This window comes from Panicum virgatum, chromosome 8N, assembly GCF_016808335.1.
Source record: "Panicum virgatum strain AP13 chromosome 8N, P.virgatum_v5, whole genome shotgun sequence".
Taxonomy (NCBI): domain Eukaryota; kingdom Viridiplantae; phylum Streptophyta; class Magnoliopsida; order Poales; family Poaceae; genus Panicum; species Panicum virgatum.
The window spans coordinates 40,101,675-40,170,080 of NC_053152.1; the positions used below are offsets into that span (position 1 = coordinate 40,101,675).

General features: G+C 46.7%; 8 protein-coding genes across 9 annotated transcripts; 3 read left to right on the forward strand and 5 right to left on the reverse strand.

The window, feature by feature from the left end:
- The first annotated feature begins 8,082 nt into the window (after positions 1-8,082).
- On the forward strand, positions 8,083-19,069 carry LOC120684650 (replication factor C subunit 1-like). Its single transcript, XM_039966530.1, has 22 exons — positions 8,083-8,408; positions 8,538-8,684; positions 9,410-9,928; positions 10,008-10,075; positions 10,219-10,294; positions 10,366-10,427; positions 10,512-10,663; positions 10,966-11,126; positions 11,203-11,391; positions 11,477-11,598; positions 11,676-11,883; positions 12,342-12,395; positions 12,613-12,782; positions 13,418-13,508; positions 13,999-14,180; positions 14,282-14,321; positions 14,414-14,538; positions 15,034-15,106; positions 15,602-15,694; positions 17,954-18,200; positions 18,429-18,488; positions 18,578-19,069. Exons 1-22 carry the CDS (start codon positions 8,406-8,408, stop codon positions 18,709-18,711), a joined length of 2,976 nt encoding a protein of 991 aa, XP_039822464.1. The 5' UTR covers positions 8,083-8,405; the 3' UTR covers positions 18,712-19,069.
- An 838-nt stretch (positions 19,070-19,907) lies between these two features.
- Positions 19,908-23,817, forward strand: LOC120685781 (sialyltransferase-like protein 5). 2 transcript variants are annotated; one of them, XM_039967868.1, is made up of 11 exons: positions 19,908-20,091; positions 20,206-20,288; positions 20,994-21,080; positions 21,180-21,257; positions 21,341-21,432; positions 21,523-21,724; positions 21,976-22,066; positions 22,447-22,505; positions 22,618-22,766; positions 22,883-22,964; positions 23,036-23,817. In XM_039967868.1, exons 1-11 carry the CDS (start codon positions 19,965-19,967, stop codon positions 23,420-23,422), a joined length of 1,437 nt encoding a protein of 478 aa, XP_039823802.1. In that variant the 5' UTR covers positions 19,908-19,964; the 3' UTR covers positions 23,423-23,817. The 2 variants fall into 2 exon arrangements, with proteins under 2 accessions (XP_039823802.1, XP_039823803.1); XM_039967869.1 differs by having other exon boundaries at positions 19,914-20,091; positions 20,206-20,281; positions 21,002-21,080.
- A 281-nt stretch (positions 23,818-24,098) lies between these two features.
- LOC120686319 lies at positions 24,099-26,596 on the reverse strand. Its single transcript, XM_039968520.1, has 4 exons — positions 26,423-26,596; positions 25,834-26,246; positions 25,097-25,750; positions 24,099-25,017 (listed from the first exon to the last, which is right to left on the reverse strand). Exons 2-4 carry the CDS (start codon positions 26,239-26,241, stop codon positions 24,286-24,288), a joined length of 1,794 nt encoding a protein of 597 aa, XP_039824454.1. The 5' UTR covers positions 26,242-26,246; positions 26,423-26,596; the 3' UTR covers positions 24,099-24,285.
- Positions 26,597-28,139: 1,543 nt separating this feature from the next.
- LOC120684651 (E3 ubiquitin-protein ligase RHF2A-like) lies at positions 28,140-32,580 on the reverse strand. The gene is made up of 9 exons (XM_039966531.1): positions 32,389-32,580; positions 30,783-30,934; positions 30,647-30,693; positions 29,925-29,987; positions 29,722-29,830; positions 29,230-29,618; positions 29,049-29,150; positions 28,583-28,960; positions 28,140-28,508 (listed from the first exon to the last, which is right to left on the reverse strand). Exons 2-8 carry the CDS (start codon positions 30,921-30,923, stop codon positions 28,639-28,641), a joined length of 1,173 nt encoding a protein of 390 aa, XP_039822465.1. The 5' UTR covers positions 30,924-30,934; positions 32,389-32,580; the 3' UTR covers positions 28,140-28,508; positions 28,583-28,638.
- A 1,178-nt stretch (positions 32,581-33,758) lies between these two features.
- Positions 33,759-45,791, forward strand: LOC120685635 (prolycopene isomerase, chloroplastic-like). The gene is made up of 13 exons (XM_039967683.1): positions 33,759-34,344; positions 40,670-40,876; positions 40,970-41,069; positions 41,270-41,352; positions 41,463-41,519; positions 41,600-41,752; positions 41,829-41,907; positions 42,010-42,158; positions 42,277-42,411; positions 43,228-43,341; positions 43,951-44,061; positions 44,159-44,267; positions 45,305-45,791. Exons 1-13 carry the CDS (start codon positions 33,955-33,957, stop codon positions 45,376-45,378), a joined length of 1,761 nt encoding a protein of 586 aa, XP_039823617.1. The 5' UTR covers positions 33,759-33,954; the 3' UTR covers positions 45,379-45,791.
- A 3,983-nt stretch (positions 45,792-49,774) lies between these two features.
- Positions 49,775-50,659, reverse strand: LOC120684447. Its single transcript, XM_039966309.1, has one exon. It carries the CDS (start codon positions 50,628-50,630, stop codon positions 49,806-49,808), a length of 825 nt encoding a protein of 274 aa, XP_039822243.1. The 5' UTR covers positions 50,631-50,659; the 3' UTR covers positions 49,775-49,805.
- On the reverse strand, positions 50,642-52,629 carry LOC120684446. Its single transcript, XM_039966308.1, has 2 exons — positions 52,092-52,629; positions 50,642-51,467 (listed from the first exon to the last, which is right to left on the reverse strand). The coding sequence occupies exons 1-2, from the start codon at positions 52,461-52,463 to the stop codon at positions 50,670-50,672; spliced, it is 1,170 nt and encodes a 389-aa protein (XP_039822242.1). The 5' UTR covers positions 52,464-52,629; the 3' UTR covers positions 50,642-50,669.
- A 12,886-nt stretch (positions 52,630-65,515) lies between these two features.
- LOC120685045 lies at positions 65,516-66,083 on the reverse strand. Its single transcript, XM_039966890.1, has 2 exons — positions 65,813-66,083; positions 65,516-65,703 (listed from the first exon to the last, which is right to left on the reverse strand). The coding sequence occupies exons 1-2, from the start codon at positions 65,997-65,999 to the stop codon at positions 65,516-65,518; spliced, it is 375 nt and encodes a 124-aa protein (XP_039822824.1). The 5' UTR covers positions 66,000-66,083.
- Between the last annotated feature and the right edge of the window lie 2,323 nt (positions 66,084-68,406).

Sequence of the window (68,406 nt, forward strand, 5' to 3'; positions counted from 1 at the left end):
CCCTGCCCCGGCCATGCCCCGCCTGCTCAGCGCGCACATGCCACGCCGCGGTCCCGCACGGGCGCACCCACCGCGTCGCCGCCGGCGCCCTGCACCGCCGCCTGCCCCGCTCACCCTCCCTGGGCTACCGCCGCGCCGCGCCGAGCTGCCCCCGAGCCGTGCGCCTGCACGCCCACGCTCGCCGCGTCAAGTCGTGCCACGCCAGGGCCACCAGCACCCGCACCGCCTGGCCACGCCCCGACGCCGACCACCCGCGCAAGCCGTGCCACACCGCTCGCCCGCAACCCACACGCACACGCCATCGACCCCAGCACAGCACCGCCTGCGGTGGTCGCCGCCCGGCCGAGGCGACGTGTCGCCTCGCCAGCGCTCACCCCGCCCACTATCGCCGTTGATGCAGCACAGAGACGTCGCGTCGCCTCACCGCCACTCACCATTGACGCCTCGCCAGTGCTGCTCAGCGCCGTGCCGTTGCGTCGCCCCGCCGCCCCCACACCATTAACACCGCTCAGAGCTGCCTCGCCGGCCGCCGCCCCGCTCTCACCTCCCCTCCACCGCCTTAGCCGCCTATAAAAGGGGCCGTGGAGCGTCCCTGAGTGCCACATCCACCACCAAGAGCCGCAGCCGCCGCCCTAGCTACTCCTTGCTCCCCTAGCGCCGCCGCCGCCTACCTTGTAGCTCCGCCGCCGCTGGCCGCAGTAGCCAGGCCGCCACGCGCCACCACCGCTCGAGGTGAGGCCGGGGATCAATCCACCGCGGCTCCCTCTCTCTTTCCCCCTCAGTCCCGGCCGCTGCCTCGGCCCAGGGGGCCCGAATCGGGTCGCCGCCGGCGCGCCCCTACCCCTCCCCTGTTCTGCGTCGAGGGGAGGAGGAAGAAAGGGCGTTTTTGCCCATAACCCCCTCCATTCCTTTCTATTTGCTTAAGAGCCCTCCCATCCTTTGTTATCTTTCAAATAAAACCCTGTCCTTTATGGTAATCACAAACAAAAGCCTCCACTATATAAATTGGATTAGAAATAAGACCCTATCCTTTTCCCAAATAGCCCAAACCTTTTCAGAAATTCTAGATAAGCCCTTTCATTATTTACAACTAAGTCCCTAGACCATTGCTTAACCCCTAACCCTTTGTTTAACCTATCATTTCATGCGTCAAACGACCTCGGTTTAACCTGAAATTTTACCACACCTCTCTTAAACTAGTTTTAACCATGCCATTAGAAGCACACCCAAATATACCACTCCTTGCCCTATATTTTATGTGTTTCCGATTCGAGCTCAATGATAGACCCTTATTTTCTGAGTATTGATTGTGTGCTTGTTTGTGTACGCTGTAGACCACGGAGTGAACGAAGGAGAGCCCGTTGACGAGCAGTGCTGTGAGCAGGTGAACGAGGACCCGTTCCGCGGCCCCGAGCCCGAAGGACAGGACTTCCCCGAAGGCTTTGAAGACGGCAAGTTCAATCCCATCCTTTGATGCATGTTTCTGTCCTAGTTTTTATAAACACAACCCAATGGCCTGTTTTATAAAGTCGCAAATGTTTTACTTGCATGAAAACACGGTTGGATAGCCACCCCTTGATTTGTGATGACCATTCCTTGACCACCTAGATTAATGTCTGATTTTGCTTGGACGTTAATCGATATTAGAACGCTTAGGACTTTACTCTTAATATGATTTATTTGATAAAGAAAATGTGTGCGTGTGGGAAGGGATAAAATGTGGATTTTCGAAAGATGAGTATGGACGAGATGGACGGCATTTCTGTGTGATTTGCCGATTGGTGTGCTTGTGCCTGTGTGGCAGAGCAAGGAGGGAGATTTCCATCTTGTCGTGTCTAAGGACCGAGTTGGTGTGTCATCTCACCTAACTCCACTTTCGTGCAAACCACTCGACCGTTGTATGGGCAACGGCTTAGCATAAATCCCACTAGTTGGTGTGATAGCCATCAGGAGAGCTAAGAGCAACGGGTGACTAAGGAAAATGGATAAGCCCCGAGTGACTTATGCCCGTGCCCGGTTATACCTAAGTGAACGGTCAATGACCCCTTGGAGCATCCCGTGATGGCTAGTCAGGCTTAGCTATGGTGGGTAATGGCTATGTTGGGATCTACACCGACACGACGGTGTTCGAGTTGTGGTATCCTACTTGTGGGTAAAGTTGCACACCTCTGCAGAGTTAAGAATCTATTCGAATAGTCCGTGCCCACGGTATTGGGCGAGTTACGGTGTGGTCACATAACTAGTGTTTCTTTGGGATGGGCTGGTGTGAGTTGTTTTGGAATTGTGTCCGGCAGTTGTGCCGTGTGCTACGACGGACGGGGAGTCCGGTAGCAGTTTTAAAACCTGAACTCTGTGTTACTGCAAAAACTGATTTCTAAAAGGTTTTCCGTAAAATAAACTCCTGCATAAAATATCGTTTTTCCGCAAATTAAACCGTAACCTTATCCTTGATTTACCTATGCATATTATTCTGATATAACCCCCCTCCGTGGGTGTGGTTGGACTTGCTGAGTACGTTTGTACTCACCCCACTCTTACTTTTTACAGAAGAAGATCCAGACTTCGTGCCAGACGACGCCGAGTAGGGTTATCGTTCTACACCCAACCTTGCCTGTGGAACCGGCCCTGTCGAGATGCCTCCGCTGTCGCAGTACTCTGAGCCCGTGATAGACCCCATGTGGTTTGCGGTCTGGTGTTACGTCGTAGCTTGGTTAATTATTATTATCATCTGTATCGAGTGTCCTCCAAGGTTTGTACGGTTTTGAACCATCTGATGTAATAAATGTGGCATCAGCCTCCTGGGACTGGTGTTTTGTATCACATTTAAGTCTTCTCTTATGAGGGGACGCTTCATCTTGTCATGGCTCTTTTTCTTCCCAAGTCTCTTGTTTTTGTTCTTCCTTTCTTCTTCTTCATCATCGCTTGAATCATGGCGATGCTTACTCTTGTTATCCTTGTTTCTTTTGTCCGGCTTGGGGAAATTTGGACGGATGTGACCTTTTTCTCCACAATTGTAGCAAATTTTGTTCTTGACATCCATTGGCCGGAACATTCCCTTTTTAGAGTCAAAGTTGAAACCCTTCTTGTTGATCTTGTCATTCAAGCATGTGAACTTTCTCATCATGAGAGCAAGTTCTCCATCATCTTCAACATCGGATGAGCTTTCATAATGATCATCTTCTTCATTGCTTGAGCTTGAATCTTGCTTGATCATCTTGAGCTTGCGGGATTTGTTTGCCTTGGTCTTTAGAGCAATTGATTTGCTTGAAGTTGGCTCTTCGGACATACCAAGGATACTCATTTCATGAGCGTGAATTTCGCCCACAAGTTCTCCCACTTCCATTGTGTCAAGATTCTCCTTTTGAAGCATAGCATTGATGATGTTATACTTGGGCTTCGGGAGGAGCATGAGAATCTTGCGATTGATGGAGGCACTATCAATTTTGGATATTTCAAGTGCATTAATGTCCTTGACAATGACATTCAAGCGAGAGTACATATCATTGCAATTTTCATGAGCTAACATTTTAAAGGAATCATACTTAGCTCTAAACAAGTGATATTTTTGTTCGCGGACTTTTGTGGAACCTTCATGGATTTCAATTAGCTCTTTCCATATATCACTTGCTAAGTCCATGCCATTTACTCTAGCAAAGACTTCCTCACTAATGGCTTCGAAAATTACATTTCTAGCCTTTGCATTCCATTTTAATTGTTCGGTGGTGGGAGTTCCGGTGAACCCGGTCTTAGTTGCCAACCACACTTCGGGGGCAATCGCATCAAGGTATGCGGCCATGCGAATTTTCCAATAGGCAAAGTTCTTGCCCTCGAAGTGAGGCGGCGAACCAACCATCTTGGCCATAGCTCTAGGCGGTGAAGCCTAATGATCCAAATGAGCAACGAGGCTCTGATACCAATTGTAAGGATCGATGGACCAAGAGGGGGGGTGAATTGGGCCTTTTTCAATTTCTAAAACACAATAAAGCAACATTAACCTATGCAATGCTAGTAAGGCACCAATTCACCAACCGGATAACTAAGCTACCCACACAAGCTAAGAAAGAGGTAACGAGAAGTAAAGCCTAGCAAGGTAGAGCTAAGTTATGATCTCTAAGTCAAGCACATGAATAAATTGCATGAAAGAAAATGCTTGAATAAAGAGAGTGGACAAGAGACGACCGGATTTTTTCCCGTGGTATCGATGTGTTGGCACACACCCCTAATCCACGTTGTGACACTCACAAAGAGTCTTGTCACCTCCCAAGTCACCGAGACGAGGGCGCTCACTAAGAGTCTCCGTTCACCATCCCGGCGTGGTGGAGATCAAGCCACGTACAATCTTCTTCTCCGGGCTCCCACAATCCTTGGCAAGCTCCGCGAGAAACACCTCGATCACCAAGATCGTCTAGGTGATGCCAATCACCAAGAGTAACAAGCTAGGGCCTTCACTTGAGCAAGAACCGATCACCAAGAACGGATGCACACAAGCTTCTCTCTACTCAAGTCCTTAATCTTGCTTCTTGATTGATTGGATGAACAAGTATGTGAAAGATGAAGCTCAAGGTGGCTCTTGACTATAGTATGAGTGTTTGGATGTTGCCTGGTGTCAAGAGTGGCAAAATGACCCATTGGAGGGGTATATATAGGCAGCTCACACGAATAGAGCCGTTGGAGAAAAGCTGCCAGAAAACTGCGTAGCGCCGGTTAATCCGACGATCCTCCAATAGCCAGCGTCGGTTTAACCGATGAATGTAAACTGCCCCTTCTGAAAACTAGCCGTTACAACTTGGGCAGATTAACCGACGTATCATCGGTTTAACCGGTGAGTGTAGTTGTCCACTGATCAACTGAAAAACCAAGTCTCTGGACAACTGCACCGACGTTAACTCAAAACAATCGTCGGTTTAACCGGTGAGTACAACTTCAGAAATCCATGGAAAAACCATCTCACTGGTCAATTGCACCGACGTCTCATTTCAAATAGCGTCGGTTTAACCGGTGTATAGAACTTGAATTACCCTGGAAAAACCAACTCTGGACTAATGCACCGACGTTAAATTCAAATACGTCGGTTTAACCGGTGTATTGACTTGTCCAGACTCTGCTGACTTCATTTAACCGACGTATATAAAAGGGAGAGCGTCGGTTAAACCGGTGTTAACGACTTTTTCTGATTTTGCCTTTTCTGATTTGAGTCTTGAATGAAATCCAAATATTCTTGACATATAAGTTGAGAACCACTTATTTGAACTTCTGGAAACCTGAGTGACCATAGTGTGCATCCATTTTTGATTGACCATGTCCATGCTCAAGTTACTCGGCCTTAACCCCTCTTAATAGTGCGATCACTACAAAACTATAAATCCTATACTAACCTAAGTGTCCTTCTCAACCTTATGACACTTAGGACTAGAAAGATCCTTAGTCTTGACATAAATATGAGTTGAATACCGAGATCGCCTTTTTGAATAATGAAATTGAGGGGCCTCTTTTGACATATGACCAAATGAGCGATAATGATTTATTAAGCTGCACAAACTCATTAGTCACAATAATGGTTGTCATTAATTACCGAAACATACCTTGAGGGCCTAGATGCTTACAGATGGAAGCCGGCAGTGCAGTTGCGTGAACCTCCTCATGAACGGCTCGTCCTTGTGCAGCAAGCGCAGCACCTCCACAAAGTCCACACGTACGGGAAGAAGCTTCGCACTCCGGATTGCTAGATCCGCGAGAACGAACTAGGGTTTGATGTGCGGGAGGAAGAGCAGGAAGGAGAAGGGGGGGGGGCACAGACTGCAGAAGGGGGCGGCTAGGGCTGCTGGTTGGGCGCCCCCTCCCCCCTCCTTTTTATATCCCTGGTGGGCGCCCCTAGATGGGCCCTAGTGGGCCCCACCTTGGGCGCCCCCTTTAGGTGGGCTGCTCTAAGCCCCCACCAAAGGTCCAACCCTATGGGCCCCTCAAGGCCCATTAGTGCATCAAAACCCAGTATAATTTGGATCTCATCCTCATTAGGCTTTTGACCCTTAAGTGTGTGACCCTATGGGCTCACGTGTGAATAGACATGGCCCAGTACTCCTGCTGGTCAATAGTTGATAGCGGTCTCTAGCAAGACGTGTCAACTCCTAAGCACGCACGAATCATATCTGTCAAGCCGTCACAATTTTATACATGTTGTTCCCTTTGCCTCATGATATTTGGTCTAGCTTGAAGCCGACCACTCTTTCTCGATCATGTGATTCAGAATTCTTGGTTAACTCTTAACCCTAGCATGGCCATGCATTTCCTGATCCGAATCACTCGAGGGGTCCAGAGATATCTCTCTTGTAAAGATGGGCAAATCCCATCTTGACCGACTATGTCTCACAACATGCTTTTTGACAGACCCAAAAGCCACCTTTATAACTACCTAGTTACGGTGCAGCGTTTGATGGCTCCTAAGTAAGTCGGTTCACATCTTGAGTACATACGACGATCTCAGGTCTTAGGACACAGCGTACATATTGTGTAATGAGAAGTCATCATCTCGTGTTGGGTCAGTTCAGTTTCATGTCTCACATGAGCCCACATTATTAGTTTGACATCCCTATGTCCATGACTTGTGAAACATAGTCAATCAACTAATACATGTGCTAGTCTAATATTCATGTGTGTCCTCACATGAACTCCGACTAGGAACACTTTAGAATATTCATACAAGTAAAGAGTTTCACAAATACTTCACATAAACATTAATCAATACAAGTTGTCATCCATGAATATTCAAGGAACACTTTATTAATCATGAATACAAGGAAATATAATTGCCTCTAGGGCATATTTCCAACAACGATGACGTGACCTCTATTAATCACGGAGAGAAACAGAAGCCGTCATCTCGTTCGTTGATCGCGGTTGCTCGTGCTCCGAGGCTTGTCGCCGACTTCCACCGCATAATGTACGAGCTGAGACGAGTTGCCGATGATGCCTGAGGATCCCTTGCGCCCGGGCGCGTGCGGGGATCTAGTTTTTGCAGCAATTGGTGCCAGTTTTCCCGACAGGGTGAGGAGGGGTGCGTGTCCCCTTCTGATTTCTGATTCGACGTATTAGGCAATTTCTTTCCATTGGAGGATGACATTAGGAAGAACAGGGTTCACTACTAGAAAACATGCCAAATATTCACCCCAAAAGTACCAGGAGGAAGATGGCCCGGTACTAATTCTTCCTCCTGATACTTTTGAAGAGGATGGAAAAGGTTCTGGACCCTTAGGTACCGGTTGGTAACACACCACCGGGTACCTAAAACTAGACATAGATATTGGTTGGTGTTATGAAACGGTACTAAAAGTTGGTCCTCCACAGGTTACTTCAAAAGGAAAATATCTCTCTTCTCATCACAAATGCTATATAGGTGAGATGGTAAAGGATGTACGTGCGAGGCAAGATGTCTCAAGTTCGAATCTCAGCTACCGCACGCGCGCATAAATCGTAGTTCTAATATTTTTCTTTGACGAGAGACTCAGGCACCGATTGTTTTACTCGGTGCCTAAGGCTCAGAACCTAAGTGCCTCACCACCCCTTACTATAAGGCTATTTTCTAGTAGTGGTTGTTGCTTGTGTCACAAAGCTTCAAAAACTTAACAATGCTGTTGCTATACCTGCTTTAACAGAAGAATTGACCACTTAGTATCCTCTGAAAGGCCATATATATCAATGTGCGCTACATTCTTTTCCTCCTTTTGCTCCATATTTTGCATCTCTAATGTATGCAACAAAATAGCTATAAAATCAAATTATATACTAGATCATCATGATTTATGTGTCAAAAGATTAATTAAATATCTTGTATACAGATAAATAGACGACATGTTGTATAAATTGTCTATTTAGCTATCTGGGTTTATCAAATAGCAGCGATTGATGTACATGCCCTTACTTGTGCCCACCTACCTGATGTTAGGATTTTTTACTAGAAATCTCAGCCGTCCAAATCAACTTGCCACCAGTGTACGAATCTCAAGGAACACGACGCATCTCTTCCGTCCTTGCCAGTTGCCACGCCTCCAGCCTCCTCCCGCCAGCCTCTCGAGAGAACCGCGCGCCGCGCGGGGTTCCCCAACTTTTCCCCGCAAACCCGACCGCCCCCAAATCCCCAACCCCAAAACCTCCGCGCCCGCGAGTCTTCCGCCGCACACAGCCGCCGCCGCCGCCTCCTCCTCCCTCCCCCCGCCACTTCCTCGCATCCGGTACGGTAGGCGGTGGCGCCGAGGCCCGCGCGGGGGCTAGATTGGGCGGAGAAGGCAAGAACCGCCCGCCCATTAGAACCCTAGCCCCCCGCCATCCTAAACCGCGCCCGGAATCCGGAAATCTCCAGCCTTTCGGCCTCCCGGGGTTCCGGAGATCCGGCCCTCGCTGCTGGGTCGGAGATGGTGCGTGCGTTCTTGCCCCCTCTCGCGCCCGGCGCATCCCTCATTCCCTCCGCGGAGGTTCGGCGCGCCCAGTTTCTTGATTCTTGGTTCCCGGCTGAGTTTTTTTTTCTTGGGTTTTCTTGGGCGCAGTCGTCGGACATCCGGAAATGGTTCATGAAGACGCAGGACAAGGGCGCGGCCTCCTCGGGAGCCGCGAAGCCCTCCGCGGCGGCTGCGGCGGAGAAGAAGAAGCCGGTGCTCAGCATTCCGGAGAAGAAGCTGGCGCCGCCTTCGTTGGTACGATACTGGCCCCCTCGTTTATTATTGGTTCCGCCCTCTGTTCGTGATTGTTGCACCCCTTTTTATAGTTATTATCATGGGTTCTTTAGATGGGCTTGGTTGGTTAAGAGTTGAGACATTGCTGTGTGGTGCATTATGTTGTTGATTGGGTCGGTGATTTAGTTCTGGTCAATGTGTTTCTTGCAGCAACCGATAAGGGCATTCGTTAGTCCTTGTGGCAACCCATAATTTTTATGCTCATTAAGGCTGTCTAGTTCTTTTGTCCAATCAAATGGTAAATGATGATGTTTTGGACGGTTGCAATCTCTGTGAAAGTTGTGGATTTGCCTATTCTTAAATCCTCTGTACTGTACGTACTCGAGAGAAGTAGGTCCCTTCCATGACAAAGACTAGTTAAGTTTTCTCAAAAGAAGGCTTTACTTGGAAGAACCAAGGACAACCCCAATCTCAGTCTCCTTCCTCTTTTTAGGTGCAGAGCTGAAAAGATGTAGTTACTCTACTTAGTTTTGGCCTACAATGTTGGTTACTAGTTAGATTAAATTCTTGACTAGGTTCTTGAGTTTCCTTCAATGTTTCATCTATGGTATCTGCACCATAATATAGCAAATCAGCTATTTATCCACGTATGCTGATTGCGTCGAATTCTCTAATTTCATTGCCCTACAATATTTGATGCTACCCAAGTTTCTGACTTTATTAATGCTACATTCTCGATCAATCAGGCGTCGTGCGACCATGATCCTTCCGCTAGAAAGAAGACAAGCAAGTACTTTGGTTCGAAAGCAGAAAAAGACTCGGATGTTGAAATGGCGGATGCTGCCGCGGGCAAAAGTACTGATAAGAATGTGGCTAAAAGAAAACTTAAGAAAGGCAGCAATGAACTCAAGGACGACGACAAGCCTTTGCAAGCAAAGAAAATTTCTAACGATGACGAAGATGACGACGACGACGACTTTGTGGCACCTTCAAAAAAGAAAACTCCAGTGAAGCCACCGCCATCAAAGAAGCCTAAGGTTGAATCTAATATTGAAGCCCCTGGAAGGACTACAGGTACTGATGATGCTAAGGAGGACAAGATGGATGAAGATGCCACGACCCCTTCAAAAGGAGCTGGAAGGGGGAGGGGAAGGGGAGGAAGAGGAGGAGGAGCAGCAGCCCCTGGTGGGAGAGGTAGAGGAGGGGGTGGTAGAGGTTTCATGAATTTTGGTGAGAGGAAGGATCCTCCTCACAAAGGAGAAAAAGTAAGTTTAGTATCATTGTTTTGTGGAAAACTCAAGAACTCAATCACAAACTGTTTATTTCATCTTCTTCATTTTACAGGAGGTCCCAGAGGGCGCACCTGACTGTTTATCTGGTCTGACATTTGTCATAAGTGGTACCCTTGACAGGTGCTTTTTTTAATTCCTTGATAATATTTAATACTTTTTATATGTTTAATGATCATGCAATGGCCAATGAGTATTGGAACTGAAGTTTTCAGATTTAGATACTTCTGCCTGAAATCATCTTACAAGTTTCTACATACTTGCAGTCTTGAACGTGAGGAAGCAACTGATCTAATTAAGCGTTATGGAGGCCGTGTGACTGGCTCTATTAGTAAAAAGACGGTATGCATATCTTTTTCTGAAATTAATAATGCCCTTTATGTATTAATTTTGCCGAAATTGCTTGTTGACAGAGTTACTTATTGGCTGATGAAGATATTGGTGGAGTGAAATCTAACAAAGCAAAAGACCTGGGGTATTGCTTGCTATATTTTTATGAAAAAAAATGCGTGAATTCATTTTAGTTTGTCGTATCCATATGTCTTGCACTTTTTTGCAGTGTTCCATTCTTGACCGAAGATGGTTTGTTTGATTTGATACGGAAATCAAAGCCTGCAAAGGCTCCTGTAGACAAACATCAAAGCAACAACGGTTCTGAAAAGCTGCAGAAATCACAGACAAAGAGCTCTCCAGCTAGAGTTGATAAACGAGGTAGACTCAAACCTATAAGTTCTAAATTTCTAATGGTTCTATAGTTGGATAGCATGTTGTGGATCCTGCTTAGTGTAACCTAATACATCATTTTGTCAAGGACTCAAAAGCTGCTTGAATCTTATTGTCTCAGACATGACTTCAATGTTCATTGTATTTCTAACTTTGTCATTGTGGATTACTTGAACCTGCTGTTGTATTTGTATTCCTATGGTGAATCAACTCATTGTCATTTATTTATTTTCCTGCCTTTAGCATTTCTCATATTAATATGTTATTTATGCTTGATTTGAAATCTTCAGCTGAAGCAAGTGCTGTGGACAAAAGTATTGCTTCAAAGACTAATGTTACAAGTGCTTCTGCTGAGAACCAAAAGGCCAAGAAAATTGACCGTGGTTCTATGCAATGGACAGAAAAATATCGGCCGAAGGTTCCGAATGACATAGTTGGCAACCAATCAATGGTGAGTAGTTCTGCTTTTGGTTATGCTGGTTACGTTCATTTGTGCATTGGTGATTTATATTGAACTTCATACATAGGTCAAACAACTTCATGATTGGTTGAAAAGTTGGGACACACATTTCCTTCATTCTGGCCAAAAGGGTAAGGGGAAGAAGCCAGTTGATAGTGGAGCCAAAAAGGCTGTGTTGTTGAGTGGACCTCCGGGTATTGGTAAAACTACAACTGCAAAAGTTGTTAGTCAGATGCTTGGATTGCAGGCCATTGAGGTATTTTTTTAGTCTTTGCACTGTTTGTTCCTTAGTTGACCAGACCTAACAGACCTGAATTTCAAACAACGATTTTCATGAATAGGTAAATGCAAGCGATAGCCGTGGTAAAGCAGACTCCAAGATCGAGAAAGGTGTTGGGGGGAGCACATCAAATTCTATCAAAGAGCTTATCAGCAATGCGACTCTGAATTATGGTGACAATCGGTCAGTATTATAGATCATGAACCTTTTTGGACTTAGTATTTTGTTTATTATATATTGATTGGGCAACAACTCTGCAGGTCAAAACGCCCTAAAGCTGTACTAATCATGGATGAAGTTGACGGTATGTCAGCTGGAGATAGAGGTGGTGTTGCTGATCTTATTGCTAGCATCAAGATATCCAAGATTCCTATAATCTGCATCTGTAACGACCGTTATAGCCAGAAATTGAAGAGTCTTGTCAATTACTGCCTGATGCTCAACTTCAGAAAACCAACAAAACAACAGGTTATTTCTTGCCACATTCGGCTTCCAGTGAGGCAGTGGCCTCCGAGTTACTAATGATCCCCCGAACTACAAGAAACTAGCAACCCGTTCCTTATTTCTTGTTATATCGTGGAATGTGCAATGTAGTTTTAGCTTGCTACACATGTTGTCTAGGAAACAAATCTGTATTTGATGTCTTCAAGTCTAAAATGGACTGGTTATCTAGGTTGATGGTGTCACTTCCTGTGGACTCCTAACCAACATTATTCGTTGTGTACAGTTGTTTCTAATTGATAGAAAACCTTACCAGTAGCTGTCACAAGTTGCGTATCGACTACTACATCCTCTCTGCTGTAATATTTCTCATATGCTTACATTTATGGTTGCATGATCATTAAGAAGAGGAAGAAGTATTAATTCTCTATGTGTGACTTGACTGGTCCTTCTATTTTCTTGGTTCTAACTTATTTGTTTAACAGATGGGTAAGAGATTGATGGAAATTGCCAAAAAGGAAGGTATTCAAGCTCAAGAGGTATGCTCTGTATCTTATTCAGAGTTCAGTGCTTCTAAACTTGCATCAAAACATTGAAAAAGAAATTAGTAAGAGCAGACCAATAACATAAAAGGAAAACAGTGCTTGCCATTTCTCTTCCTTGTATTCTAGGCTCTTAGCAATGTTTTTTCCTTGCGGTTCTTTTAGGTAGACTTTCCAGGTTCTGGTACTAATATGTGATTTTCTGTCATGATAGAATGCCATGGAAGAGCTTGCTGAAAGAGTTCATGGGGATATTCGCATGGCACTTAACCATTTGCAGTATATGAGTCTCTCCCAATCTGTGGTCAAATATGATGATATACGAGTGCGACTTAATAGCAGCGCAAAGGATGAAGATATTTCTCCTTTTACTGCTGTTGACAAGTATTTTCCTTTCTATACTATATCGTCACATCAAAGAATCACCATGGAGTTATTTTCTATCTTTTTCATTGATATTCTGGATTGCTACATGTTTTCTTGACTTAAGTGCAAAGGTTTATTTAATTTCAGACTGGAAGGATGAGAGTTTATTGCTAAGTTTCGTGTTCATTATATTAAAATGTGTTGATCTATTAGTCAGATTTCATTTTTTGTGTACTGTATTATCACATGAAAGGCACACTCCTCACTAGATATTTTTTTCAAGGAAGAAAAGCTTGCGCCTGCACTAGCTAGCTGGCCTTGAAGATTAGTTCATTTTAGGTTTGAAAAGTTTTATCTTTTTTTCCCCGTAAAGGCAATACATAAAGTATCTCTTAACTAGACTGACAATCTGCAACCACAATACTTTTACCCAAGTACCCAACGCAGATGTTGAAACTGTTTTTCTTAATTGAAAAATGCTAGTTTGTACTTTATTTGGAATCTTTGACTACATGAGCACATACTGCATGTTCTCTGCTATTAAATTAATGACAGAAGAGTTACAGTTCGAGCTTTTGAATGACTTGTGCTGCTCGTTTCTCTTGTGCATTTCTGCCTACTGTCTTAAGTCATGGATATTCATGAACTTTCAGACTGTTTGGTTTCAATGGTGGGAGATTACGGATGGATGAGAGAATTGATTACGGCATGAGTGATCCTGATTTAGTTCCCCTGATTATCCAGGTTTGATACTGATGTCAATCCTCTGTATAATTGTTAATTTGATCGTATTCTCTGTTCGGAGATCTATTCTGAGTAGTGACTACTACATAATTTCTCTCCTATATACTGCGTGCTGGCTATTTATTTTTATACCAGCTGCAGTCAGCTTGCGTAATATTTTGAAAGCTGGGATGCTTGCATTCATAAGAATTAAAATGATGTATTTTGTGAGTTCCGAAGAGAATTTCTGTCCCTTTGTTGCTATGTTTATGTTTGCCAAGTCGGTGTGTATTGCAACTGTTTAAACATGTATTCTTTGTGACCTAGTTTGCAATTACCTTTTTGTACTGCAGTGATTGTAGTTCTGTATTGTTAAATTCCATTAGTTTGATTTCATTATTACATGATGCACATGACATGTTCTTGTTTCTTATCTGCTGTTGCTTCTTAAATATGTCTTGGAAATCAAAATGCATGTGAAATTGACATGTAAAAATATGCCCTACTATAGGAAAACTATATCAATTATCGGCCTAACACCATTGGGAAGGATGAAAGTGGAATTAAAAGAATGAATGCTCTTGCCCGTGCTGCTGAGTCTATAGCGGACGGTGATCTTGTTAATGTACAAATAAGAAGATATCGACAGTGGCAGTTATCACAAGCTGCTTGCTTTGCTTCATCTATAGTACCGTAAGTATTGATCAGGCACATGATTTATCATATTGTAACACTGGTATTGATTTGTTTTGAATATGATAACCTGATTTTCTAACCTCTTCCGCATTTTCCAGTGCTGCTTTGATGCATGGGAATAGAGAAGTCCTTGAAGCAGTAAAGTTCAAATCCTAACTGCAGATTATATTTAGTGTAGTTTACTTTTACTTATTGCGCCAAACTAAATCGGGTAACAAATAAATTGTCAGGGAGAGCGAAACTTCAATAGGTTTGGTGGATGGTTGGGCAAGTACTCGACAACTAACAAAAACATAAGGCTACTGGAAGATGTTCACAGCCATATTCTTGCGTCCCAGCAAGCAAACTTGGACAGGTAGTTCCTATGCCTTCTTCCGTGGATTGTGCTTTTGTTGTCACATATCTGTCTCATTATTGTAAGATTGTGTATAATGCGTGGGATATATTGCATTGAACCTCTAGTGCGAATATATATGAGTATATGGCTTGGAGAGCAAGTAACCTCTCCTAGAGATAAGGAAGGTTATCCCGGGATTACAATCAATCCTAAACTAACCATATCCGGAGTTGCCTAATATACTCTTAACAATTATGTTACTGTTTTGGTATATGTTTTCTTGTCTGGCCATACCCTGAATCTGCACTAATATGTATTTTTTTGCCAAACCCCATCTATCTTTTCTAGTGTTAGACTTAGACTGTAGTTAGACATGGCTTTAAATGCTATCTTCTTGTGCATGTTTTTTCGTCACTGTTGTAACTTTGAATAGTTGAATGATATTCAAACTTTAAGTGATCTTTGCTATGTTTTATTGTGAATCTGAAGTCTGTTAATTCTTGAGAACTGCAGGGAGACATTGCGGTTGGATTATTTTACTCTTCTCTTGAGACAGCTGACTGACCCACTGAAAACAATGGCAAAGGTTGTTTTTCCATCTTGTGCTTTATGAATGGATGTCACGTTTCTTTTTGTTCCATCATTATTGATTTCATTATGATAATAATCTCCAGGGCATATTTAGGCGTTTCAGAATTGGTCCCAACTTTGTTCTTTCTTTTAAGAACTAATCTTGAAAATTGAAATTACATTCTTTTTTAAGATCTTCCACTGAAATAAGAAACAATACTAACTGAAAGATTATTCTATGGCACTCCTGCACTCGTTCAAGCAACCTGTCACATAATCTGGGCTCTGAACTGCATAGCTTGAAAGTTAGGATTCCATTTTTTTGGTTTGTTTGTTTTGAATATCTGTGTAACTGTTGTTCTTGCTTGGCAGAAACATGAAATTGGGGAATTCCTTAGTCAATAATCTCCCATTAGCTCTTATTTATAATGCAGTAATCGCAAATACCATTACCCTTGTAGTTATTTATCTGAGCAATCTGCTGGAAATTTTGTATTTGCAATTCATCCAGGATGAAGCTGTTCAAAAGGTGGTGGAGTTCATGGATACCTACTCTCTAAGCCAGGAAGACTTCGACACGATTGTGGAAATATCCAAATTTAAGGTCGGTAATTATTCTAGAAGCAGGTTGATGTTTATTCTGTCTAATGTCATGTTCACTTGACCATCCCTATGAATGGTGAAAAATTATTTTTGCATTGATAATTTTCAATTTAGTAGGTATTTGGCTAGTTGCTTTACACCATCCATTTTACTGATGACAATATATCATGTTTTTAATTGGTTTGAATTAAGTGTTTGTGTTATGTTAGTGAATCGAGGGCTATAAATTAGCGAAGAGGGTTTGCAAAGCGAGCTGTGAATGTAGCAAAGGGTAAGGCGTATGATGACCTGTATCAGTGGCTAGGCACGAAAGAAGGGGAGGACATTTATAGGATGGCTAGGATCCGCGAGCGGAAGACAAGGGACATCAACCAAATCAAATGCATTAAGGATGGGACAGATCGACTGCTAGTGAAGGGTGAGGAGATCATGGATAGATGGAGAGAGTACTTCGACAAGTTGTTTAATGGGGAGAGTGAGGGCCCTACCTTTGAGTTAGATGACTCTTTTGACGATACCAACAGACGTTTTGTGAGGAGAATTCAGGAGGTAGAGATCGGGGAGGCTTTGAAGAGGATGAAGGGAGGTAAATCGATGGGCCCTGATGGTATCCCCATTGAGGTGTGGAGATGCCTAGGAGATAGAGCAATAGTATGGTTAACTAAGCTTTTTAATCTCATTTTTCGGTCAAACAAGATGCCGGAAGAATGGAGGAGAAGTATATTAGTACCTATCTTCAAAAACAAGGGTGGTGTTCAAAGTTGTACTAACTACCGTGGGATTAAGCTGATGAGCCATACGATGAAGCTTTGGGAGAGGGTTATCGAGCATCGCCTAAGAAGAGTGACAAGTGTGACCCAAAACCAATTTGGGTTCATGCCTGGAAGGTCAACCATGGAGGCGATTTTCTTAATACGACAATTGATGGAGAGATATAGGGAACAGAAGAAGGACTTGCACATGGTCTTCATTGACCTTGAGAAGGCATATGACAAAGTACCGAGAAATGTCATGTGGTGGGCCTTCGAGAAGCACAAAGTCCCAACTAAGTACATTACCCTCATTAAGGATATGTACAAATATGCGACGATGTTTGTCCGGACATGTGATGGCAACACCACTGACTTTTCTATTAACATAGGCCTACACCAGGGGTCAGCATTGAGCTCTTATTTATTTGCTTTAGTGATGGATGAGGTCACAAGGGATATACAAGGTGAGATCCCTTGGTGTATGTTCTTTGCTGATGATGTGGTGCTAGTTGACGAGAGTAGGGCAGGGGTTAATAGGAAGTTAGAGCTGTGGAGACGCACGTTAGAGTCGAAAGGGTTCAGACTTAGTAGGACCAAGACCGAGTACATGATGTGCGATTTCAGCGCGACTAGGCATGAGGGGGGAGACGTTAGTCTAGATGGACAAGTGGTGGTCCAGAAGGATACTTTTCGGTATTTAGGATCGGTGCTACAAAAGGATGACGACATTGATGAAGATGTTAGGCATAGAATTTCAGCTGGCTGGTTGAAATGGCGGCAAGCTTCTGGCATCCTTTGTGACAAGAGGGTGCCACAAAAGCTAAAAGTCAAATTCTATAGGACAGCAATTCGTCCGGCGATGCTATACGGTGCTTAATGTTGGCCTACAAAAAGGCGACATGTACAGCAACTGAGTGTAGCAGAGATGCGGATGTTGCGGTGGTTTTGCGGGCACACAAGGAGGGATAGAGTCCGGAACGAAGTTATTCAGGATAGGGTCGGAGTGGCACCAATTGAGGAGAAACTTACCCAGCATCGGCTGAGATGGTTTGGACATGTCCAACGAAGGCCTCCTGAGGCGCCGGTGCGTAATGGGGTTCTTGAGCGGGTCGATAATGTAAAGAGGGGTAGAGGTAGACCTAAACTGACGTGGAATGAGTCGGTTAAGAGATACCTTAAGGATTGGAATATCTCTAAAGAGATAGCTTTGGATAGGAGCGCTTGGAGACTAGCTATCAATGTGCCTGAACCTTAACTTATTTCTTTCGGGTTTCATCTCTAGCCTACCCCAACTTGCTTGGGAAAAAAGGCTATGTTGTTGTTGTTGTTGTTGTTGTTGTTGTTGTTGTTGTTGATATGTTACAGCCTACTTGTTAGCTAAATACTATTCTTGAGCTTTTGGATGCATTATGCAGTGCTGTTCCTAGCTAAGATAACTTGTTTCTCATAGTCTTCCCTTGTCTTCATTCCCTATCATTGCGGCTCTGAATAAGTTATTTTCAATGTAGGGTCATGCAAATCCTATGGATGGGATTCAACCTGCTGTTAAAAGTGCCTTGACAAAGGCATACAAACAAGGAAGCAGTTCTCGTGTAATTCGAGCAGCGGATCTAATAAATATTCCTGGCATGAAGAAGCCTTTAAAGAAACGAGTGGCAGCAATCTTGGAGCCAGTAGGAGAGAGCCTGCCTGATGAAAATGGAGTAGCATCAGCTGAAGCTGATGAAGAGGATTCTTCTGATGCTGAAAATAATGGTGAGTGTTCCTTTCTGATAAAGCTGAAAATCAGATAAAGGCCTGTTTTTAGACTATACTTGTGTCATTTAGACAAGACAATACAGGTGTATATGGTATAGCCAGTTGTGCAACTAGCAGTGTTTTACTCTTTGGTCAATAGCATGCTTACTTTATAGGAAACTGCATCCAAAATGAAATCTCTTTGAAGTACATGACTTGTTGTTTAATCACTGTTTTTCTTCTCAGATGAACTCGTGCCTGGCGACTCAACGCCAAAACTGGACCTGAAGAGTGATAAGAAGAAAGGTTCTCATACTTGTTGGACATCTACTGCAGGCCTAGCCATCCCTCTGTATTCATTGCGCCTAACTTTCAGTAACCTCATCTGCCTCCAGGAATTCAAGTCCAGCTCGACCTCAAGAGCAACGGAAACAACTCCGGTGGGAAAAAGACACCTGCTGCCAGATCAAGAGGGCCTGGGTCCGGTGGAAAGGCCGCGGGAGGCTCAGCTGGGAAGAGGAAGAGGTAACTGACACATCTGTCGCCGGCAGTTAGCTGGCGACTAGTTTGGATGGATCCCCATGGTAACAAGGAGCGGGGCGAGTTTCAGAGTTCTGACTGTACATATTCCCACCCGAGCCTTTTTGTAGGCACTAGGCAACTGCCCCGCCCCCTTGCTCCAGGGGCATCCATGTTTCCGAAATTTGTATGCACTTAGGCATTTAGGCTACTTCCTGGCTGACAAGCGACAACCTGATGGTGGCGTTTGGTGTGTCTGGTTTCTCTTTTGTGAATGTTTACTGCAAAGACTACGAGCCATTGGCTTTACCTCGATGTAATGCAGTTCTTTTGCCGCTGATCATGTGGCGTTGTTTGTGCCTTGCTGTGGATGCTGTAGTTCGTCATGTGATTGCTGACTTGTACTTGGATCTAGACTAACAACGACACGTGAGTGACCATCAAGCAATTACTAGTTGCTACCGTTGTACTATGATGCTACTGAGGATGTTGATGCATATAGAAAGAAAAGCTGAGGATTGCTTTGGCTGCTGTTACCTAACAAGGAATGGTTCTCGCATGTACACGCGGATGCTTGCGCTGTCAAAAATGTCACTCCCTCCGGTTACAATGATTTGACATGGATCCGGTTAAAATTTTGAAACTGTCAGTAGATTTGCAGTTTTAGATATCAAACGTATGATCGTGTGTCGATTTGTCTTGAAAGGTATTTTCGTAATTACATGGGGTTACTATCTTAGAACTATATTCTAATAAAAATAGTGGTGAAGTCATTTCTCGAAGTCAACTCACATTATTGCCGTTCGCGTACCTTTTTATCGTATTATATGTTATCAGCTGGCGCGCTCAGATTTATCTAAAACTTGGCGGCTGGAAACCATTTCCTTTTCTAGAAAGAATGTACACACTGTAGTGTATGGATTATTGGATTTTGGGCGAGAAGGAAAAGAAAAGGACTACACACTGCACTTTTGCAAAAGATGAGGGTAAAAAGATGCTTATGTCCTTCATTTTTCCTCGTAAGAATTTCTAGAGAATCTTCACGTCGCCTAGGGAATACATGATCTATTTGAATGGGCTAAAGTAGAGTGGTAAAATTTAGCACCTATTCATACTTGCAAATTTGGTAATTTTATGAAATTCTGATTAAAGTATAGCCCACCGTACACGTTGCGAAGCCACCCGTCGCGCCTTTTCCCCCCGTCCCCTCCCGGCCCGGCCCATACGAGGACGCGCGCCGCCTCCGACCCGCCGCGCCGGGCGATGACGAGGGCCCACCTGCTGCCGGCTGCGTCGCAGCGCCGGCCGACGGTGGCGCTGCTGCTGGGCCTGGCGCTGGCCTTCTGCCTCGCCGTGCTCTCCATCCAGTCCTCATTCTTCGCCGCCCCGGGTACGCGCCGCCACTCACTCCCCTCCCGCATCCCCTCACTTCCGCGTTCCGAACCCTAGCGGGCTGGCTGCATTCGCCCTGACGTGACGTGTTCGCCCTCGCTCTCTCCCGCAGGGGCGCCGGGCAGGAGGCTGGATCTGGACGCCGGCGACGTGCGCGAGCTCGCGGGATTCCAGTCCCGCGTCCAGCAGTGCGTGGTACGCCTCCGCGGTCGATTCCTCACAGAGCCTCAATTGTTGATTTCTCCCCTTTTGGTTGCATTTCGGCTGCGAAGAAACCTGTTTGTTTCGCTCTTATGCTGCGATGCTATATCTAGTAGCGTTCTAATCGTGGGTAGCGGGGGACGACTACGGGCTGGCTCAATGCTGTAGCTATTAAGGGCTCCAGTCCAGTAACACATGCTAGATTGTTGCAAATTTCCTGCAATTGCTCAGCCGTGGAGTCAGTGGTTTCACGCGGTGAAGAGGGATTGCATATTTTTCTTGTGATAAGCGAAGAGAATATTCCTTGAGTGTGGCTTTGGGTAATTGGTATTTGCCTTTCGCAACTGTTGCTGCAAAGTTCACATAGATAGTCTGGATGATTTTGGTATCACGGATAGACTGTCGTACATTGGTGAGACTTGTGTGTTCATTCTGCTGCAGAAATGATTAGGGGATTGCCACCTTTTATTAGAAACATCCCTGAAATTTGTTCTCGTGTTATAGTTGATGTTTGCGTATCCACATGAGTAAAAATGCAAAATAGTCCCCCCGAGCAACCGCGTTGAACCCGTTTTAGACGTTCTCAAGAAATAGAAGTCTTGTGACTATATGCAGCATTTTCCCCCAGCTTGGCATTTCAAAGCCTCATTTTCTTATTTGTCATCATCTAGCTTTGCTTAAGGGTTGTCTTTGTTTTAGGCAAGCAGGGGACTTGGCCTCACAGCAGATATCATTGATCACTGCAAGCTGGTCCTTAAATTTCCTGAAGGGACCAATAGCACCTGGGTTAGTATTCCTCCATGTTTATGGCCAATGACTGCTGTTCCTTGCCCATAGTCATGAGTTAAAGATTTATTTGTGATAACATGTCGCTAACTTTTGCAGTATAATACCCAGTTCAAGATTTTTGAACCTCTAGAATACAAATATGATGTCTGCGATGCTATCCTACTGTGGGAACAGGTTAGGACATTCTTCATCACTAACATGTTTGCTCTTGTTACTATATATGCTTCTGTTGATACTTAATACAAATGTGATTGCAGTACCGCAACATGACGACTGTATTGACACGGGAGTACTTGGATGTGAGGCCAGATGGATGGTTGGATTATGCGGCTAAAAGGATTGCACAGCTGTAAGCTTGAGATTTCTTGCATCTTTCTTTCCTTTGATGTGAAATTAACCTGCACACATGTGATAGTTCTTTTTATTTCAAAATGTGCAGTGGTGCTGATAAATGCTACAATCGTACTCTCTGCGATGAGCTGCTTAGTATTTTACTGCCTGCTAAACCTCCTTTCCACCCGCGCCAGTTTGCAACATGTGCAGTTGTTGGTAACTCAGGAGATCTCTTGAAAACAGAGTTTGGACAAGAGATTGATGCACATGATGCTGTGTTTCGAGACAATGAGGCACCTGTTAATGAGGTAAATACATTGGATTATTCTTCTAATCTGAACTGAGATTATGCAGACGGTGTTGTTTTAGGTGTGCTATTCTTGGCCTCTTGTTGTCCCAGACCTCCTGATTCATACATTCTGCCAATCAAATCTGTTTCTTATTTCCTGAGCTCATGTTAGCTACGTGTTGTCCAACAGCAGTCTTGACAGATCCTTTTTCTTTAGTATCAATGTGGCATAACTATCCTTAACTGATATTTTTACGTTTTCATCTGCAGAAATATGCAAAACATGTTGGATTGAAGAGGGACTTTCGATTGGTTGTTAGGGGTGGTGCTCGAAATATGGCACCAATACTGAAGGGCTCCTGTAATGCTGTAATCCTGATTTCTTCCATTTTACTATTTGCCCCTTGTCCCAGATAGGGTTTTACTTTGCTTCACTGAAAGAAATAGGGAGCAGAACTAAATAATACTATTCTTTTTTTAACTGTTGAAGCTTTGACAGGTTATTTTGTACAGTACCCGTCTCTGTGGTTTAAAATTTTGAAGAGTTGTGTTTTTGTGCTTTGAGAACAAGCATTAAGTACAGACACATGTAATATACAACTACATTTGTATAGTTTTTCCACAAGTTGACTATGTTTTTGAAGTTAATATTATGATATATCATGGGTGAAAAGGCATCTGTTATAGCGTGTGAAGGCTCTTTTGAAACATGATGTTTAACTATCTTGCTTTCCATTGCAGCTGATGAGGCACTTATTATTAAAAGTTTGACACACAAAGAAATCAATGCAATGATAAAGGTAACAGATTTCCGTATTGTTTCATTGAGCTGAGTTTGTGATAAGAAAGTATATTTTACTTCAATAACTCATGGAAAGTCATGCACTTATAGTGAACACGGATTACTTGCAGGAACTTCCAAATCCTGTCTACCTTTTTCAAGGTATAGTCCTACGAAGAGGTGCTAAAGGAACTGGCATGAAGTCCATAGAACTAGCTCTTTCCATGTGTGATATTATTGACATGTATGGTTTTACAGTTGATCCTGGCTACACAGAATGGTGAGATTTAGCTACGGTACTGAGTATTTCTTGATTGGGATGGCACTTGACACTTGGCACTATCTTTGGGATTTTATTCTATATAAATATATATCCTGCACACTTCACTATTTCAGGACACGGTACTTCTCAGCACCTAGGAAAGGGCACAATCCACTTCAAGGGCGGGCTTATTACCAACTTCTGGAATGCCTTGGAGTAAGCTTAAAACATGTTGTCATTATGGTCTATTTTTTATTTATTCTTAAAATGATAATTGCGTTATGTAGGTCATTCGGATCCATTCTCCCATGAGAGCACAAAGGGTGGAAGATTGGTCAGACATACCAAGCAAAGAAGAGATCAGAAGAGCGCATGCTGCAGCTTTTCATCTAAAAAAGCGTGAAACTGGCCAGCCAGCTGAACCGGGGCCATTTAGCAATTGCAAGGTATGGGGAACAGTTGACCCTGACTATGGTCCAGTATCAGGGACTTCAGATATGAGCGAACTTCGTAAGAATTCAAACTACAGCAAGTGGGAGTTGCTTCCACTGGAGAAGCTAAGAAGGGAGGCTCAGGAACACTATATCCAAATGGACGGCGTGTCTCTGTACAAGATGGATGGAAACAAGTTAGACGATCTTGTCTGTGTGAGGCACCAGCGGTCATCAAGTTGAGACTGCAGCGCCTAAGCTTGACCGAAAATAGCATTTTGACACTTGTAGGATTGGTTTCATGGTGGTATTAAAAGGATGCTAGACAGCAAGACCTGCATTGTCTGATGAATCTGCATCTGTCGCTGTATTCACTTGTAAAACTAGATGAGGCATCAGATTTGGGCGTGATCTTACCAGGAACAGAAAATTCTTTTGCTGGTTGGTTAGCTACCCTTCTAGGAACTGCAGCTTAAGCTGTCTAAGGGGTTGAAATGTGGATGCTACAGGATATAGTTTTCGCTTTTTGACATAGCTGTAACTAGATGCGCAAGGGACATGCCATTTCTCATTTTCGGGGTTGCTGTTAAGTTGCCATTTCTCATTTTTGACACTTCCAAATCTGTTGATTTTGTTAACTGACGTCTGTCCATTTCATACCCCTCCTAGATGTGTTCAATTGCATAATCCGGGCCTACTCTCTTGGTTCCAAATTATAAGTCATTCCAAGAATCTTGGAGGTGGTTTGACGCTCCAAGATTCTTGAAATGCCTTATAATTTGGTCAAATTTTGAAAAACTGAGTATATTAGTAGCCTAGATATATTTGCCAATGCACAGCTTTTTCGTAATTGATTTTGTCCCAAGTCTTGGACCAATATTGCCTTTGGTCTTGTTCAATTTGAATTAGAAAACAAATCTGGTTTCAACATGTTCATTGCAATATAAACAAGTTGGATTCCATTTCAACAACTCTTTGCGCATGACACTCCATGCGACTTAAGGTTCACATACCATAATGGTCCATGCAACTTAATAAAGTTCACCCAACTTACTCAGATTATCTATCACCTCTAGGAACAAACTAACATTGTGTTTCATAGATGCTCAACCCGTGCGATTGAATCGTCGGGTGATGATTTCATTCTGTAGGCTCCTGTAGTACTGTTGTTGTGGCCCAGACATGACACTAATGTCCAAAGCCATAATTCTCTCTTCTTCTAACATTATCTTCAAATCTAGCTCTTTGCTCTTCAAATCTAATTCTTTGCTCCTCGTCTCCAAACTTTTTGCCTCATTTGCAGCCCTCATTTGCTCTAGTGCAACCCTCTCTCGTTCTAGTGCATATGCTGTCTCATTTTTCTTGCGCTCTTTCTCCGCATCCGCCTCTTTCTCCTTGGCGTGCAGATTATCTATCATCTCTAGGGGCAAACTGTCTCCACCTTGTAATTTTTCCTTCTCATTCCTACCCATCAGCTGTATTGGTACCTCACATTCTTGAGTTCCATCCTCATCTATCGCCTCCGGGTACAAACCATCTCCACCTTGTTGTAAATTTTCTTTATCCTTATTACTGCCGATTGTCTGTACCGATACCTCAAATTCTTGAGTGGCCACCACACCGTTCTCAAGAGTACATGGAGTAGACGAACTCGGATTCGAATTAGGAGCTGTCTTCTGTTTTTTCTGAGACGATGTCTGAGAAAATTTCTGAGATGAGATCTGGGACGACCTATCAATCCATTTGTGATGGGTTCGTAAGATATTCCAACAATGCAAAAATTGAAATGACTTATTGTTCTGATCTTCAGACTTGAATAGAGCAAGTGCTTGCATAATCTGTAAAGTCAAAATGTCATATTAATCTTCCAGACTCCATATAATGTGACGACCTAGTGAGAAGAACATACAAACTAACCTCGTCTTGAGTCGTCATCCCATTCTGGCTTGTACCCTCTATCCGTGTTAGACACCTCTCGAACTTGCTCACGCTTTCTTGAATCGTAGACCAGCGATGCATGATGGAATTTTGGTTGCGATCTGATTCACAGTCCTTGTGGGAGTGGTAGTAGTCAAAAATCCTTTTCCAGTACGCGGTGCGTTCGCTGCCTTGGACCGGATCCACGCCGACATTCAGCCATGCCACCACCAGCATCTCGTCCTCCTTGTTACTGAAATTCTTAGTCCTCTTCTGGTTCCGTCTCACGGAGAGAGTAACCACTCCGATCGGCCAGTGTTCCTCCTCAGGCGGGCTAACCAACAGCTCGCCGCCGCCCCAGTCTACCGAATCGTTTCCCCCGGGCGACAAATGCTCAACATCCTCGCCCGTCGTTCCTCCCGGCTGCCTCGGTACCTCGCATTCTTCAGCTGCAGCCTCAGTATCCTCGAGCGCACACGGAGCAGACGAGCTCGGACTTGAACTGGGAGTCGTCTTCTGTTTCTTCTGCGACGGTTTCTGAGACGACCTGCCGATCCACTTCCGATGGGTTCTCAGGAGATTCCAGCAATGCAGGAACTGAAACGACTTGTTGTTCTGATCTTCAGACTTGTACAGAGCAAGTGCCTGCATAATCTGTAAAACTCAAAACAAATGTCATATTAATCTTCCAAACTCCATGTTAAAATGACAACCAAACTAAGAACATTCGGACTCACCTCGTCTTGGGTGGTCACCCCATCCTGGCCGGTGCCGGTGCCGTCGACCCGCGCCAGGCACCTCTCGAACCTGCCCACGCTGTCCTGGATGGTGGACCAGCGGTGCGTGATGGAGTTCTGGTTGCGGGCGGACTGGACCCCCCCGCGGGCGTGGTAGCGGTCGTGGATCCTCCTCCAGTAGGCGGCGCGCTCGCCGCCCTGGGCCGCGTCCACGCCGACGCCCAGCCACGCCTGCACCAGCGCCTCGTCCTCCGCGGCGCTGAAGTTCTTCGACCGCTTCTGGTTCGGCCGCACCGCGCGACCGGCCGGCGGATGCTCCTGCTGCTCGGCCGGGGTGGCCGTCAGCTCGCCGCCGCCGCCGCCGCCCCAGTCCGCCGAGCTGCTCCCCAAGTTGAAATCTTCGTCCATCGCTCCTGCGCATTCGACAAACCGATGCGATTAGATTTCTGTCTGAGCTACATATGCAATCCAAAAAAACAACAAGTAATTTTGGTCCACGCAGGAACTCGATCAACCGATTTTTACACCGACGATCGACCGATCTCTACAGAGCTAGTGCGCAGGAGGAATTGTGGCTCCGGCGTTTTACCTTGGCCCGCCGCTGCGGAGGGAGCCGCGGGCGGAGGCGGGACTGGCGGGGCGGCCAGCCTGCCGGTCGGTCGCTGGCGGCGGGCGCCCGGCCCGAAGGCGATTTGGGGTGGCGCGGGCGCGGGAGGCGGGGAGATTTGGGAGGCGAGGGCGTGGGATTGGGGATCTCGGGAGAATGGGAGGGGAGCGCGTCTTGGGGTTGGGGGGGCTCGGCAAAGATGAGAGGATGACGGCTTGGGCTTTTCGGCTTTTCCTCTCGACGAGCGCTCTCCTCTCTGCTTGGAATCCCTAATTTTAGCAATTGGGTGCCATACCGTGGAAGTGTTCGGGATGCTCTTTTAGTCGTAGACAACTGCGGTTTGGTAGAACGTATACCGAAGATTTGGGATATCATCGTATATCCTATGTAAATGTAAACTTCTATATCTCCATTTCAGAATATAGCTATTTTTATTTTTCTCCCAGTTAAACTTTTTAAATTTTAACCATAGATGATAAAAGGAGTATAAAGATTGATAATATAAAAATGATATCAGTTTATTTATATTGAAACCAACTGTCACAACATTTAATATTTTCTATTTAAAAGTAATTATTTTTAAATATATTATTGATAAAAATGAAAATATTTTATTTTAATCAAGTCTAAAAGTTGTTATATTTTAGAATGGAGGTAGTAGAATTTTGAATTTTCATTGCAAATGCACCTTAAACACACAAACCTCATGGCATCGCATGAGGTTTACATAGCCTTGTTATGGCCTATGACACGGTCATAAAATCCCGTTTAGTTAGCAAAAAAAATTTGGGCAAAATTCTTTGGCAACGTTTGCAACACTAATTAGAAGTATTAAATATAGACTAATTATAAAACTAATTACACGGATGGACGGAAATGCACGAGATGAATCTATTAAGCCTAATTAATCCATCATTAGAGGTTGTTTACTGTAGGCTGTAGCACAACATTATCTAATCATTGCATAATTAAGTTCATTAGATTCGTCTCGCGATTTCATCCGAGGTTATGGAATGGATTTTGTCAGTTATCCACATTTAATACTTCTAATTAGTGGTCAAACCTTCGAAGTTACTGTAGCGCATGAAATTTTTTGAAAACTAAACAGCCGAATGTTGGAAACGTTGAAAATTCTCTAGAATCGAGCTCCAAAAATACACTACAAATGATATTCAATAATGGAAGGAACGAGTTGAAGATTTACTGGAAGAAAAAATACGAGACTTTTCTAGTCGTAGGTAGGGCTACCTATCTAGTTTCGTGCTTCGGGCGTGAATGGAGGCAAAGCTAGGTAGAATTAGGAAGCATCAGCCTGGAATGACCCCAAGACTTTTTTGCAGGAACTTGTGCGCTTTTTCGTTAAATCGAGCAAATGGATTTCCAGCCAGAGTATCTTCGGTCAAGCTTGTTTGAGACCGGAGCTAATCCTAGCCTTTGATCCACTTTCCCGGGCAGGGAAGAGAAAGACAAAGCTTGCCATTTGAATTACAGCAGAAAAGAGTTTAAACCCCATCATTTGCGACAAAGGTATTATCATTGACGTGCCGCACCAAGTATGAACTCCAAAGTACGCTTCTGGATATTATTTGTTTTCAAGTGTTTGACGATTTTCTCAAGAGATGCACCAGTCTTTGCCATGCTCGGCGGTTCTCGACGGATGGGGAAAGGAACAATATGTTTATGTATATATACGCACAAGAAAGCCAAAACACGCATATATTTGTACACCGCCGCGCAGACAGCACAAGCAGAACAAACAGAAAAACCGTGATACAGTATGTATAACAGCATCAAACTTTGCTGTTCCAATCATATTTATAGCGACCCAAATACTATGAAGGTGAAATATCTGTTATTTATACCGGTAAAAATCTGCTCAGAGGAAATTTTTACAAAGATGAAACAGAAGATCAAATCGACGTTCCTAGGCCCCGCAACACCCTTTCATCGTGCCACCCAATACATCAAATCATCATTCCATTTTTCCGGCAGTCGTTTATGCAATGGTTGAGAAGATGACAGCTTCGTGATATAGCACATTGTAGCTCTGCGACGTGACTGACACATCCTGGAAACAACAAAGAATCATGGCATCCGTTAGTTTGATCCAACCTACTTTATAAGAAAAGATCCATGTGGTACCTTTCAAGATGAAGAACGGGCATGTGTAGGCCTTCTTTCTTAAACTCTTACATGTCCTAATTTGAACCAGAAGTCGTAACACAGGGGGCCAGAGTGTTGCTTGCACTTGTAGTAGTAGTAGTACTAGGAGCAGAGTTGCTCTCTGGTGCCCTTTCATTGCTTGACTCTGTAGGAGGAACTTCAGATGTGGATGGTGTTGGGCTATCACCTGTTCTGCTACTTCCTCTAGTTTCCAGACGCTCCATCATCCTTGAGACAGAGGCAATTCCAGCATTAACTTCTCTTCTCACTTCGGAACCAAGATCCGCCACCGATGAGTTGCGCGAAAAGAGTCTCTCCTTCCACCCTCGAGTACTCTTCGTAATAGATTCTTTGTACCTGGATTATACAAAAGTATAAACAGCTTTAAACCAATTATGCTGGAAGGGCTTAAGGAAAAAAAATATATAAATCAAAATATCCATACTTCATTGAGACAGCATTCAAGCGAGACTTCAGGGAGTCTGAGAAAGACTGAACATCCGACGGGCCAGCCCTGTCTGGAGTTGACTGCCCAGTGGAGTGTCTCCTGTTACATCGTAACCATCATTTAGTTAGATCACTGCAAAAACTAACATGAGAATGCAGTATTTGAATATAGACAGTACCTGTTAAAAAACCTAGGACTTGATACAGGAGTGCTATTTCCAGAAGAAACGACAGCATCCTGTTCAGCATCATAGGTGAGCATCCCAGGACTTTGATTACCCGCGTCTCCAATGCGAATCGCTCGTGGAGATGACTCACTAGCTCTAGGGGTAACAGGATTTGAATCATTGTCCCCCTCCACATGAGCAGAAGAGGAAGAAATTGTGCCAGCAGAAGGTGAATTTGGATGAGCAGAGAAAACTAGGAACTGTGGGCGACCATGAGAGCCAGACCGGCCCCGGTGGCCCTCCCTTCTTCCAAGATGGTGTGCCCTTCCCATTGCAGCGGCAGCAGCTAGATGCTGTAGTATACGCTCTTCAAGCTCAGCATCATTACCAACAACAGGTAGCTGCACAGGCATATCCCACTAATCAGGAAAAATTAAAAACAAAATAACACTTAACAGGTAAGGCTAGAAGAAACGTATCATTAAGTAGTTTCATAAGACGTACATGCTGCAGCTCAAAATCCCCAAGAGCAGGATGATGGAATATAGTTGTGTTTCGAGTTTGATTGGTTCTTATGTTCCTCTCGCGCTCTACTGCCTCAAGCAGCTCCTGGCTGCATCAGCCATGTTAAAATTAGCCAATAAGTAACTAGCCTGAGAGGACCAAAATGGCAAGCATCATATTTGCATAGCCAAGAATTAACTTGCCTGGTAGGATCCTTCATACTAATTGGTTGCCAACACATTGGGCACTGTGAACTTCTCTGGCACCTATAAAAAGAATCCCAATCATTAGAGTGAAAAATATTTTGAACAGAGAACAAATGGGAAAAAAGTTCAGGGTCTGGCAAGCATCCTGCCCGCATGGCTAAATTCCAGTGTCAGCATTGACAGAACCAGATAGAAAAGATGGGATGACACACCGATCACATCTGATAAATTTTGATTACACCATCCATAAATTCAGCGTGAGAAGTGTTAGTTGAGCACACAATGTTATCCCTAATTTTCCTTAGTAGCAAGATAGTACAGTTAATAATAGACCAGTTTCAGTTTAGGAAGCTGTCTACTAGAAAGACAACAAACACTGAATCTAGGGGGGAAAAATTTCACATGCAAAGCCGACCATACTAAACAACTTGTCCAATGTTTTCAGTCACAATCATCTGTAAACGTCTGAATAAAGGTAATATATATGGCCACCAAACCAGTAAACCATAGCATCAAGTAAACCATAGCATACAGTTGGAAAGACCCGTCCATAAGATATGAAGATTTCAAATGATCCAAAATGCTGCCTTTACTGATAACTACTAACTCATTAACCCAGATAAACTATGAAACTAGTTATGGTTCATGTCCATAGCGGTATATGTATACAAATTCATAATATGAAGAATGTAAAATATTAGAGCTAAGCTAGTACATACCATTCCAGAATGCATTGGAGATGGAACTCATGTTTGCAGCTGGTCAACTAGAAAAAAATAAGAAGCAAGAATAAGAAATGGTTGCAAAAATGTCATCTATATGCAAATTGGTGCAACTAATGAAATGGCAACTTACTGCAGAAGGGTCACTCTCACAGAAAGCCTCAAGGCAAATGCTACATGCATCATCACATGCATCCTGAATGCCACCCTCTACAAAGGCTGCAGCTGATGTCAAACTCTCCATCTTAGGTTTGTCATCAGTTCCAGATGCCATTGCAAACAGCCCTGAAATCAAATATAAAAAAGGAGTTCAGAGTCAACAATTTAAATGCTTATAGCTTAATAATGAGTTGCTGGGTTGAGATGAAAGACAAATATGTTCATCTGTTCACCATGCCTTATGAAACCAATAATATCATGATTCCTTAACAGGATTCAGTAAATTTGAGATATTCAAAATATATCTTATTACATCTTCTGTGAAACAGCATCCACTGACAAGACATTAGTCACACTATGAAAAATGGAGCACAGTACTAAAGTAATCAATCCTCCATATGAAAATAAGGAGATCTACTTTGCAGAGCATAAACATCTTGTCTTTCATTTTCTGTTTGAGTCCAACAGGTTCGGCGTCATTACAAGAAAAGCATCAACAAAGCCTTGACATATTTATGTGAGTAATGCTCTAAAAAGCGTTAGGAGTTAGGACCTCACAAAAATGAACACATTTCTCAGTGGACCAGTCTAATTATTTGAGTAGCACAATAAGCATAAGGGCAAAGTTAATGGTACCCAAAAGCATTTAAGTCGGGCAAGGCATGAAAGATAAAAACCACTATGGGAAATGTGTCAGCATAAGGGCCCCTAAAACCTAGCAGCTACATGCAAAAGGTAACTTGAGCAATCAAAATTTTAGGTGAAATGCAAAAGATAATTCTCTGTCGCTGGTACTGACATCTCGCCCACCCAGATCTATTGCATCTTTTTACTAAACTATGATAACATCTTTGGACCTTCCCCAAAAAGGAACAGATGCATCTAAAGTCCGAGGGGTACAGGCAATAAAACAGTAGCAAACACTGCATTCTGTCAACAGGCATACTGGTGAATTTTGTTGATTCCAGACTCCACTGCAAAACATGCTGGAAACACAAAACCACACTCCAATCACATGCATCACTTAAAGTGACAGTATACTCGAATCAGCAACGCTACCCAGCTACAACCATTTATACCGATGTGAAGGCCCATTTCTGGACGAGCTGTGGATCAGCGGGTTCGCTTCACCAGCAAAGCATCTGACAACCAGCTCAATTCCATAGAGGACCGTCCCACCCACCCAAATCACGATCCAAACGGCGGCCACATGGGCAAACAATGATTTCCCCCCAAAAACACCTCCTAGTAGGAGGCAAGCAGAAGAAAAGCTGAGTGAATCCCCCGAAATCGCTCTGAATTCCCACACTCAGAACCCCAATTGACGTCCAACGGAAGCTAACCCATCGCGACGAGCGACCCCCGAATCGGCTATGAGGAGCAGGCAGTCAGGCACCACCAGCCACATCGGCCCGAAACTCCCCGGAACCAAGCCCCGATCCCCCTCCCCAAAATCGAACAGCGGCCTCATCGCAGAGGCTCCTGCTCCCCGTCCCCGTCCCCCAGAACATAGGCACCCGCACACCACACCGCGGCATCGGAGAGCAGGAGGCCGCGGCGAGCGGGGGATCTGGCCTTACCAGGCACCGCCGGGAAGCCAGCGACTCTGCGCGCCCCCCGATCCGGCTCGGATTCGATGCGTGAGGCGTGGGGGAGCACGAAACCCTAGCCCCTCTCTCTCTCTCTCCTCTCGCTGTGGTGAGAGGTCTGGACGGGGAGGCGAGACGATGGGGAAAGGGAACACGAAAAGGGGTGGGGTCTGGGGTGGGGGTGAGACGAGCGAGACGCGTGCCTCGTCTCCACTCGGCCCCCACCGCCCCCGCCTGCCCCTCCCGGTGGGCCCCCCGGCCCCACCTCCTCCCCCTCCTGTCCACCACCACCCCGCCACCTCACTCCCCCCGCCCGCCCCACTTGCTCACGCGCCCCACCGCCCCCTCCGCACACCGACCCGTGGGCCGCACCCTAGTACGGCCCCACACGTCGGCGAGGCAGGGGCCCGACGAGGCGGCCGTGCGAGTGGTTGGGTGCGGGACGGCCGCTGGCTGCTGCTAGCCAGCCCGCTAGGATACGGCGGGTGGTGCGGTGCGACGGCCGACGGGCGGGTAGGCCTCCGAGTACGTTCTGACCGCCCCGTCGCGCGGGGCCCACCGCGCGGTCGCGCTGGACCCCGCGCGTCAGCGAGCGCGGCGGGTGGGGCAAGCTGGCGGGGAGAGTGGGATTTGTTTGCGGATGTGGGCTGGGACCTGGGAGTGCGGTGGGGCCGGAGCGTCAGCGGGTGCAGGGTTCGGCGATCCCGTGGGGGTGCGCCGTGCGCGCGGGGACCGAGGGGGAGGATATTTAGGGCAACGGCACGTCGGCGTCGCGACCGGCCAGGGTCGTCGGGGATAATGTAAAGAAGATGTTGCCCGGGCAAGGGGATGACAGGTGGGGCCTAGAGGGATGGACGTTTCTGCCCTTGGATGGTGGGTTTGTTCCCGTTTGGACAAGGGGTAGTTCAGGCATTTGGTTTGCAGGATGTGGAGTTTAAGCTCGATCCTAATAAAGCAAGCAGTCCAAGCTTTTACGAAACCAAAGCGGTCTGATGGAAGCATGTGACCCCAAAATCTTGCTCAAAAATCTTCTATTGTGGAGAGAATTTGAAGGTGTGATTGATGGGCAACTGTCTACCATCCGGCCTACCGTAATAGGTCGACCGTGATGGATAAAGGCTATGTTTTCATTCGAGTCAAAATTTTGTAGATACGATCAAGCCCAGGTTGGAATTCAACCACGAAAACCAGATTTGAACTTGATGAAGCGCGCGGCCACTACGGTAATCCGTTGGGATGAGCTGGCCCTCCGGTCTCCACTCTCCGGTGGATGGCCACCGGTGGCCCACCACCGCCCGCGGCCGGCCGGTCCTCATCCCCCCGCCCGCCACTGGCTCAGCTCTCGACTCGCCTGTCGCCTCGGCGCCTCCCCCCCGCTTTCGTCTCCTCCCGCCCCGGAATCCGCCGGCCTCCCTCCCCACCAGATTCCCCACCACCACCGCCCAACCGCCTCCGCCTTCCTTCCTTTAAACCCCACTCCACTAGGCTCCGCCCGCGTCCACCGCCCCGCAAGGCCGCAACGACCCAACCGCAGCCGCCCGTCTCCGGCGTCGCGCCATGCCGCCGCTCGCCGCGCGGGTCCACGCCCCGCCTCTCCTCGCCCCCGCCGCCCGGCCGGCCGCGCGCCTCCGGGCCTCGAGCGGGCCCCGCGGCGGCGGCGGCGTGAGGAGGGGCGCGCTGGCTTCGGAGAAGCCGGTGGCGGTGGCGGTCGCGGAGAAGGCCGGCGAGGGCGGGGGAGGAGGCGGATGGGGCGAGGGCCCGTACGACGCGATCGTCGTCGGGTCGGGGATCGGCGGGCTGGTGGCGGCGACGCAGCTGGCGGCCAAGGGCGCGCGGGTGCTGGTCCTCGAGAAGTACCTCATCCCGGGGGGAAGCTCCGGGTACTACCGCCGCGACGGGTTCACCTTCGACGTCGGCTCCTCCGTCATGTTCGGCTTCTCCGACAAGGTAAGCTCTGCCCTCCGTAATTTGGTTGCGCGATGTGCGTGTGTGTTCCCGGGAATTCGCGTTCACGTTTGCTGATGCTCTAGAGAACAGTCTGTGCCGGTGAGAAAAACTGTGATTGCTTTTAGCTGCTCGACGGCAAACCGTGATGTGCAGTTTGCAGTTGCTCTGCTCTGGGATGTTCCACCGTCAGATAATAAACCTGATGAAGCTTAAGGTCACTCACTCCAATGGAGAATGTTACAACGGTAGTTCACATACACGGCCTGCTGACAATGGCTGCGCTGCTCAAATGTGCATGCCTTGGCGGTGAGGAGCGTGCACTGCATGATGCACACTATTGTCAGTTCGGGTGCTGTAAATGTGTGTGTTTATCTCATGACAAAATTCTGGGAATTGACACATGCTTGTGGCTAATGGGGCCAGATATGCAAACGTGTTCACTTTCAGATGTCCCTCATTAAGCTATAGTGTTATTGTTTGTTTTTGTTAGCAGCTCAATTTTCACTCTCATTGAGCTGAGAGGATGACATTCAAATTGGGGAAGTTTTCTGGGTTTTTCTTCATTCACACTCACAATGCCATGCCTTCCAACGGGAGGGGTGGCCACACATATATACAGCCAGCCAAGGAGCTGCTAACTGCCTAGTCTAAGATGCTCCTGCTGTCCTAGAAAAGTAGATGCTAACTGCTGCTGTTTTACTAACTGCAGCTGTCCTAGCAAACTAAAAAACAGTCCAAGATGCTGTCCTCTAGGGGCAGCACAAACCCACTGCATGCTGCAGCAAAAAGGAGATGCTGCAGCCCCACAAAGACCAAGAGTACAAGACTTATTCCCTTCATTCTCCCCCTAAGCCTTGTGCGTCGTCTTGTGGGAAAGTTGGACCATCCCGGTCCTGGAGCAAAGCTCAAGGAACTTGATCCTCCCAAGGGGTTTGGTGAGCAGATCCGCAAGCTGATCCTTGGTGTTGATGTAGCTCGCCTTGATGCTCCCTTCCTCCAAGCAGCCTCGGATGAAGTGATACCTCACCCGGATGTGCTTGCTCCGTTCGTGGAAAACGGGGTTCTTCGCCAAGGCCAGAGCGGACTTGCTGTCCACCCTGAGCTCCACTGCTCCAGTGTCTCTGCCGAGTAGATCACTAAGCAGTCGAGCGAGCCAGAGCGCCTGAGTCGACGCGGTGGAGGCCGCTATGTACTCGGCCTCGCAGCTGGACAAGGCCACCACCTGTTGCTTGACCGACTGCCAGCTAACGAGGCACTCGCCGAGGAAGAAGAGGATCCCGCTCGTACTCTTGCTGGTGTCGATGTCGCCGGCGTGGTCGCTGTCGTTGTACCCGACGAAGTGTGCCGCCCCAGGGCACCTCGGGTAGTGGAGACCGTGGTCGAGAGTCCCCGCAACATAGCGGATGATCCTCTTCACGGCCTGCTGGTGCTCCGTCGTCGGTCGCTGCATGAACCGACTGACGTAGCCGACGGAGAACGCCAAGTCCGGCCGTGTGTGGGCGAGGTAGCGGAGGCTCCCCACAAGACGCCGGTACTGAGTAGCGTCCACCTCCTCCGCCGTGCTGTCACGGCTCAGCTTCAGCCTCTCCTCCATCGGAGTGAGGGCTGGGTTGCAGTCGGTGAGCCCAGCGAGCTCGACGACGCGCTTGGCGTAGGCGGTCTGTCGGAGTGTGATCCCGGAGTCGTCCTGGTGCACCTCGATCCCCAGGTAGAAGGAGAGAGGCCCCAAGTCGCTCATCTGGAAGGTGGCCTTCATCTCCTCTTTGAACACCGCCACCTCCGCATCCTTGGTGCCGGTGATCACCAAGTCGTCGACGTAGACACCCACCAGCAGGGCATTGCCTCCTTTGCCCCGCCGGTAGATGGCCGCCTCGTGCGGGCTTTGCTCGAAGCCCATCCCCTTGAGCGTGGAGTCCAGCTTGGCGTTCCACGCCCTCGGGGCCTGCCGCAAGCCATAGAGGGCCTTGCGCAGACGTAGCACCTTACCCTCCTTGCCGGGGATCGCAAACCCCGGCGGCTGGTGCACGTAGACCTCCTCCTTCAAGTCGGCGTTTCGTCGCCGTTGAGAAACGCCGACTTGACGTCCATGTGATGGACACGCCAGCCCTCCTGGGCAGCTAGCGCAAGGAGGAGTCGCACGGACTCCATCCGTGCCACGGGAGCGAAGGCATCGTCGAAGTCGACTCCCTCCTGCTGCACGAAACCTCGTGCCACCAGGCGAGCCTTGTGCTTGACGACGGTGCCGGCCTCATCCCTCTTCAGCTTGAACACCCACTTAAGGGTGATCGCGCGGTGACCGCGAGGGAGATCAGCAAGCTCCCAAGTGCGGTTCTTCTCAACCGCGTCCATCTCCGACTGCATCGCGGCACGCCATGCCGCGTGTCCCTCGGCCTCTGCAAAAGACCGAGGCTCGCCGTCGTCGCACGCGAGGTGCAACTGCGCCTCCAGGTCGTGAGGCACCAGTCCCGGCACCGGCTGATCGCCGAGAAGGTCCTCCATCGTACGGTACCGCAGCGGCTCACCGTCGTGGTACGCGTCGATGCGCTCCTCGTCGTGAGAGAGCGGAGTAGCGAACTCCACCGGGCTGTGAGCAGGTGCTGGAGTAGGCGTGCCCGGAGGAGTGGCTGTCGGTGCTGGAGTGCGCGGCGTCGCCGGCTGTGGTGGTACAGCTGAGGAACTCGGCGCAGCCGGAGTCGTAGCTGAAGGGCGTGGTGCCGCCGGTGTGGCGGGCGCCGGAGTCGGTGGAGGCTCGGGGACCGGGGTAGGCACGCTCAGCGAAGAAGAGCTGCCTACTCCCCCAGCTCCCTCGAAGTGGACGTACTCGACGGTGAAGTCGTCGTACGTCGGAGCCGAGCCGTCGTCCACCGCCTTGTCCCACGCCCATCCTCGCCCTTCGTCGAACACAACGTTGCGCGCTGTGCGCACACGCTGTGTCTCCGGGTCGAGAATGCGGTAGGCCTTCGAACCCGCCGCGTAGCCGATGAACACTCCCGGAGTGCTCCTGTCGTCGAGCTTGCCGATGTGGCCAAACTCCTTGGCGAACGCGAGGCAGCCGAAGACCCGCAGGTGGGAGACCGCCGGCTTGCGCCCATGCCAAGCCTCATACGGCGTCATGCCGTCGAGTGCCTTGGTGGGCGAGCGGTTGAGGATGTAGACGTCTGTCACCACCGCCTCTCTCTAGAAGACAGTCGGCATCCCCCTCTGCTTGAGGAGGGCCCGGGCCATCCCCACAACTGTCTGGTTGCGCCGCTCGACGACGCCGTTCTGCTGCGGGCTGTACGGCGCGGAGTAGTGGCGCTGGATGCCCTCATCCACGCAGTACGCCGCGAACTCGGCCGCCGTGAACTCGCCGCCGTTGTCGGTGCGCAGCACGCGCAACTTGCGGCCGCTCTCCGCCTCCGCAGCAGCCTGAGCACGCCTGATGGCGTCCGCAGCCTCTCCCTTGCTGCCGAGGATCATCACCCACATGAAGCGGGAGAGGTCGTCGACGAGCAGCAGGAAGTAGCGCCGTCCTCCTGGTGTGACCGGTGTCACCGGGCCACACAAGTCCCCGTGTACGAGCTCGAGCCGCTCCTTGGCTCGGAAGCTCGCCTGCTGGGGGAAGGAGTGCCGCCTCTGCTTCGTCAGCACGCAGACGTCGCAGAGCTGCTCCACGTGGTCGAGGCACGGGAGGCCTCGCACCATCTCCTTGGCGCCGAGCCGCTTCAGGGCCTCAAAGTGGAGGTGCCCAAAGCGCTCGTGCCACTGCCATGCCTCGTCGTCCCTGCGAGCTGCAAGACAAAGAGGCTGGGCCACCCCGACATGGAGGATGTAGAGGCGGTTCTTCCCTCGAACCACCCTGGCGAGAAGCTGGCGACGGTGGTCCCAGATGCGGAGGACCCCGCTGTCGATCACCACGCGGGAGCCGATCTCATCGAGCTGCCCAAGGCTGATGATGGAGTTCCGCAGCGCCGGGATGTAGTAGACTCCGGTGAGCATCCGGTGCTCTCCGGACTTGGCGGTGAAGATCACGGAGCCCACGCCCTTGATCTCCACGGCGGAGGAGTCCCCGAACCTGACGGAGCCACCTACGTCGGCGTCCAGGTCGGAGAAGAACTCCCGCCGCCCGGTCATGTGGTGCGTGGCGCCGGAGTCGAGGTACCAGCCATCGACCCTGTCATCGTCGGAGTCGTTGCCGAGGAGAACTCGGGCACGCGGCTCGTCGAGGTGGAGTAGAGCGGTGACAGGCGGTGCCGCCGGCTGCGGCTCCATGTCCCCGTGGAGTAGGAACAGAGCCGGCTCGTTATCCGGCTGGGCCTCCGCGACGTGGGCTTGGCCCCCACGCCTCCGCTGCGGGCAGTCCCTGGCCCAGTGGCCGGGCCTGCCACAGTTGTGGCAGGCGTCGTCTCGTGCCGCCTTGGGCCTGTCAGCGGCGCCGCCCTGAGCATCTCCGCGGGCGCCACCCTCGGCGCGCCCTCGTGCCCCGGCTTGGACACCTCCGCGCCCCTTTTGCGGCTTGCCGCGCTTGCGGCCACCAGTCGAGGAAGAGGGCTCCCCCCTCCTCCTGTCACCGCGCCGAGCCTCCCACTGCTCCTGAGTGAGGTGGAGCTTCCCACCGATGGAGATGCCTCCCGAGGGAGGCTGTGGCTCGTCGCTGTCGACGACCTTGAGGCGACCTATCGCCTCCTCGATCGTCATGGTGGAGAGGTCTAGCAGAGACTCGATCGAGCGAGCGGTCTGCCTGTACCTCTCGGGGACGCAGCGGAAGAGCTTCTCGACGGCTCTCTCCTCGTCGTAGGTGTCGTCGCCGAACTGCACCACCTTCTGCAGTAGAGTGTTGAGACGGAGGGCGAAGTCATCAACATCCTCACCTGGCTTGAAGGCCAGGTTCTCCCACTCCTTGCGAAGTGCCTGGAGAGTGGTCTTGCGGGCGCGGTCGCTGCCGATACGTGCCGCAGCGATGGAGTCCCAGGCCTCCTTGGCAGTTCGCTTCTTGGAAAGCGTGAACTGCATCTCGGGCGGGGCTGCTGCGATGAGAGCATCCAGCGCCCGTCGATCCTCATCGTAGTCGACGTCGCCGTACCGGACTGCCTCCCACATATGCCGCACCTGGAGCTTCACCTCCATGACTGCGGCCCACTCAGCGTAGTTGGTCTTGGTGAGGGTGGGCCACCCACCACCGGGACCGACGTCCCTGACCACCGCCTGGAGGCCGTGGTAGCCGGGGGCGCCGCCGCGCGCACCCCAGCCAGGAGCTCCGCCACCGCCCTGCGCGCCGTCGCCAAGGGCGCGGCCGCCGCCGGGCGCGCGGGCCCCTGGGCCGCCGCCGGGCGCGCGGGCCCCTGGACCGCCGGGGTGGACTGCTGCCCACCGCGCGGTCCGCTCCCGCGCTCTCTCCCTCTCCAACTCCTCAAGGTCCTCGTCGGCGGTGGCGTCGCCGGCGATGGAGCCGCTGAGGCTGCCGCGCAAGGTCTCAACCTCGACCTCCGCCGCACGCGCTGCATCCTCCGCCGCCTCTGCTTCCACCTCCGCCCTGGCCGCCGCCAGCTCCGCTGCAGCCAGCCTGGCCGCCCTCGCCGCTGCTGCAGCGGCTTGTGCCGTCGCTCGCCTGCGCTCCTCTGCCGCGGCGAGCTCGGCATCTCGCTGACGCCGTGCGCTCGAGGCGACCGAGCGCTGAGACGGTGCGTCGGACATGGCGCGCCTCCAGGGGGCTGCTGCGTGGAGAAGACGCAGCCTCAGACGAGCTGCTTCTGCTCGGGTGAGGAAGGTGGAGTAGAGGGTGCAGCAGGTGCTGCTGCGCTAGCCGCTGCTGCTGTGCTAACTGCCGCTGCTGCTGCGCTAGCTGCTGCTGTGCTAGCTGCTGCTTGGGAGGGAGAAGTGCAGGAAATGTCTAACCTACAGGAAAGTACGGCTCGGATACCAGATGTTAGCAGCTCAATTTTCACTCTCATTGAGCTGAGAGGATGACACTCAAGTTGGGGAAGTTTTCTGGGTTTTTCTTCATTCACACTCACAATGCCATGCCTTCCAACGGGAGGGGTGGCCACACATATATACAGCCAGCCAAGGAGCTGTTAACTGCCTAGTCTAAGATGCTCCTGCTGTCCTAGAAAAGTAGATGCTAACTGCTGCTGTCCTACTAACTGCAGCTGTCCTAGTAAACTAAAAAACAGTCTAAGATGCTGTCCTCTAGCGGCAGCACAAACCCACTGCATGCTGCAGCAAAAAGGAGATGCTGCAGCCCCACAAAGACCAAGAGTACAAGACTTATTCCCTTCAGTTTTATCACATAATAACTATCCGTCGCAATTTTTTAATGGAGGGCGTGTCATATGTTGTTGTCCAGGGTAACTTGAATTTGATCACACAAGCACTGGAAGCAGTTGGGCGTAAGATGGAAGTCCTACCTGACCCTTCTACGGTTCATTTCCACCTACCTGGAGATCTTTCTGTCCTTGTGCATAGAAAGTATGAAGACTTCGTCAATGAACTTATCAGCAAATTCCCTCACGAGAAGGAAGGGATCCTTAAGTTCTATGGCATATGTTGGAAGGTACCGCCTTCAGCTTTGTATTTGTATCTTGTGTTACGACTGTATACTTGTATTGTGCAATGTTACTGTTATCTCACAATCACATTTCAACAGATCTTCAATTCATTAAATTCATTGGAGCTGAAGTCCCTAGAGGAGCCCCTTTATCTTTTTGGGCAATTTTTCCAGAAGCCTCTAGAATGCTTAACTCTAGGTATTTAAACTTGTAGCCCTGGCCTATATTCTTGAAAATGTACTCCTTACAATCTACAGGATAATTACGTAGGGAATTAGCTAAATTTATTTGAACAAAGTATAATATAAAAAAGGAGAGAATTATTTTCTGCATGTTAGAAAAAAATGAATAGTACATCATATCCACAAACAAAGTCACGCTTTTCTATCTCTTTTCAGCTTATTATTTGCCGCAGAATGCTGGGGATATTGCTCGCAAGTTCATAAAAGATCAGGAGCTACTCTCCTTCATAGATGCCGAGGTGTGACATATTTGTGAGTTGACTCACTTTAATGTTTTCCTCTTTGGCTGTGTGTGCTTCACTCAATTCTAGTTTAGTTGAAGACTCACGATAATTAATTGTTTCTGTAGTGTTTCATTGTGAGCACAGTCAATGCCTTGCAAACACCCATGATAAATGCAAGCATGGTAAGTTCAACATTAATAATCTTTCAGATATTCATCTCAAATTCGTTCGTACTTCTCTTATCTCAATGCCAATACAACAGGTGTTGTGCGATAGGCACTTTGGGGGAATTAATTATCCAGTTGGTGGTGTTGGTGGTATTGCGACATCCCTGGCAGATGGCCTTGTTGAAAAGGGTAGTGAAATCCATTACAAGGCGAATGTAACCAATGTTATTCTTGAAAATGGGAAAGCTGTAAGTTATCTTTACTGTCTCAAGACCTGTACTTATGTTGAGTCTTTTACCTTAGCTGAGCACTTCTCTACTACAGGTTGGTGTGAGGCTATCGAATGGGAAGGAGTTCTTTGCTAAAACAGTGATATCAAATGCCACAAGATGGGACACCTTTGGTAATTCTGCACATAAACTTAGTTGGAATTTCCAAGCAGGGGCAACTAGGTCTTTCAGTTTCACTTATTGCCCTGTTTAATTTCATTTTCTTGAATGCACAGGAAAGCTCTTGAAAGACAAAGAGCTTCCAGAAGAGGAGAAAAACTTCCAAAAGAATTATGTTAAGGCACCATCATTCCTTTCAATTCATACGGGCGTCAAAGCCTCGGTTTTGCCTGCTGGCACGGACTGCCACCATTTTGTACTTGAGGTATAGATTATGTTCTCCAATGCTGGGCATGCTATATCCTTTAAGAGTTTGGGACATTAGTGGCATTTTTTTTATATCAACGGCATGAGTCTATATTAATTGGATGTGTAATTGGCAGGATGATTGGAATAACTTGGAGAAGCCTTATGGAAGCATATTTCTAAGTATCCCTACAGTTCTTGATCCATCATTAGCTCCTGAAGGACATCATATACTTCATATATTTACTACTGCAGGCATAGAAGATTGGGAGGTAAGGACTGTGTTCTAGCTGCAATGTAAATTTCGTCAATATTGAAAATCCATTTCAGCGCGACTAGGCATGAGGGGGGAGACGTTAGTCTAGATGGGCAAGTGGTGGTCCAGAAGGATACGTTTCGGTATTTAGGATCGGTGTTACAAAAGGATGGCGACATTGATGAAGATGTTAGGCATAGAATTTCAGCTGGCTGGTTGAAATGGCGGCAAGCTTCTGGCATCCTTTGTGACAAGAGGGTGCCACAAAAGCTAAAAGGCAAATTCTATAGGACAGCAATTCGTCCGGCGATATTATACGGTGCTGAATGTTGGCCTACAAAAAGACGACATGTGCAGCAACTGAGTGTAGCAGAGATGCGGATGTTGCGGTGGTTTTGCGGGCACACACGGAGGGATAGAGTCCGGAACGAAGTTATTCGGGATAGGGTCGGGGTGGCACCAATTGAGGAGAAACTTACTCAGCATCGGCTGAGATGGTTTGGACATGTCCAACGAAGGCCTCCTGAGGCGCCGGTGCGTAATGGGATCCTTGAGCTAGTCGATAATGTAAAGAGGGGTAGAGGTAGACCTAAACTGACGTGGGATGAGTCGGTTAAGAGAGACCTTAAGGATTGGAACATCTCTAAAAAGATAGCTTTGGATAGGAGCGCTTGGAGACTAGCTATCAATGTGCCTGAACCTTGAACTTATTTCTTTCGGGTTTCATCTCTAGCCTACCCCAACTTGCTTGGGAAAAAAGGCTATGTTGTTGTTGTTGTTGTTGTATTGAAAATCCATGTACTTTAGTGTTGTTTGTTTTCATTCCTGACAGGGTCTTTCGAGGAAGGAGTATGAAGAGAAAAAGGAGGCAGTGGCCAATGAGATTATCAGAAGGCTTGAAAAGAAGTTGTTTCCTGGTCTTCAAGATTCAATAGTCCTCAAAGAGGTACTTATTCTTGCTTTCCATGTTGCTATTCTATGGACATATATTGAAACAGTTTGATTTTGCTCAGTTCTTTATACTTTGAAGTGTTTTCTAGCAACTTTGAGTATGTAATTGTGAACAGAAGATTAGCATATACATGAATTATGAATATATATATGATTATGGATCACAGCAGTTCATCTAGTATAATTATCATTTTTTGTTAGACTTCGCCACAACATAGTCCAATCTTTCTAGTATGTGGAGATGTTTCTACTTTCAAGATTGGCACAAAATCATAACCGCTACTATGACACCTTGTGGAGAGTAACGATCACTGACACATATCTTAAATAAACTCTTTCAAATGACCATATTTATTAATCATAGTATGTCACCCGACCTTCCATCAGAGTGCAGCTTCTTGATGGCAATTGTCAAAGCGCATTTGGTTCGGAGTTAAAAAATATTGAGCTCCATGCATCACAAGTCTTTCAATATATATTATCGCAGAAACTTTTGTGGACTAGTCACACTTACTTTTGATACTATGCAATAAAAGTTAATGGAGTTGTTTTGGCCACTACTATAGGCAACTCTTCTAATGCAAAACACATTTTGTTTCACCAGGTAGGCTCACCAAAAACTCACCGGAGATTTCTTGCTCGAAACGATGGTACATATGGACCGATGCCACGCAGTAAACCAAAGGGCTTGCTGGCAATGCCTTTCAACACTACGGTAAGTGTAATAAACCATCTTCCTTTGGGTGACTCAATGTACAACCTCAGCATGGTATAAGGTTTGTTGAACTGAAATTGGAGATCTCAATTTACAGTCAATAGATGGCCTTTACTGTGTTGGTGACAGCTGTTTTCCTGGGCAAGGTGTCATTGCTGTAGCATTCTCAGGGGTCATGTGTGCTCACCGAGTCGCTGCAGATATTGGTAAGTTCAATTTCTACTGTGTCTGTCCTTGCATTGTGTGGAAAGCCATGACCATTCTGTGACCACTGCAACGTTCATGGTCACTACAAGTCTACTAGGATAAGTGCTCGGTTATCAAGCAACACTACCTAGTAACCATACCATACATCTCCTAAAGAGAGGATACCGTAGCCAATAAAGGACTGGTAATTCCTAACAGAAGAAGAATCAAAGCATAAAAATGTGTGGCAAAGAAGAAGAATGACTACAGGAGTGGCGCTGTGCTGGCCTCAGTGATGTGTAACACTGATTAGTAAATATTATCTTATCCAATCCAGGCTAATCTAGCTCTCGTGGTAGGTTGTAGATGAGCACATATCTTCTATACCTATTTCTAAAGCACGTAAGGTTTCTGCCCCTGGATTTTCCTACATCAACAGTAAAACCAGAGAAAACAATGATAAACCAGCGCCACAAAGAGAAGAACCAGAGGGAGCCGGCGCCAAATACCGAAAAACCTAAGGAAACCGATCCTCTCGGCAGGACATGCAGGAAAACCGTGGGCCGGGCGGCAGGATAAGCAGGAAAACCGCTGGAAAAACCGTTTGCGGAAAAAATACCTCAAAAAGAAGAGAGTGGGCGTGAGCTGGGTTCGAACCAGCAACCTCTCAAATTCCCGAGCACATGTTAGACTACTGGGACAACATTTTGTTGATGTTAATATAACCTCTCAGGCACATGTTAGACTACTGGGACAACATTTTGTTGATGTTAATATAACCTCTCAGGATTTCAAGTGTCTTAATACTGTTGAGTTAACCATAATCGATATTAATTATTTTAGAACTTGTGGCCAGGCCACAAATTATAAAGGTATAGATTCATGTATTTTCGTCTGTAGCAACGCACAATTATGTTTGATAGTAGTTTAATATTTCAGTAAAACAAGATCTGTCACATGTTTGAACTAGGTATTAGAGAGTAGAGGCTTGATGAACAATGCTAGTAGAACGATTTGTAACTCATGGTTTCTTTTTACTGCTTTGCCCATCTTGCAGGGCTAGAGCAAAGATCTCCCGTTCTTGATGCTGGTCTTCTTGGGCTACTGAGATGGTTGAGAACACTTGCATAGAATGGTGTCAGACAGAAAAATGGATGAAGAAGGCTGACTTTTCACTGATGTTAGGATTCTGCACAATCTGTTATGATGATATGGAGCTGCAGTCTTTGTTATCTATGCTATCTATCTTGCATGGAATTGAATTTAGGAATAATCTCAGCGGTGGTCTCCTGAAACTCTCAGACGAAAAAAAATGGGAATACAAATAGGTGTACAGATTTCAGATCTAGGCGTCAGGGCCATGTCATATTAGCATGCTAACTTTAAAGCACCGGAGTGATCAGATGTCGACATCTCCTTGTCTACTGTGTACTTCAAAGCTGATTACATCGCTGAGCTGTACATTTCGAGCAATGTAAATTATATGTTTATACTACCACACCTTCAACTTTCTGTTTTGTGATACCCTTGAACTTTATTTAGAATAAGCTTTAGATATGGGACACTTCGGCTATCCAGGTTCTTGACGACGGAGAGGGCTTAACACCTGAGCGGCCGGATTCTGGCAAGGGTGAACTGTAGGACGTTGTCCTTGATCTGTCCATCAACGCCGGGCTCACAGCATGTGATGGCCGACTGGTCCATAGAACAAGAAGAGTGCCAGAGTCCTGCTCACCAAATGACGCATTTATTTATGTTTTTTTGGTTATAAATATTCAGTTAAATCAAGATACAAGTTAGTACATGTTATGCCAAACAATGTAAATGTTGTTGACCAAATTCTTCAAGATACAAGTTATATGGCACAGCAACAAGGCAGCCGTTCTAAAAAAATTTGGATGACATTAGTGCAAAATAATAAGGTTCATGGTACAAATTCAATCATATAGGCAAGTACCCCTTGTAGCGTGGAAGTGACTGCTCAAGGAGGACTGACAGAATTGCTAGTTTTTGACGAACAAATTGAGGGTGTGTTTAGATACCTCAAACTCCTCTCAACTTTCCAAACTTTCCATCACATCAAAATCACATCGAAATATTAAATATAGCAAATGACTCATGCATGGAGTACTAAATGTAAGTAAATAAAAAAACTAATTGCATAATTTTGATGTACGTTGCGAGATGAATCTTTTGAGCCTAGTTAGGTCATGGTAGGATAATATTTACCACAAACAAATGAAAAATGCTACAGTGCGCTACAGTGTCTGATGTGACTTTTTCATCCACTTTTTCGTGGATCTAAACACACCCTGAAATAAATGTTGTGCAGATACATAGTACATAGGACGCAACTCAAGAATACTCAGAACTAGGCAAACTGTACTTCTTTCAAACAATCTCATCACCGATGATGGGGGTGGCTGCTGCAGCTGATGTTGCGCCGTGAGAGACATCATCTTCATCTCTCTTCTCGTCACTGATGACGGTGGCTGGTGATGTAGTGCGAGCAGTTCCATCATTGCTGCCTTCTACCTCCTGCGGCTCTGCCTTCTCGTTCTCGTCTCCGATGATGGTCTTTGCTAGCGTGGTGGATGTGTTGACGACCAAAATTGACAGTAATCTGAACAGACCGGTCTGACTGGTGTGTTCAGGCGGTCTGACCGGTTTAGGCGTCTATAGACGATCTGGCATGACCAACCGGTCTGACCAGTAGGTCCGACCGGTCAGACCGGTCTACCTGGAATCCGAGTACAACTAGAACTCTTCGTAGATTTAGATCTGTAATATGATTTTTTGCGGGATAAGTCCACCCCACCCTATAAATATAAAGGGTCACGGCCGATTAGAACAACCCAATCGAATCTATCAAAAACACATCTTTTATCTTTTTACCTTTACCCTATTTTTCCAACCTCGACATGCTGTTCTTCTCTCGTCTCCATGGCGTTTGAGGACGCCCTAGCTAGCCTGCTGAGCCTAGGGCAACCCTACACGTGCTTGCCCCGACGGGGTCCCTCCTGGGCGAGCGTTCGTAGGATCGTCGCCGTTCTGCACGGCGACCGGTCTGACCGGTCCCTCTGACCGGTCTGACCGCTCCACGCAGGAGGTGCTGCAAGGAGCTCCTCCTCGCGTCGCGCGACCTAGCGCGATCGTGTGTTGGCCCGTAAAAGGCGTCAACATATTTTGGCGACTCCGCTGGGGAACGAGAATCAGGCTACCATGGCCGATTTGTCAAACCCTAGCAATCCAGCATCATCTGAAGAACTACTTGAAGAGTATCGGCGAGAATACGACAAAGCAGTCGAATGTCTACTTTTGTCTTGCTTTCGTATAACAGAGCATGGAGTCGTTAAGATAAAGGAGTTGCAGACACCATCTACCATTGATGTATTAATGGAGATGCAATCTTCAGGTACTTTATCTGACATTCTATCTGGTTTTGTCAAGCATTTAATTGATAAGAAAGATAGTTCAATTGCAATTCCTGTTATTCAAAAATCGGCTATTGAAAAGCCCACTAGTAATCCTTGCGAAATTTTGCATAATGTTGCTAGTCAAGATACAATTCGGCCGTCCCAAGCCGAAATTGTTGAGCCAAATTTCCCTAGCAAGAGCACAGAAACTAAGTTTAGTACTTCTACGCTCGGGGGGCAACAAAACATAGTCAAAGGTTCCGGTTGCACCGCAACCGGTCTGACCGGTTATCCGACTGGTCTAACCGCTTCGTCTAGGGTTTCACCAAATAATTCAAAACCTAAGATGGTTAAGCCAAAAAATCCCGAGATTGGTGTTTGGAAAACTGTTGAATCCAAAGGCCGTCACAAGCATCAAAAGGAAAAGCCAAAGCCCTTTCTTGGAGATCTTCCGGCTAAATTCAAAAAACGAAATAATGATGCTAGTCGGCTAAAACATCCAAAACACTCAAGATCTACTCCAAGACAACAATTCCATGATCGGAATCGGCAGTCAAATAATTTTCCTAATTCAGTGTCGTTTTCATCACATAGGTCGTATACACATATACCATATGGCATGCCTTGTTTTTATCCGTCATGGTATTTTAATTCCTATATGCCGTCTCTTCCTACATATTTGTGCCCAAATTATATTAGCTATAGGGAACCGGCAATTAGTAAGCCACCACCTACAAATAATGGCCGTTTTGATCCAAAAAATCGGCCTGTGCAGAAAAAGAAACATATGGTGATCAAGCAAGTTTATCGTGTCAAAAAAGATGGGCGATTGAATAAAAATTCAGATTTGATACAAGATAAAGAAAAGCCGACCGTTGAAGAAACATCGGCTAGTTCCGTTGCTCAGATTGTCCCCAATGGAGACCATACTTCAAACAATATAGTCGAACAATGTTCAAGTTTGGCTGGGGGGCAAGATAAGAGCATATATATCGGTTCTGACAGGACCGGTTTGACCGGTTTGTCAGACCGGTCTGAACCTGGAAAGTCTGGTGGTGCAAAAAATAGGATCAAGCCAACCTTTGAGGAGCTTCTGGATAAATACAAGAAGATATCTGCGCAAAAACAAAGCAATCAATTGGAAGGCAAACGAAAAAGGAGTTCTTCATCACCAAGATCAAGAAAGCATCAACGGTCATCGTATTGGTCTTCGTCATTCATCTCGTCGATGCATGTACTATGATCTGCATATTCAGGTTTGCTTAATCCATGGTTTGGTCATAATCCTTGGCTGCCATATTATGATTATCAGTTTTATACTTTACCAAGGAGCTATGATTTGTATAATCGGCCGCATTGGCCGTCTCAAGATTTTTGTTATTGAACATGCTAAGAAATATAAAGCCGAAATAGTTTTTACATGCTAGTTCTCTTAGTTCGGCTATTTTAGCATGGTTAAATATAATGTATGGCCGACGTATTGTTAATCGTCGCTCTTAGACAATTTTGGTCCAGAGAAGTGTTCTTTGGCACGCAAGCTTTGCTAAAGAACAGGGGGGCATATGTTGACGACCAAAATTGGCAGTAACCTGAACAGACCGGTCTGACTGGTGTGTCCAGGCGGTCTGACCGGTCTAGGCGTCTGTAGACGATCTGGCATGACCAACCGGTCTGACCGGTAGGTCCGACCGGTCAGACCGGTCTACCTGGAATCCGAGTACAACTAGAACTCTTTGTAGATTTAGATCTGTAATAGGATTTCTTGCGGAATAAGTCCACCCCACCCTATAAATATAAAGGGTCACGGCCGATTAGAACAACCCAATCGAATCTATCAAAAACACATCTTTTATCTTTTTATCTTTACCCTACTTTTCCAACCTCGACATGCTGTTGTTCTCTCGTCTCCATGGCGTTTGAGGACGCCCTAGCTAGCCTGCTGAGGCTAGGGCAACCCTACACGTGCTTGCCCCGACGGGGTCCCTCCCGGGCGAGCGTTCGTAGGATCGTCGCCGTTCTGCACGGCGACCGGTCTGACCGGTCCCTCTGACCGGTCTGACCGCTCCATGCAGGAGGTGCTGCAAGGAGCTCCTCCTCGCGTCGCGCGACCTAGTACGATCGTGTGTTGGCCCGTAAAAAGCGTCAACAGGATGCAGTGTCATTGATCTCAGCGCCTCCACCACTAGCACTGTCGTCTTCTTGCTTTGGCATCTCCGGCACCCTCTGCATCTTGTCTGCCAAGGTTTCCATCCCCATGCGCCACATGAGCAACCAGATGTAGGAGAGGTACTCTCCGCCCTTTCCCAGGCTCTTGGCGTGCAGGTACCCTCTGCACCTGCTAGCAGAGAAACAGAGCATCTCCACCCACACACCGAATATCACTTTCCACATCTTATCATTGTCATCATTGCACAGCTTCATGAGCTCCTCGGAGAGCTCCCAAGCGTCTTCAACGACACCTCTGCCTTCCGCACTACCCTTTTTTTCATTTGAATCGAGGCTGACTTTTGCACCACCCTTGAGCTTCTGGATTATCTTGTTGGCCTCCTTCCCGCCATCATCCTGTGGTATCACGTGGAGGTTCTCCCTGCTGTAGTGGTCATCCAGCAGCATGGCACGGAGCCTCTTGTATGCGTTTCTGAACAGGCTAGGTCTGGCGCCGGTCATGAGCATCTCCGGGTTGACGAACAGCAGGTACGCCATGTAGTTGGAGATCACCCTGCTCTGCTTGCAGTCGCTGATCATGAAATAGGTGCTGGTGTCATGGTCGTATCTGCTGTCGCCGCCGCCGCGGTCGAAGTAGCAGAACTCTGTGGCGAGGTGCCAGAGGAGGACGCTCTCGTCGAACGGCCTCCCTATGCTCTCCCACAGGATCTTGCTGCCACCACACCCCAGGTTCGTGATGGTCCACTGGCCTCGGTTGTCGTTGAAGGCCCTGTTGGTGGCTACTTCCTTCCAATTTTTCATGAAGCGTTTGACAAGCCGTGTAATGTGATGGGACGACTTCTACGGCTTCTTACACCAGAGCGGGTCGAGGTAGTCCTCGCAGCCGAGGATGGCGGTGATGCTGGTGAGGAACCTGTGCTTCCTCTTGCTGGCCAAGTATCCTATGAGGCTGTACTGGGCAATACGATCAGGCCATGGTGAGAATATACTTTGCTGACTGCTCACATGAAGAACAAGAGTCACATAGGCCCAATAACACGATAAACAATTAACAACACAATGCCAAAAGCATCCGAAGTACTCCAAACTAGCAGTGCAGGACAGCAGAGTGTATGTAACCTTGACGTCGACGCTGTTGTAAGCTCTTCTTCTGTGGCTCGTGTGGAAGAGCCCGAGGGCCGTGAATATCATCGGATTCACCACCAGCCGCAGCAAGTAACCAAATACGCGCCTCCGACGGAGGCGCTTTAAATCTGTTATATGATCAATGAATTTCATCGTGGTGCTGGATACTTGTTCCTTGGTGTAGAGTCGATGGAAGGCGAAGGAGAGAGCTGTTCGCAAGTCATCATGCTTGCACCCCCGAACAAGTCTTGTTTTTGGAAGACTCTCCTCCCGCCCCCCAAATCTTCTGGGTGCCATGTCTACAAACGGATAGTATAGCTCATCTGTAATATCGTAATCATCTTCGGTATCTGGGCTAATAGTGTTCATGAGGCTGCTAATGCTAGCGCTCTTTAGGGCCACTGGTTTCTCAAAGCACTTAAGAAATCCCGCAAGGAAAATCAAAATCGCTGCTCCCAACAATCCCTTGTCACCTGACCATGACTTCTGGAACACATATATGGCTACAGAGGCCTGAGATAAGTGGGAGGCAAAAGTGAGCATCATACACTGTAATGACATTATTTGTCTGGAAGAAAAATGAAATACTTCATTAACTTGTCCACATTGCACTACCCAGTAGAAAATACCCGCAACATGTACTAATCACGGACTCTGTAGAAAATCTGCACATACCCAGTAGAAAATACTTCATTGCAATACCCGCAAAAAACACCAACATGTACTTATGTTTTATTCAGAAAGCTTTATTTACTAATCACGGACTCTGTAGAAAATCTGCACCTACTATTTTCGTTCATGAATTCTGTACTAATCACGGATTCAGAGGCAATTCTGTACTAACAAGGAGGAATATAGTTTTGAAAACATTAGCATTGTTAATAATGTATCCAATAGGCATCCAAATTGTAAGAGTACTGCGGCATCCAGGTAGGCCCTAAATTGAAAAGCTTAGCCACAAACCACTTGATAATTACTTACACTTTTTAAATAAATCCAAAGTTGTGTAACAAATAAGTATGCATTAAAAGATTCAAACAAAACTAGAAAAATTAAGGTTCCTTTTCTTTTCCATGGTAGATCTCAATGTGCACACATTCCAAAGGACCAAAACAAAGATACTGTTCTTGCACAAACCTGAGATAATGATGTTAGGATATGCCGCCTCCATAGCTCATTGTCTTCTATGTTATAGGCTGTTATGGCATCCACCCCACCTAGGTGCACCAATAGGATGGGTGCCCACAACGCCTCCAAGCTAGCATCCTCACGGTGGGCGGAAACCCATTCTTGCTTCTTATGGCGGTTGAAGAGGACAGCCAGCGCATATATCGCTAGAGCATCGTTGCCTAGGTAGGCCAACCATATTATGAATCTGAACCAAGATGGGATACAATGCTTACGCAAAGGGGCGGCGAAGTAAAGGAAGTAGCGCAGGAAAAGGCTTCCCAGGACGAGGATTCGCAGCTGCCACTCCTCCCACCATTGCACTGCATCTGAGACATCCATCCTCAATGCAGCTCAGCCTCCTCTCAAACCAACTCTTTGTTTCTGAAAGAAGGAATGCTACTCTACCCATTCAGTGAAGGAGATGCAAAGGTAGATCTTCTCGTTCATATCCTTAATTTTATATATACTATAGGACTGCTGGTTAATTATTGTTTACTACGTTCTAGGACTCGTTCAAGTGCTGGATCCGACTGTTTGGCTAATTTGTTTACTTTAGCTGTTTGCATCTTCCAGCTGGATCCGACTGATTTGTGTCGCTTTCTGTAATTGTTTTTCCGTTTGTTTGCTGTTCCCGGAATCTTATTAGGCTATATAGAGCAACAACTTGCAGGGCTCACTTTCAGGGAAATGCAGAGTAGTAGCACTGTACTCCTCTTTAATTTTTGTTATTTTTATATATTAAAATTAATAGTGGCGTGAAAAGACTCGTATGTCCTCATTTGTTGTCCGCATGCAACTAATCATACTATCTAAAATGCTGTCAAAAATAATTATTTGCTTGTTCAGATCTAACCAATTAACTATACTAGCCTATCAACTTGTGCTCCCGCACGGGCTAATTAGAATTATTTTAAAAATAAATCATACAACTAATAACTATAATTATCTATCTCACGCACTCTCATCTATTGAATATTCTAACATATACTATAAAATATATATTTATCATAATATAGTTGCAATAGATTTTATTTTGCACCACACCTCCATGTGTGTTTGATATATATTAAATTAAACTATTTATTTATTAAATTACTATTCTTATCCCTTTCGTCGTACACGAATACATAGTGACACTTATCATGGGTAGTATTTTTATATACATGATAATATAATAGTAATATAAATAGTCATTTAGATTTTTATATTGGTATACTTTAATATTTTATTATAATTATATAATTTAGATTCAAATTTAGGGGCTGTTTAGCATTATTGTTTAATAGTATAGGTGGGTAATTTACACGAAGATTAGGGGGTTACTTTGGGTTTTTTTTTTTATAATGGTGGATGCGGGTAATTTAGATGCATGTTTAGGGGGTTACTTTAGTCTATTTTTATAATAGCAGAGGTGGGTAATTTATTAGAAAAATAACAGATCCAATGACTATTATGATTAGAGTAGTTAGATGGATGGCCAGATGTTTCTGATTTTTGTGAGAATTTCTAGTACTTCTCTATTTTTTTAGAGTATCCACCTAGGATCCTAGGTGGCTTCACGTGGAGGCTTCAAACGAGCCATAATATAGTTGCAATAGATTTTATTTTGCACCACACCTTCATGTGTGTTTGATATATATATTAAATTAAACTATTTATTTATTAAATTACTGTTCTTATCTCTTTCGTTGTACAAGAATATATAGTGACACTTATCGTGGGTAGTATTTTTATATACATGATAATATAATAATAATATAAATAGTCATTTAGAATTTTATATTGGTATACTTTAATATTTTATTATAATTATATAATTTAGATTCAAATTTAGGGGCCGTTTTGTATTATTGTTTAATAGCATAGGTGGGTAATTTACACGAAGATTAGGGGTTACTTTGGGTTTTTTATAATGGCAGATGTGGGTAATTTAGATACATGTTTAGGAGGTTACTTTAGTCTATTTTTATAATAGCAGATGTGGGTAATTTATTAAAAAAATAACAGATCCAATGACTATTATGATTAGAGTAGTTAGATGGATGGCCAGATGTTTCTGATTTTTGTGAGAATTTCTAGTACTTCTCTATTTTTTTAGAGTATCCACTTAGGATCCTAGGTGGCTTCACGTGGAGGCTTCAAACGAGCCATAATATAGTTGCAATAGATTTTATTTTGCACCACACCTTCATGTGTGTTTGATATATATATTAAATTAAACTATTTATTTATTAAATTACTGTTCTTATCTCTTTCGTTGTACACGAATACATAGTGACACTTATCGTGAGTAGTATTTTTATATACATGATAATATAATAATAATATAAATAGTCATTTAGAATTTTATATTGGTTCATTTTATATTTTATTATAATTATATTATTTAGATTCAAATTTAGGGGTTGTTTTGTATTATTGTTTAATAGCATAGGTGGGTAATTTACACAAAGATTAGGGGTTACTTTGGGTTTTTTATAATGGCAGATGTGGGTAATTTAGATGCATGTTTAGCGGGTTACTTTAGTCTATTTTTATAATGGCAGAGGTGGGTAATTTATAAGAAAAATAACAAATCCAATGACTATTATGATTAGAGTAGTTAGATGGATGGCCAGATGTTTCTGATTTTTGCGAGAATTTCTAGGACTTCTCTATTTTTTTAGAGTATCCACCTAGGATCCTAGGTGGCTTCACGTGGAGGCTTCAAAGGAGCCTCCAAATAGTAATAGTAAGATTGTGCGAGGGTTGGAATGGAACCGATGATTGATTAACCGCCCTGCCGAAGTCTATTCATCGCGCGTGCGATTTTTGCGGGACGCGTCGCAGAAGAAGGCGGCCGGCGCCCCTGTTCATCTTCTTCCTCGAGCAGGGGGTGGGGGGACAGCCGCCGGCGGCCGGGGTGGTGGAGGGCGGCGGCGGTCTTTAGGTTCTGGGTTGCTGGGGCTCCAATGGCCACCGGACCTAGAGGAGGGGTTCGGGGGTGGCGGTGGTCCGGCGGCGGTGGCGGGCTGGCTGGCGGCGGGCGAGGCGGCGCGGGAGCGCCGCCGAACGGCCGGGGCCGGAGCCCGGTGGACGATGCCGGCGGCGAGGGCGAAAAGAAGGCGGCACGGCGGCGGCTGGACGGCGTGACGGCGAGCTCGGTTGGCGTTGGCGGCAGTGGAGGGTGGCGGCGGAGGTGCCGGGGGCGACGCCAGAGCCGGAGAGGTGGGAGAAGGCGAAAGAGCGCCGCGGAGAAAGAAGAAGGCCGCAGCTGCGATTGGATTTATTTCAATTGCAGCTGCGATGAATAGACGCCCCCGTGCAGGCTGCATGCGGCTGGTTTTTGAATTCGCGGCGCGCCTGGGCTCTGCATGGTGCTGCTGCGCTGCTGCATGCTCCTATTATTTCTTTGAAAATAATTAAATTCATAAAATATATGTTTCTCGTGAGGGAGTTCTATGCTTTTCGTAGATGGTTTTCACCATTAGATTACTCGCATTTTTCTGCATCATATGAGATACATTTTTGAATATTTTTTTTGAAAAATTTCAAATTTGAATCTAGACGTCATAGAACTGGTTTGATCATATAAACTAGTACATTCATCATATATTTTGGAATTTCGGTCATAGAAACCTGAGCATATAATATAGGAACTGGAAGTTTGATCATAGAAACTGGTAGCTTGATCATAGAAACTGGTAGTTTGATCATATATTCTGAAAGTTTGGTGATAAAATCATGAGCATTTAATATAGAAATTGGTAGTTTGATCATAGAGACGGGTATTTTGATCATATATTGACTCATAGAAATCACACTATGGTGCATACAGGTCATAGAAGGCGGCAGCGATAAGGTCATGAATATTTTTTCCAAAAAAATTAAAATTTATATGTAGGCATCATATATACCCATATTTATAGTCATAGATGTATCGATCCTGAAAACATTGGTACAGTTTAGAAGGTAGCGGTGACAACTCATAGAATGCAGTGGTGACAATCATAGAAAACTCCGACCAAGGTCGCTGTGACGGGGACCAACAGCCGAGGAACGCCGCCGCCACCGCCAGATCAACGCATACATTTAGATTAACAAAGTCATACCACCCAAATGCATAGAGATAATGCAACACATTAAAAATCAAGCACAACGGCATCAATCATAGAGCTCATACAGCATAATTTTAAATTAACCGGTGGCATCATAGAATGCAATGGTGACAATCTTAGAAGGCAGTAGTGACAATCATAGAAGGCAGTAGGGACCAACAGCCGAGGGACGCCGCCGCGCAAATAGCCGGAATCGCCTCCACCGCCAGATCACCGCATACATTTAGATTAGCAAAGTCATACCACCCAAATGCATAGAGGTAATGCAACACATTAAAAAATCAAGCACAACGGCATCAATCATAGAGCTCATACAACATAATTTTAAATTAACCGGTGGCGTCATAGAATGCAATGGTGACAAAATTCACAGAAAAGTATCTATGATAAACCAGAATGTATATATGATCGATGCAACTAACATACCAATAAGTGATTAATACCAGTATGTCCAAACTATCTCGCCATAGAAACAACATGACGGAATCATAGAAACAAGCATCTCGTTTTAAGTGATCCTCGAAGGTGCATGAAAAATACATAGAACCAAGAAAGATACTATTGTCATTTGAACCAATTATATACATGCATCAGGAAGTATTTATGCTCAAGCACACATGTATATATAATTAAAAACAATAGCGTAGAGACAATAGCCGAGAAAACCTCCAAATTTTTTAAATCTGACCAAACTAGCTCTGATTTACAAACGCTCTTCCTCCCCTACCTTTCGGATGAGCATAGAAACCTTTATATAGTGGCATAGAAATATGTCGGCTATGCAAAGATCCATGGTTTGGGCTGTACTGTGAGGATCGTCCAAATATTTGATTTTTGTGAGACTATCAAATGTATGATATTTGTGAGACTAGCAGCATACAGATAGTATCTATGATCAGACACTAGTATGTATATTACTGCAAGCATGGGCACATAGTCAACTAGTAGTATCTATGCCCAAACACGATGTATATATGACTCTAAAAAAATAGGCCAAAGTGATGGTGTTTCTATAGCAACAAAATCTATACATGAACAAAGAAAAAAATTCTACACTCTCCAGCTGGTTTCTATAAATGCAATAGAAATTAATCCATGCGAGCGTCAGTTGCCGAGGTTGATGAGGCTCCGGTCCACTAGCCCAGAGTCATAGAATCCAGTCATAGAAAACCACTAACACAATCACAAAAAGTGTTTAAGCTGTTTTCTTTTATCCCTAAAGTTTGAAATTTGAAATAACTATCTACTTGAGAAGTCACGGAAAACCGTGGGTTGAAGCATAGAATCATTAAAAAAGGGCAAAAAAATACAATGCGGGTTCAATTCATAGGAAGTGTGCCACCACCCCGGGGTATTTAATTTTTTACCATTATAACGGATGTCACCTCTTCAGATAGCATCTTTAGAAATGACGCTATAGATTTAACATTAAAGAGAGAAAATCTATACACATTTGCCACATTTGCTCGCGTGGCACGCCAGATCGTCGCTCCAGCGTGAATCCGAGTCAGCACCAAAGGGCAAATGACCGTCGATACCCTTGCTTCTTCTTCTCCATCCTGCTCGGTCGGGCTTCTTCTTCTCCATCATGCGCCGCCGGGAACCACGCATACTGCTCGCCCCGGAGCACCGACAGCCGGCATCCATCGACGATGCGGCCGCGGTCCTCCTCTGCCCCATGATGTCCAAGCTCGCCGACCCGGGCCAGGTCTTCGTTGCGGGCGAGTCGACGGGCGGCGTCCTCACGCACCACCTCAACTCCCGCTTCTCCGGTGCGCCGGGCGCGCGCTCCACACTGTGCGGCTCCGCGGGTTCGTGGCGCTGATGCCCTTCTTCACCAGCGACGAGCCGACCTTCGAGAGATGGAACCCCCCTGCACTCCAGCCTCGGTGCCATGGCGGCAGCCGGGTGGGCATCTGTGGATCTGCAATGGCCAGGACCAGGATGGCCAAGAGAAGGAGGACCGGGCCGCGATGGCTGGGAGGAGGAGGACCCACGCCCAGGCGGCCGTCCGGTCGCCTGTGGCGTAGCCGCGAGTGTTGGTGATATGCCCAAGAGCCCATCATCACAATACGGTTTAAAGGCCCAAGAGGATATTGATCCAAGAGGGATTAGGGTTACTAATGGGCCTATGAGATAGAAGCCCATTAGTACGCCCTATATATACGAGGGAGGGGCTAGGGGGCGACACAACCCTGTGAGCCGCACCACCTCCCTAGCCGCCCCCTCTCAGCCGCCACCCTTGCCGTGCGTGCGGTCCTAGCACACCGACGCCCCGCGTTTCATCCCCGTACGTGTGGACTCCGTGGAGGCACTGCTGCGACTGCTGCGCTGATCGGCTGCTGGGATCAAGTACGAGGAGCTCGGTTCGTGGGACGTGATCGAGTACTTCCTCTACATCGACGCGCGACTTCTTCCGCTGCGCTGCGCATCTAGTGGTAACGATCTATGATCTTCTACTCACAAGTATCTTGGGTATATGCGGTAGTGATGCTAGCGTAGCCTACCCCGTTTCCCTACAGTGGTACCAGAGCCATCTTGCATAGTTTTTGGTCTGGATCATTAGCATATAGGTGATATGTTGTTGTAGTAGATTGGATCTATTACTTTTGCACGGTTTGATTAGATCAATTGGTCATAAGGGGTTAAAACTGGAGCGAGTTGATTGCACGGCATGTGACAAAAGATTAGTTCGTGTTCTTTCTCTGTTATGCATACGACATGTCCCTACCGGCTGGAATCACCATCAGGGACTAACTGTGTGCATAGTCAGCAGATTGAACCAACAGATCGAGGTCATGTGTAGATGCAGTCTTCTCAAGTGCAAAGTTTGCACGGTCAATGTGTTGGCCTAGTGAAAATTGAGGCATTATGAATGGCTCGGATTTGAGGTGATGCGATCACTCTGATGAGATTTCATAGGGATTCCATAGATGCGGGACCGCCGTTGCTTTCTCGCTATAGCGGCTTCCTAAGCACTACTTTGGTAGAACACGTCGTACGCCTAACTTATTTTTGCAGGGTGTGATGTAAATGGTATGGCCTCAATGTCATGTGATGAAGTATGTGATGATTTGTGCGGCCTGCGTGTCGCAAGTTAACACAACTGGATTGAGGTTGCACCATTATTGTATAACGACCTGCGTGTCAACTTGTGATGTTTGAATCCTCATGTAATTATTTCACTAGCTATTAGATGTAGTAGCTTAGTATCTTTTCATGGAGGCTTCAATCATGATGGCGATGATGATCACCACAAGACAGGACGGATGGCAATGGAGGTCACCTTAGAGCCATGGCGATGGAGCCCATTGTGATGCAAGAGGCCATACTATTCACAATATAATATGATTATATGTCTGTGATGTTTATTTTCCTATCATACTATTCTTTCATGCTTTTACATATGGTGGATGTTTTAATCATGATAGAATAACTTCCCTCAGAAAAGGTTGAGTTTTTTATGCCTTTTACCAATAGCTGCACCTATAAATTTTGATCGTTGTGTGGTAGGTTTACCAAAATAGAGTACCCTCGGCTATCAATTTTGTATAGGGTGGATGTCGGACATTCACAAGCATAGTATTGGTTTACTCAACAAAGCTATCAAAACAGTTTTGGGCTTTAAGGCATAGGGTTGGGGCCGGGGCATTGGATGCCACCCAACAAACAAGAGTCGCATAGAGATGTGATTAGTAATTTGTTGCTTACCTGTATCACTACTTTTCTAGCCGTGATGCTAAAGCTCAATAGGATTTTAGTGATTATGGATCTTGAACCACTATATGTCATTAGAGGGAAGATGACTTTGATATAGTAGGTTGTCTTTTGTTAAATCAGTTAATGAAAGTCTTTACATAAACTTAGTGCTGAAATCTTGCTTTACTTTAATGTTGTAGATCATGTCTGCCAGTAACAATTCCGCTTTCAATTTGCATTCTGTTCTTGAGAAAGAAAAGTTGATTGGAACAAACTTTATTGATTGGTACCGCAACCTGAGAATTGTTCTTAGGTAAGAGAAAAAGGAGTATGTTCTTGAGCAGCCATATCCTGATGATCTCCCTGACAATACAACTACTGCTGATCGCAGAGCTTATGAGAAGCACTGCAATGACTCACTTGATGTCAGCTGTCTGATGCTCGCCACCATGTCCCCTAATCTGCAGAAGCAGTATGAGCATGCAGATGCTTACACCATGATCGAGGGGCTGCGTGGGATGTTTCAGAACCAAGCCAGGACTGAGAGGTTCAATATCTCAAAGTCCTTGTTTGCGTGCAAGCTGCCAGAAGGTAGCCCAGTCAGTCCTCATGTGATCAAAATGATTGGTTACATTGAGACTTTGGATAGACTTGGTTCTGAACTTCACCAAGACTTGGCTACTGATGTTATTCTCCAGTCGCTCCCGGCGAGCTATGAGCCTTTTATCATGAACTTTCAGATGAATGGCTTGGATAAAACATTGAGTGAGTTGCATGGGATGCTAAAGACAGCAGAGGAGAGCATTAAGAAGAATCCCAATCATATGATGATGATTCAGAAGGGGAACAAAAAGAGGAAGCGTTGGACGCCTCCTAATCCCAAAGGTAAAGGCAAGGAAAAGAGTTCTAGTGGTGAGTCCTCGGGCTCTAAGCTAAAGCTAGCACCTAAGGCCAAATTTGGCCCTACTTCTGAGGATGAATGCTTCCACTATCATGAAAAGGGACATTGGTCTAGGAACTGCAAGAAGTACTTGGAAGAAAAGAAGAAGAAGAAGAAGAAGGGAAGTGAGACTTCCACATCAGGTATAAATGTTCTAGAAATTAATATTGTATTATCTTCCAGTGAATCATGGGTATTTGATATTAGATCGATGATTCACACTTGCAAATCGTTGCAGGGTCTAAGTGAGACTAGAAGATTTGCAAGAGGCGAGTTGGACGTTCGTGTCGGCAATGGCGCAAAGATTGCGGTGTTGGCGGTCGGCACCTACCACTTGTCTCTACCCTCCGGATTAGTTTTGGAATTAAATAATTGTTATTACATTCCTGCTTTGAGCAAGAACATTATTTCTTCTTCATGTTTGGAAAAAGTTGATGATTTTAAGATTGTAATAGAGAACAAACATTTTTCTATTTTTTGCAATGGTATTTTTTATGCTCATTGTCCATTGGTGAATGGATTATATGTTCTTGATCTTGAGGATAAATCTGTCTGTAACATTAATACTAAGAGGCTTAGACCAAATGATTTGAATCCCACTTTTATTTGGCATTGTCGCTTAGGTCATATAAATGAGAAGCGCATTGAACAACTCCATAAAGATGGATTGTTAAGCTCATTTGATTTTGAATCATTTGACACATGTGAGTCTTGTTTGCTTGAAAAGATGACCAAAGCGCCTTTCACTGGTCATAGTGAGAGGGCGAGTGACTTATTGTGATTTGTACATACCGATGTATGTGGACCAATGAGCTCAATAGCCAGAGATGGTTTTCAGTACTTCATTACTTTCACTGATGATTTTAGTAGATATGGCTATATCTACTTAATGAGGCACAAGTCTGAATCGTTTGAAAAGTTCAAAGAATTTTAGAATGAAGTACAAAATCAATTAGGCAAGAAAATTAAATTTCTGCGATCTGATCGTGGAGGAGAATATTTGAGCCTTGAATGTGGTGATCATTTGAAGCAATGTGGAATTATTCCGCAGCTAACTCCGCCCGGAACGCCTCAATGGAATGGGGTATCCGAACGGAGGAACCGAACCTTATTAGACATGGTTAGGTCCGTGATGAGCCAAGCTGATCTTCCATTGTCATTTTGGGTTATGCTCTTGAAATTGCTACGTTCACACTGAATAGGGTTCCAAGTAAGTCAGTTGAGAAGACACCATATGAGATATGGACTGGGAAGCATCCTGGATTATCTTTTCTCAAAGTTTGGGGATGTGAGGCTTATGTCAAATGTTTGATGTCAGATAAGCTCACTCCAAAGTCAGACAAATGCTTCTTTGTGCGGTATCCTAGGGAAAACAAAGGATATTATTTTTACAATAAGGCGGAAGGCAAAGTGTTTGTCGCTCGCAATGGTGTTTTCTTAGAAAAGGAGTTTCTCTCAAAAGGATTTAGTGGGAGTAAGGTGCAACTTGAAGAAATTCAGGAAACACCTGAAACTGTTTCAGCACCCACTGAAGATCCACGGGATGTGCAAGATGTTGCACAACCCGTAGTTGAGGCACTAGCCCCACGAAGGTCTATAAGGGCACATCGCGCTACTGACAAGCTCAACCTCCTTATTACGGAGGAGCGCCACATATGATGAGCCATTGACCTACAAAGAAGCAATGATGGGACCCGACTCCGACAAATGGCTTGAAGCCATGCAATCCGAGTTAAAATCCATGCATGATAATCAAGTTTGGAACTTGGTCGATCAAATTGACAGTGTAAGACCTGTCGACTGTAAGTGGATTTTTAAGAAAAAACTTGACATGGATGGAAATGTTCACATCTATAAGGCATGATTGGTGGCGAAAGGTTTCCGACAAATTCAAGGTGTTGACTATGAGGAAATGTTTTTCCCGTCGCAATGCTAAAGTCTGTTCGGATTCTCCTAGCAATTACCGCATATTATGACTATGAGATATGGCAAATGGATGTCAAAACCGCTTTCCTTAATGGACATCTAAGTGAGGATGTGTATATGACACAGCCTGAAGGTTTTGTCGATCCTAAAAATGCTGGGAAAATATGTAAGCTTCAGAGGTCCATCTATGGATTGAAGCAAACATCTCGGAGTTGGAATATTCATTTTGATGAAGTAGTCAAAGGGTTTGGCTTCATCAAGAATGAAGATGAGCCTTATGTTTACAAAAATGCTAGTGGGAGCGCACTGGTGTTTCTGGTCCTATATGTGGATGACATATTACTGATCGGAAATGATATTCCAATGCTTGAAGCAGTTAAAACCTCATTGAAAAAGAGTTTTTCGATGAAGGATTTAGGAGAGGCGGCTTACATTCTGGGTATTAGGATCTATAGAGATAGATCAAAAAGACTAATTGGATTAAGCCAAGACACGTACATTGACAAGATATTAAATCGGTTCAATATGCAAGATTCCAAAAAAGGTTTCTTGCCAATGTCACATGGCATTACTCTAAACAAGAGTCAGTGTGCTACGACTCCTGATGAGCAAAAGAGGATGAGTACGATTCCTTATGCTTCAGCCATAGGGTCGATCATGTATGCTATGCTTTGCACACGCCCAGATGTTTCCTTTGCTCTAAGTGTTACGAGCAGGTATCAGTCAGATTTCGGTGAAGCTCACTGGACAATTGTAAAGAGTATCCTTAAGTACCTTAGGAGAACTAAGGATATGTTCCTAATATTTGGAGGTGAAGATGAGCTCCTTGTAAAGGGTTACACCGATGCTAGTTTTCAAACAGACAAAGATGACTCCAAATCGCAATCCGGTTTTGTTTTCTGCCTCAATGGTGGGGCAGTGAGCTGGAAGAGTTCCAAGCAAGATACGGTGGCTGATTCGACGACAGAGGCTGAGCATATTGCAGCTTCCAAAGCTGCAAAAGAAGTTGTTTGGATCAGAAAGTTTGTTTCTGACTTGGGTGTTGTTCCTAGTGCGTCCAGTCCAGTGGACCTCTATTGTGATAATAGTGGTGCCGTTGCACTAGCAAAGGAGCGTAGAACAACTAAGAAGTCCAGACATATACTGCGGAAGTATCACCTCATCCGTAACTTTGTTGAGAGAGGTGATGTGAAGGTTTGCAAGGTGCACACGGATTCAAACATTGCTGATCCGTTGACGAAGCCTCTCCCACAACCAAAGCATGAGGCGCACATGAGATCTTTGGCTATTAGATACCTACATTAGTGATTCTAGTGTGCATGGGAGATTTTTGTGTCATATGTAATGATGAAAAATTATTATTTGTTCCATGGATGATTATTTTACATTGATTATCAAGTACGTGACTTGTTCGTGAAACTCTTTGTTGACAATGATATGATTCTAAATTATCCCTAGTTTATGTCGTTATGTGGGACAACAACGATGTTGAGACTAGCACATGTATTAATTGATGATCATGTTTCACGGATCATGGATATAGAGATATCGGATTAATGATGTGGACACATGTTGGTGAACATGGTGTTGGATTGACCCACTCCAAGACAATGTTGGGATTGTTATTTTGTATGTGCCATTAGTTGTTCTTGAGTGTTATACCTACTGGATCCTTAGACCTGAGATCGTCATTGTTTCTCACTGTGTGTAGTGGTGCATCTTGGGGCTGCTAAACGCTACTCCGTAACTGGGTAGTTACAAAAGTAGCTTACAGGTGTGTCATGAAACATGGAATGGGATGTGAGCGGATCAAGATGGAATTTGCCCCTCCTAGATAACGGGAGAGATATCTCTGGGCCCCTCGAGATAGTTGGATTTGAAAGTGCATGGCCATGCCAAAGTGATTAAAGAGTTAATCATTATGACTAAAGGTTAGTTATTAATAGAATCCACTATTAGATCGAGAGAATGGTCGAGCTATCACAAAGGTGGCACGCATCTCGCCTTGAGCTTGACTGGTATCGTGTGGCAAAGGGATCGGTGTGTGAGTATATCTAAGGTTCGGCCGATATGATCTTTATGTGTATTTGTGAGTCACTATGTCCTGTTAGGTGCCGCTATTGACTTGTGATTTGGAAATGATTTCCGATCACGACCACCTACACATGAACCTAACGGGTCACACACTTAAGGGGTTTGGAATGTTGGAAAGCTTGCCTGTATGATTATCTCTAGTGCAAGTGGGAGATTGTTGGTGATATGCCCAAGAGTCCATCATCACAATACGATTTAAAGGCCCTAGGGTATATTGATCCAAGAGGAATTAGGGTTACTAATAGGCCTATGAGATAGAAGCCCATTAGTACGCCCTATATATACGGGGAGGGGCTAGGGGGCGACACAACCCTGTGAGCCGCACCACCTCCCTAGCCGTCCCCCCTCTTGGCCGCCGCGCTTGCCGTGCGTGCGGTGCTAGCACACCGACGCCTTGCGTTTCATCCTCGTACGTGTGGACTCCGTGGAGACGCTGCTGCGACTGCTGCACTGATCGACTGCTGGGATCAACTACGAGGAGCTCGGTTCGTGGGACGTGATCGACTACTTCCTCTACATCGATGCGCGACTTCTTCCGCTGCGCTGCGCGTCTAGTGGTAACGATCTATGATCTTCTACTCGCAAGTATCTTGGGTATATGCGATAGTGATGCTAATGTAGCCTACCCCGCTTCCCTACAGCGAGGGCCGGCGGGGCGAGCCGAGGGAGCAGGAGACGGTGGTGCCGTGGAACTGGAGCAGCTCGTTGCCGTCGGCGATGCAGCGGGGGTGCTCGTTGCTCGTTGCCGTCGGGATTAGGCCACCCGACCTCATATTTGAGCTCCACCACTTGCTTGTCGTGTCGCTGTCCACCAGCTCAGTGGCTGCAAGAACAAGAACAATCACCGGAGTCCAGAGACTTTGTTGCAATTTCTGATGCGTGGATCATTCTGGAGAAAAGAGCAAAAATACGGAGGGCACGGTGGTGCTTACCGGCATGGTAGACGAGGTGATGCAATTCCAGGACGTCGTTGTTGCAGAAGAGACCGCTGCAACGATCGCATCGGAAGCCGACCCCGCAGGAGGCCCAAGCGGGAGCGGGCGAGCCCACCCTGCCATTGCCGGCGGCTGCTTCGCGGCGGAGCCGGAGCGGCGACACCTCGAGGTGCGGGGAACTCATCTGGGAGAGACGGCTGTGCTGACCAGTGGGTCAGGACGCGCGGAGAGGAGAAGGAAGAGGAAGGCAGGGGCATTGAGAGTCATTTTACATCTCTTGCTGACAAGGATCGACACTGCAGTGACAATCTGGCGTGGCACATGAGCAAATATGGTAAATGTGTAAATATTTTCTCTCTCCGATGCTAAATTTGTAGCGTCATTTCTAAAAATACTATCTGAGGAGGTGACATCTGTTATAATCAGATCCGGGCCCGTGTCCGGCCGACCTCGACGCGCGTCCGGCCGTCGAAGCAACCGCCGCCACCTGGCACAGCTCCCCGCCGATGAAGCTGCCACTGCCGCCAACAGCACTGCTTGCCGCTGCCTCCGGCGGCTCACCGCAGCAGTCGTCCGGGACGGAGGCGGAGTGGGTGTCGTCGGCGAAGCGCAGCAGGAGGCGGCCGCCGTCGTGCAAGGCGCGGAACAGCCCATGGCGCTCGCGCTCGGCGGCACGCACCTCGGTGAGGATGAGCCGGACGCCGCGGAACTCCGACCACACGCCGTACGCGAACGCGACGGCCGGCCCTCCGCCGACGACCACTACCGAAATCAGCAGGTTTGCCGAGTGCCAGGTACACTCGGCAAAGCCCCAAAAACACCCGGCGAAGGCTTTGCCGAGTGTAGCACTCGGCGAAGCGCACTCGGCAAACAAAGCCTCGGTAAAGACATCTTTGCCGAGTGTTTTTTATCGCACACTCGGCGAAAACTTTGCTGAGTGCTATATCTGACACTCGGTGAAGATTTTCAAAAAAAATAAAAAAAGCACGATGCTCTCGGGGCACCACCACGTCACCGCCGTTGCCGCCACCACCACGCTACCGCCGCCGCCAGCCCCTTCCCTTGACCGCCGCCGCCACACTTGTCGCCGCGGCTGCTGTGCAGGCCGGCTGCGCGCCCCCTGCAGCGTCTGCTGTGCCCCCTCGGCGTGGCCGCTGTGCAGGAGCTCCGTGCTCTACCGGACCACCGGAGAGACGGCAGGGAGAGGAGCTCCGTGCGCCTTGCGCCGCCGCCGCCACCGGAGGAAGAGGGCCGGGGCCCGCATGCCGCCGCCACCGGAGGAAGGTGGCCGGGCCCCGAGCGCCGCCGCCACCGGAGAAAGGAGGCCGGTCTCCGCGTGCCTCCGCCGCCGGAGGAAGGGGGCCAGGCCCCTCGCGCCGCAGCTAACCGCTGGAGGAAGGGGGCCGGGCCCCGCGCGCCGCCGTCGCCGAGGAAGGGGACCAGGCCCCGAGCGCCGCCGCTGCCGGAGGAAGGAGGTCGGGCTCCGCTCTCTTCCCCCGTCGGAGGAAGGGGGCTAGGCCCCGCGCGCCGCAGCTAGCCGCTGGAGGAAGGGGGCCGGGCCCCGTGCGCCGCCACCGCCGAGGAAGGGGGCCAGGCCTCGAGCGTCTTCGTCGCCGCTAGAGGAAGGGGACCGGTCCCCGAGCGGTGCCCCCCCGAAGGAAGAGGGCCGGGCCCTGCGCGCCGCAGCCATCGGAGGGCACCTGGTACTGGTGAGTGCCGAGGCCGCAGAGCTGCTAGCGCTGCCATCTCTCGGCGCTGGAAGGAGAGAGGAAGGAGGCAGGGAGCTCACGCGCTGGCCATGGTGGGCGGCGGTACCGAGCGCAGGCGGCGTGGTTGGAGGCGTCGCGGCGACGGCAGGGCGGCACGCGGCGTGGAGGTGGCGGGCCGGCAGCGGCGTGGAGGCAGTGCACGCCGTGAAGCTTCTGTGTTGTGCATGTGTTGTGTGGGGGCATGGGTGGCGTGAGCAGCACTTAAGACAGGAGGAAGAAAGTTTGCCGAGTGCTGTGATCTAGCACTCGGCAAACAATAGCTTTGCCGAGTGCTAGATCACACCACTCAACAAATTTTTTTTTTCTTCCCATTCATTTACCAAATGTGTTTTACAAAAATTTGGAGGACAGTGAAAGAATTTTTTTAATTTGGTATAGTATATTAACTAAGAGAAAAGTTGTTTGCCCGAACTTCTCTTTCTTTCTTTTTTTGCAGAGTGCTAAAAATATTTTATTTGCTCTCTCTTTTTTTCATCATATTTGATGCTTTAGCGAAAAATTGATCATTATTTCATATAGTTTTGGCTCAAATTTCATTTATAGAAATGTAGTTAAAAAATAAAAATTATCAAATGGATTCGAAAAATTACCAAAATTTAACATGACACGATCTTCGATGTCTATTGGCTATACAAAAATTTTGGGAGTCAAACCACAGCTCGACTATCACTTTCACTCCAAATCATACCTGATCATTCTCAATAATCATGAAACTTCTTTAGAGATGTTCAGGTTGTGAGCAACGTATGTGACAACCTATGTGAAACCTTCTCAATTTTTTACCACAACCTCCACATACGATATCATGACATATTGTCAAAT

What these genes read in the sequence shown, in the direction of transcription:
- LOC120684650 (XM_039966530.1), top strand. An exon ending in ATAAGTGGTACCCTTGACAG is followed by an intron (nt 10,076 to 10,218) that starts GTGCTTTTTTTA and finishes ACATACTTGCAG; the next exon opens with TCTTGAACGTGAGGAAGCAA. An exon ending in TAGTTGGCAACCAATCAATG is followed by an intron (nt 11,127 to 11,202) that starts GTGAGTAGTTCT and finishes CTTCATACATAG; the next exon opens with GTCAAACAACTTCATGATTG.
- LOC120685781 (XM_039967868.1), top strand. Translation starts at nt 19,965, where the DNA reads ATGACGAGGGCCCACCTGCTGCCGGCTGCGTCGCAGCGCCGGCCGACG. An exon ending in CCCGCGTCCAGCAGTGCGTG is followed by an intron (nt 20,289 to 20,993) that starts GTACGCCTCCGC and finishes TCTTTGTTTTAG; the next exon opens with GCAAGCAGGGGACTTGGCCT. An exon ending in ACCAATACTGAAGGGCTCCT is followed by an intron (nt 22,067 to 22,446) that starts GTAATGCTGTAA and finishes TTTCCATTGCAG; the next exon opens with CTGATGAGGCACTTATTATT.
- LOC120686319 (XM_039968520.1), bottom strand. Translation starts at nt 26,241, where the DNA reads ATGGACGAAGATTTCAACTTGGGGAGCAGCTCGGCGGACTGGGGCGGC. An exon ending in GGGTGACCACCCAAGACGAG is followed by an intron (nt 25,751 to 25,833) that starts GTGAGTCCGAAT and finishes TGAGTTTTACAG; the next exon opens with ATTATGCAGGCACTTGCTCT. An exon ending in GGATGACGACTCAAGACGAG is followed by an intron (nt 25,018 to 25,096) that starts GTTAGTTTGTAT and finishes TTGACTTTACAG; the next exon opens with ATTATGCAAGCACTTGCTCT.
- LOC120684651 (XM_039966531.1), bottom strand. Translation starts at nt 30,923, where the DNA reads ATGGCATCTGGAACTGATGACAAACCTAAGATGGAGAGTTTGACATCA. An exon ending in CTCCAATGCATTCTGGAATG is followed by an intron (nt 29,988 to 30,646) that starts GTATGTACTAGC and finishes TTCTTTTTATAG; the next exon opens with GTGCCAGAGAAGTTCACAGT. An exon ending in AGTATGAAGGATCCTACCAG is followed by an intron (nt 29,831 to 29,924) that starts GCAAGTTAATTC and finishes TGGCTGATGCAG; the next exon opens with CCAGGAGCTGCTTGAGGCAG.
- LOC120685635 (XM_039967683.1), top strand. Translation starts at nt 33,955, where the DNA reads ATGCCGCCGCTCGCCGCGCGGGTCCACGCCCCGCCTCTCCTCGCCCCC. An exon ending in TCTATGGCATATGTTGGAAG is followed by an intron (nt 40,877 to 40,969) that starts GTACCGCCTTCA and finishes ACATTTCAACAG; the next exon opens with ATCTTCAATTCATTAAATTC. An exon ending in CCATGATAAATGCAAGCATG is followed by an intron (nt 41,520 to 41,599) that starts GTAAGTTCAACA and finishes CCAATACAACAG; the next exon opens with GTGTTGTGCGATAGGCACTT.
- LOC120684447 (XM_039966309.1), bottom strand. Translation starts at nt 50,630, where the DNA reads ATGAAAAATTGGAAGGAAGTAGCCACCAACAGGGCCTTCAACGACAAC.
- LOC120684446 (XM_039966308.1), bottom strand. Translation starts at nt 52,463, where the DNA reads ATGGATGTCTCAGATGCAGTGCAATGGTGGGAGGAGTGGCAGCTGCGA. An exon ending in TCCTAACATCATTATCTCAG is followed by an intron (nt 51,468 to 52,091) that starts GTTTGTGCAAGA and finishes CACTTATCTCAG; the next exon opens with GCCTCTGTAGCCATATATGT.
- LOC120685045 (XM_039966890.1), bottom strand. Translation starts at nt 65,999, where the DNA reads ATGAGTTCCCCGCACCTCGAGGTGTCGCCGCTCCGGCTCCGCCGCGAA. An exon ending in TCACCTCGTCTACCATGCCG is followed by an intron (nt 65,704 to 65,812) that starts GTAAGCACCACC and finishes TTGTTCTTGCAG; the next exon opens with CCACTGAGCTGGTGGACAGC.